The sequence below is a fragment of the Arachis hypogaea genome, chromosome 2 (genome assembly GCF_003086295.3).
Source record: "Arachis hypogaea cultivar Tifrunner chromosome 2, arahy.Tifrunner.gnm2.J5K5, whole genome shotgun sequence".
Lineage (NCBI taxonomy): Eukaryota > Viridiplantae > Streptophyta > Magnoliopsida > Fabales > Fabaceae > Arachis > Arachis hypogaea.
In genome coordinates, this window is record NC_092037.1 from 15512246 (window position 1) to 15573193 (window position 60948).

Consider the following 60948-nt stretch of genomic DNA (forward strand, 5'->3'; position numbering starts at 1 on the left):
GAATATCTAACACTTCCAGTAACTCTGGTGAGAATTGATGACACCAGTGTTAAACAATTACGTGGGAAGGAAGTATCATTGGTGAAAGTAGCTTGGAGTCGAGCTGGTATCGAGAAACATACATGGGAACTCGAATCAGATATGCAAAAAGACTACCCACATCTCTTTTCAGGTAAATGAATTTGAAATTTGAGGGCAAAATTCTTTGTTAGGTGGGTAAGATGTAAACCCCAACAAATTAGTAGATAATTAGTCAATAAATTAGTTTTTAATAAGAAAAATTAGAAATGCAAATAGTATATCAAATTAGGATAGAGCTCATCGAAACGAGAATTTTGACACTAATTTCAAAAAAATCGGTTCAAAATTGGACCGAACGGGTCGAACCGGGCCTAAACCGGGCCATTGGTCCAACCGGACCAACATATTAAATGAGCCCAAAAGCCCTTTTCTTCCTTATTTCACCTATAAGCAGCATTAAAGCTCCAAGGAGAAGAAAACACTCCCGAAACCCTTACGGTAACTTTCCGGTCCCGTAATTTTTCCGTTCGAGCTCCAATCGCCGCACCGTTTGCGGCCACGCGTTCACCGCGTCGAGCTCTACGTTTCTACCAGAACAATTTCATAGATAACTTGTTATTTCATCCTCAACCTTCTCTTCCCCCAACTCTTGAACTATTGAGTAGAAAGTTGAATTTCTTTGATTTCTGATGTTTTAGGATCCAATTAACTTGAGAAAAGAGTTCACTCTTGCTTATGTGAAGTTTGGGTAAGGTGAGTATATGATAATTCTATTTTAATTTCATTGAATTTGAGCTTTGAGTATTAAATTGGATATATGTGTGTTACAAATGTGTATTAGGTTGTGAATAAATAATTGGAGCTTGAAATTGCGAATACTGGAACTTGGAGGAAGCTAATTAGTTGAGGTTTTGAGGGCTGTATTCTTTTTAGGAAAATTATCTTGGATAATATTTGGGAATCGGATAAGGTATGGTTTAGGTTTCTTGCATTTAATATATAATGTTCTATGAAAACTTAGGCTAGATGACCATAGGATAAGTTGGATTGCATGTGTATATTTGATAAACCACTATTTTATGGTTTATATTGTGTTTAATTGAGTGGTTTTTATCAAATTCTTGCCCACTTATTCATATGATTTGCATGATTTTACAATTCCTTCCTAGTTTATTTCTATGGTTGAAAACTTGTTTCCTAGAGATCTTTTAATTACGTATTTTAATTCTCTTTTATACCATTCGATGCCGTGATCCGTGTGTTAAGTGTTTCAGGCTTCAAAGGGTAGGAATGGCTTAGAGAACGGAAAGGAAGCTTGCAAAAATGGAAGAAACACAAGAAACTAAGGAGATGACCAGCAAATACCGACGCGGATGCATGCTCACACGACCGCACGAAATGGAGAAAATCGTAGTGACGCGCACGCGTCGAGAGAAAAATTGTCAAATAACGCGTACGCGTGATCGACGCATACGCGTGACATGCGCGATCTGCAGAAAATTCAGAAAACACTAAGGGCGATTTCGGGCCGCGTTTTGACCCAATTTTTGGCCCAGAAACACAGAATAAAGCCAGGGAACATGCAGAGACTCAAGACATACTATACACAACATTCATTATTCACAATTTTAGGATTAGCTTTTCTTATTTAGTTTTCTCTTCTACTTTTTCTTCTAGTAACTTTAGTTTATTTACTTTCCCTTGTTGATTACTTTATGTTGCTATTTGGTTTATGAATTCTCATGTTTAATTTGATTTTCTATTTATTGCAATTTGAGGTATTTCATATTTATGATTTTAATTTAGTTTTTTACACTCTTAGCTTTGGTTGAGTAATTGGTGACACTTGAGTTATCAAACTCAGCTGATGATTGAAAATTAAAATTCTTTGCTGATTGATTTGAATTTCCCTAACTCTAGTCTTTTCTTAGAAATTGACTAGGACTTGAAGAATCAAATTGATTTATCCACTTAACATACCTTCATAGTTAGAGGTTGACCAAGTGGGAGCAAAAGTCAATTCTCATCACAATTGATAAGGATAACTAGGATAGGACTTCCAATTCTCATACCTTGCCAAGAGCTTTATTAGTTATTAATTTAATTTCTTGCAATTTACTTTTCTTGGTCAACCTATTTAAAAACCCCAAAAAAGACTCTTTTTCCATAACCAATAATAAGAACACCTCCCTGCAATTCCTTGAGAAGACGACCCAAGGTTTAAATACTTCGGTTATAATTTTATTGGATTTCGTTACTTGTGATAACCAAACTTTTGTACGAAAGGATTCTCTGTTGGTTTAGAAACTATACTTACAACGTGGTTATTTTATGAAATTTCTTTACTGATAGAAATCCGTTCGTCAAATGGCACCGTTGCCGGGGAATTGCAAATGTGTGCCTTATTATTGGTTATTGTAAATATTTTCTTTTGCTGTTTATTTGTTTTTGTTTTTGTTTTTGTTTTTAATTTTTATTAGCTACTATGAGTTCTCACCCCCATCGCTTTGAGTTTGGTTCTAATATTGTTGCAAGGAATGGAAACTATGACAGGAATATACATCAAGGTCAAAAAAATCAAAGACGGACGGAGCCACGAGGATCTGATCAACCCTTTAGGCAACAACACCTTCCAAAATACCATGGACGACGACCATTCTACAATGCATGCCAAGACAATAGTTATGGTGGACCCTCTCATGACAACCAACCTCCACCAAATTACTATAGTCAAGAGCCATTCCAGGGAGCGTACCAAGATGATGAATATGGTGGACCCCCTTACCAACAAGTCTCACCATATGCTTATGAACCACCCCCTCAATACAACTTTGGACCACCATACTCACAAACCCCCTACTACCAAACACCATCATATAATCCTAACCCTTATCCACCATATCAATCACCCTATGAGCCATATGAGTCATACATAGACCAACCCCAATTCCAACCAAGTTACTCCCAAGGACCACCACCTCCATATACACCACATCCATATCCATCAATCCAAAAGCCTTATGATCCTACTTATGATATCCAAGCAGAACAAGAGTCAAGGGATCGTCTCAAGGAAACAATGGATCAATTTCAAGCAGCCCTGCGTCAGTTGGACCGAGCGGTAAACCGAATAGCGCCCGAAGCCTTCATGGCTAAAGAATCTCAACTTGAGAACAAGGAATTGAAGTGTGCAGTGCAACAAGTGGAAAAGATGGAGAGTGATGAACCACCACATTCTTATGATGAACCACCCTCTTATCATGAACATTTCCTCCCAAATAATGAGCCTTCACATCCACCTTAACCTTCAATGCATGACACTATTGGTGTTCTTCTTCAAGGGCAAAGAGAGATAAAACGGGAAGTACTAGAATTCGCAACTGCCTTGACCGAGGTAGTAAACCGATTAGCTTTCCAACATTTGAACACTCAAAGTACTCACATGGCTACATGTGGAAAATCAAAAGAATAGCGTAGCATGAAGGAGATACTAGAAACTCCGGTGGACAATGAGGAATATGGTTTTGTATTGGAACAAGTGGAGGAAGCCATAATGATTGCAGAAGAAGAAGTGGTTGAAGATTTAGGAGATGCTGAACCTCCATGGGAATCTAGAATTGTAGAGAACCCCTCCAATAAGATTGAAATTGATGTCAAGAAGGCCAGTTCACAACCTCCATGGCATATTCCTTATGAAGAATTGGATGGGATAGATCAAGAAGTAAGTTCCCTTGGTGATAAAGATCATGCATCAAGTCCTCCTAGTGATAAATCTACATCCGCAAATGAACTCCTTGAATATGAAGGCTCTTCTCTGATTAAGTCTAAAAATAATGTGGAAGCAAAAATCCTTAGAAAAGGCGGATGGGAGTTGAGTACGCTTTCTCAAGAACGTTGGAGGCTTCTCCACTTAGGTTGTCGTCTACTCCTTCACTTGAGTGGGTAAAACTTATCTCTGCTCGTCTTCCTATCCCACTTGAGTACGGTATTCTTGAAACAGACAGCCAACTCAGGAAGCTTTGTGGCATAAAGCGTAAAAGGAGACTGTTTAGTGGTTGGAGTTGCAAATCAAGGCTCATCAAAGTTGATATTTCAAGAGATAGATGTAAGGGCTCAACTGGTGATAATTTGGTTAGATCTAAAAGAAGAGTTTGGTACTCCGTAGAGAATTCAAAGTTCTTGCCACCCGAATAGAACCATGATGATCAACTTGAAGACGGGTGTAAAATCAAGATTTGGGATCCCGGCATACAAGAAGATCAACTTTGGGAGCTCAAAACTTGTGAAGAACTCCATCAAGGCTTGGAAATTTTACATGGAATAGACAGAGCTTATTGGAAGTCTAAGCATTGGTGGCAGTTTCAGGATGAGTTCAAGCACAAGCCACCATGACAAGGAGCTCACTAAATGTCCAACTTAAGGACTTTAACTAAAAGTGCTAGGTGGGAGACAACCCACCATGGTATGATCGTTCCTTTTTCAATTATAATTTTATTTAGTTTTGTTTATTTTTTAGTTTTATTTTATTTTATTGAACTTGAAATTATTCATAACATCCGCATTAGCATTGCATTTTGCATCCTGCATAAAAAAGGGGGGAAGCACGCGACCGCGTCGCTGACGCGTCCGCGCCATAGGTGCGTTCTGAAGAAAAGAGAATTGAACAGAAAGTCACGCGAAAGCGTGGCTGGAGGCGTGCCTCAGGCATAAACATGCCCACGCGACCGCGTCACTCACGCGGCCACGTCAATTGGAAAATAAGCCTCCCACGCGTCTGCATCACACACGCGAATGCGTGCCCCTAAAAATCGACGTAAAAGAGGTGTATGGCAGCAAGTTATGATGGAGTGGGGCTGGAATAATGCTAGAAGCACCAGCCTTATCACGCGACCGCGTGACCCACGCGTCCGCGTCATTTTTCAAAGTATGGCCATTCACGCAATCGCGTCAACCACGCGACCGCGTCACCCTAAAAATTGGCAAAATGAGTTTCAAACAGAGAGTTGCGCGAACGCAAGGCTGCACTCGCGCTAATAGCACAAATCAGACCACGCGACCGCGTGACCCATGCGTCCGCGTCACCAGTAATTATTTTACACCACGCAACCACGTCACTCACGCGTCCGCGTCACATGCAGCGCACAGCTTATCCAGATTAGCCAAATATCTTATCTTTTCTTCCCCAAATCCTAATTTCTTCTTTCCCTTTCTTATTTCTTTCTTCTTTCTTTCTTAATTACTTCTTCTTCATCTCGTTAACTTCTCATCCTTCTTCACTTTCATTCTATTTAATTTATTTGCATACTTTCATTCATTGCATTTTCATTTTGTGCATATTTTTTTTCTAAATTTATCATTTTTCCATTGGTGTTACTTGTTCATATTCAACTGTTATATCTTTTCTGGTATTATTTTGGTGCTTAGTGACTTGTTTTCCAATGTTGGGTGATATTATTTTTTTGTCAATGTCAATCTTTTACAACACCTGTATTCCTTTTGCATTGACATGAACTTACACTGTCTTTCATTACCCACACTCTTCCTCTTTATTGCAATGTTTGCACTTCTGATATGCCGTTTGCTTCTATTATTTTCTCAATTGCATGTTGTAGCTACTATGTACTTGAGACCCTCATTATTTGGCATTAACCCAACCATATTTTATTTGTCTCCTATCTTTGTTTTTGGGTTACTTTTCTTACCTTTTCTCTTCTTTCAGGTTGGCCACCGGAAAGAGAACCGGAAGACGTCTAAATAGGGAGACAAACAAGTCCAGCTGCACAATCCTCGAAGAAAAGTGCCAGTTGGAGCCACCCATCCACTTGTACATCTTCGCATGCACCGAGGACGGTGCAATCTTTAAGTGTGGGAAGGTCAATACCGAACTCTATGGGTTAGTTATTCTTTTCTCAACACCAATGTCTTATTTTCTTTATTAGTTCATTGTTGCATTGCATAATAGATTGCATGTGTAGTTGATTGTTTACATTTAAGTACTACTTAGTTGAAAAATAATAAGTTTCGTTCTATGACCCTATTTTTGAAAAATTTCACTAATTTAAATTAAAAATTAAAATTTTCTATGTATTAAATTTGTTTGAAGTTGTATTTGGAACATGATTTTTTGAGCCAAAGAACACACAACTTGTGAGATTTTGAGCTTATTTATATGGTTACATTATTTAACCATAAATATTTTATTCTTATGTGTTTTCTTCTCTATAATTACAATCTTTACTTTGTTCCATTCTATATGTCCACTATTTAGTGTATTTACATGCTTGTATATGATTGAGGCCATCATTTGATTATTAGCTCACTTATCCCCAAAAAGCCTACCCTTTCAATCACCTTTGTTAGCCACCTTGAGCCTTTTATCCCCATTTATTTATTTTACCACATCACTAGCCTTAAGCAGAAAAACAAATTAAATATCCCAATTGAATCTTTGGTTAGCTTAAGATAGAGGTTGTGCATCAACTAAGTGTGGAGAAACTGTGGGAACATGGGTTAATAAGAGAATGTGTCATGATAAAATAATGGGAATTTGGGAACCTACTCATGAAAAACCAAAATAATTAAATAATAAAAATCATTGTGCATTGATAAGTTATGTTTAATTCTCTACATAAAAAAAATCCAAAAATATTCAATAAATAAGTAAATAAATAAGGGGACAAAAATACCCCAATGTTAAGCTTTAATAGAAAGATCAATGCACATGTGATAAAGAAATATCAAAAATTTGGTAATGAGTATGTGATACAAAAGTGGGAATTATGGGTAGCTAGGTGTGATTTTTAGAATTACATAGAGTATGTGTGTGTGTTAGGTAAGAGCTTAGGTTAGTCAAAGATTCATATTATAGCTCACTTGGCCATACATATATCCTTACCTTTACCTCAGCCCCATTACAACCCTGAAAAGACCTCATGATGTTTGCATTAGTATGCTAAATATTTGTTGATTGGTTAGATGAACAACAAGATTTAGAAAGCATGACTAGGGAAGAGTAGAGTGATTGACCCTAGACACTTGACAGTTAGAGTGATATACACTACCAGTAAGGGTTCAATGCTTGATTCTATGTTTCCTACTTTCATGAGCTATCTTCTTACAAGTTTACTTGCTTTTTATTGTACGATTTGAATTAGTGGAATTTGGTTTGTATTTGTCTTGGATAACTTGTTTGCTTTTAACCAAGTAGATAGAGACGTCTTAGCATGTACTTGCATTCACATTCATAGGTTGCATTGCATGAGTCTTGCTTTTCCCTACTCGTTTATTTTATCTTCTTAAGTTAAGCATGAGGACATGCTAATGTTTAAATGTGGGGAGGTTAATAAACCACTATTTTATGGTTTATATTGTGTTTAATTGAGTGGATTTTATCAAATTCTTACCCACTTATTCATATGATTTGCATGATTTTATAATTCCTTCCTAGTTTAGTTCTATGGTTGAAAACTTCCTAGAGATCTTTTAATTACGTATTTTAATTCTCTTTTATACCATTCGATGCCGTGATCCGTGTGTTAAGTGTTTCAGGCTTCATAGGGCATGAATGGCTTAGAGAATGGAGAGGAAGCGGTAAAAATGGAAGGAACACAAGAAACTAAGGAGATGGCCAGCGAACACCGACACGGACGCATGGCTCACGCGACCGCATGAAATGGAAAAAATCCCAGTAAGGCGTTCGCGTGCCTGACGCGTACGCGTGAATTGAAGTTTGTGCAAACGATGCGAGCACGTGCCTGACGCGCACGCGTGGAGAGGAAAATCGTCAAACGACGCGTACGCGTGACCGACGCGTACGCATGACATGCGCGATCTGCAGAAAATTTAGAAAATGCTGGGGGAAATTTTGGGCCGCATTTTGACCCAGTTTTCGGCCCAGAAACACAGAATAAAGCCAGGGAATAAGAACACCTCCCTGCAATTCCTTGAGAAGACGACCCGAGGTTTAAATACTTCGGTTATAAATTTTATTGGATTTTGTTACTTGTGACAACCAAACTTTTGTACGAAAGGATTCTCTGTTGGTTTAGAAACTATACTTACAACGTGATTATTTTATGAAATTTCTTTACCGATAGAAATCCGTTCGTCAATATTTAATACTTAGTATCCTGTTGATGAACATGGTTGGTTTGGGGCTTGTTGATTAACTGGTGATTTGGTGAATTATTGATTTAAGGTATAACTATTGTGGAGGTTGTTGTGATAATGAGGTATTTTTTGTTAAAAACCTAGGATTTGTGAACTATGATTCTTAGTTGAATTTTGGTTGTTGAATTTGAATATTGTATGAGTATAATTATTGATCTGAGGTAGATTTACTGTGGTGATTGTTATGATGATGAGGAAGGGTATGTTGAATTGAAAAGAATGCAGGTTTGGACCCGAAAAGGGTGGCAAAGTCCGAGTTTTAGAGGAGATGCTGCCGAAACTTTATAAAAATTAGAGATTTTGTTTAGATGATTATTTAAAAAAGATTTAGATTCAAAAGTTATATGGTTTGATTTTGAGTTATTAAGAAAATGAGTATGTTTTAAGTTTGATTCATTTAGAAAAGAATTGATTATGCTTTGAATTAGAATTATTGATGGACGGAATGGGAGTTGTGATAATGAAGGATAATGATTGAGTATGATTGATGTATGATGATGAATGAGATGAGATTGAGAATGATATGGATGTTGATGAATTATAATTGAATTATTTATATGGCTTATGAATTTGAATGATCTGAGATACGAGATTCCCTGGGTAAAGTACCATGGTTTGCCACCACGTGTACCAGGTTGAAAGCTCGATACTCTGTTAACCCTACGACGTAAGGGTGACCGGGCACTATAAATTCCCAGGAATGAAACCCCCATTGAGTAATATTGATTATTTAAGAAAAAGCTATGCATAGACTCTTGAGGATGCATGTCGAAGGACAATCTAAGGTTTTCGGACTTGTCGGGTTGGCTGAATAACCGACAGATGAGCCTCATCACCCATAGGACAGGCATGCATCATATGCATTCTACTTGAAATACTTGTTGTGCATTAACTGGGTGTGCCTAAATGTACTTGCTATGCTAAATATATATTTGTTACCTGCAGTATTTGTGATCTTCTTGTGCTTGCCTTTATCTGTCTATTTGTCTATGAAATGCATGATGGAGTTGGAGGTATGGAGAAATGGCAGCATGGGACTTAGGTTTAAGGTTAAGTTAAGTTAGGCTTTAATACTTTTAGAAAACCACCTTTTATGACTTCTGTTTAATACTTTAAGCTCTATAATCTGAGTGTCGGCGTTCTAGGATTGCCTCTGGCATTCCCAAGACCTTATATCTTATGTGTGTGGCACCTTTACCAAACTAAGAATCTCCGGTTCTCATTCTATACTATGTTGTTGTTTTTCAGATGCAGGTCGAGAGGCATCTCGTTAGGCGTCTGGACTCTTGAAACGAAGTAGTTGCTGGGTTATTTTGTTGTACAGTGATGTGTATATATACTTGGCTTTCTCTCCGCATAACTTATTCTTTTGATCCTCTTAGAGGTTTATGGAGAGGCAGGATTTTGTTTATGTACATTTGGGTTTTGGATATGTATATATGTATATGTATATGTGTATATTCTCCGGCCAGTCTTGACTCCGCATGCTAAGTCAAGAGCTCGTTACTTTATATCTTTGGCACTATATTTCTACTTTTGTTATCTTATGTTTAATAGTTACGGTTTTCTTAGCACGCAAGTTAACTCGTTCCTTGAGCGTCGCACCTTTATTTTGCGATTTTAATTTCCTCTATTCTTTAAGGCTCCTAGCATATTATAATTCTTCTGCTATTATATATACACATTTTATTTTAGAGGTTGTAATACTACACAACCTCTATTTTACGACTTAAGGGTAAAGTTTAGTGTGGTAGGGTGTTACACAAAGCAGCTTCAGAAATTTGAATATGGTGCCTAACAATTATTCGATCTATTTTTTTTTGTATCATTTTTCCTTATTAGTTTAAATGGGTTGGTTTTTAAGAAAATAACGTGTTGATTTTAAATGGGCAGTTTTAAATTACGTGATATGTCCAGTCGCTCATTAATTAGTTAGTTAAAATCGCCTATCTCCTCTATTATTTTGAAACCTCCCATCTTTTTTATTATTGAAACGTTTCATTTTTAATAATTTGGTCCAATTTAAAGTATTAATACTTTTTATTATTTTAAAAAATTATATTTTTATATTTACAAATACACATTTTTCGTTTACACTGTAAATGAGATAATTATGAATAAAAAAATACACATATATCGTTTACAATATAAATGAGATACATTCATAATTATCTCGTTTACAATTTAAACAAGATAAGACTGAGAGATATATTTTCGTAAGAATTTTTATAATTATTTATTTTAATAAATAAAATATTTGTTTAATTTATTTAAATAAAAAATCCCTATAACTCGTGATAACATCATTTTGTTTAGGTACAATATATTTCTTTTTCTACATAGTACAAACACGTATAAAATCAGCAAAAGCATGATATATAAGGCAAGTAAACATGTTTATTTTATTTTTCTTGTCTGTTTTATTTTTAATACGACAGAAATAAACTTGGCTATGTATAAAATATATTATGTTTAGGAAGAAATTAACAAACGAAATGAAAAATCAAACATGAAAAAAAAAAGTAATCAATGAGAAGAAGAAAAATGAAAGAATCGCAAAGTTGAAGAAAATAAAAAGATGAAAAAGTATTTTGGCTTAACAAAAAATGGTATTAATAAAAATATGAAAAAGAAGTATTTTGAGTGAATAAATCTCTTAAACAATAATCACGCGATAAATTCTGACAGATAATAAAATTTTAAATTAAGTTCTTTTTTAATATTTTTTATAATATTAATATCAACTACACTGAATACCATCTTCTGTTTTTTTTTTTTTTTTGTTTATCCTCTCAATTTACTTTTTTTATGTTCACTTCTTTAATCACATTAATACTCCTTCACGGACTTTTAAACTTGTTGGTCGTCGCTACAAATTGATTGATTTTCTACTCGTTCACTTTATCGTATTCAGTCTATACTCAATACTCATTCTTAAATTCATTACAGTAAAAGTAAAGTGTTATATTCAAAATTTTTAATTATTTAGTCAATTGACATTTATAACAGAGACATCTAAATACCTTTTGAAACTTAAATGGTTCTATGTTAAACACATATGCAAAAAATTGATCAATCCATCAAAGAATACTGATTTTATCATGTCTCCTCCACATCTATAAACAATGACTTGAAATCATTATGTCACAAACAACCTAAAATTCAACTAAAACCACAATTTTTTTTTTTAATTTTAATAGAATTTCACTATAATTAGTGATCTCCACTAAAAGTAAATTTTAGATTTTGCAAACCAAACAAATTCAACAACAATAGATACATAATTCAAATAATATCTTTGAATAATTTTAACGAAAAATTAACAAAATTTTTCCTTAATTCAGAGGTCTCCATAAAAAAAAATTCTCATTTTTCATAAAACAAACAATTGTAAGTGAAAATAAAGATAAACAACCATTTAAATAAATATAAAATTATAGTCATTCTAGTACATACTCTTTTATTATTTTACAATTTTTTAATACACAACGATTTCGAGAAAACATCACTAAACAACTTTCTTCTATTTTTTTCCTAAAATTTGAACCTAGAAAAATTATATTCGACATAAAATTTAAACAATTTAAGTCATTTAATTTGAAGATAACATACCAATCTGAACATTGTACGAACAACCAACAAAAAGTAATAGCACAAACAATCAAAAAAGCAAATTCCAATCGGTCCCAAAAAAAGACAACACGGTCCTAATAAAAGAGACAGCAAGCTAAATTTATCAAATGAAACTAATCCAAAAGCTAAATTAACATAATTTGAATACTAATTAAATTAACTCGGATAATAAACTTAATTGACAAAAATATATTAATTCTGAATACAAAAATTAATTAACCTAAATAATCAAATTATAAAACAAAATTAATCTGAACAACCTAAATTAACTAAATTGACCTTCATAAATCTCATAAAAAAATAATTTTAACCTAAAAAATTAATGAAAATTCAAATAATCTAAACAGAAATTAATAAAAGAAGTATAAAGTACATATTAAAAAAACAAATAAACAAATAAACAGAATTAATAAAAGAAGTATAAAGTACATATTAAAAAATATACTAAATTCAAAAACCTGGATGCAATGGTGGCAGTGGAGGTGCGGTGGCGGCAACGAGGAGGTGTATTGGCTCTTGGGAGGATGCCGTGGCGGCGAGAACGTCCGACAAGGCTGCCACAACGAAGAGGAGTTAGGGTTTTTGCAAAAATAATTAAACAAAATGAAAATGGATGAAGGAGAGGTACAAGGACAACGTAACAAGAGAGGGGAGACATTTTTGGCAAGTCAAATAGCAGCGGCGACAAGACCATTGCTGCAACGTCAGGTGATGTGGTGGCTCATGTTTTGCAATGAAGGAGGCCGCAATGGCTCGGTTGGAGGGGACGCGATGGGGGGAGCAGATTCTGGTGGCCGGCAGTAGTGAAAGAGCTTCATCAGATGGGCTGGTAAAAAGTTAGTCTTTGCTAAACTGCTATTGTCTTACGCACTCATTTTATTATTTTTCTTGTCACTTATTATTGTCAGATTTTCTAGCGAAAAAAAAATTTCCAATGGTAATTTTTTTATGACAAATTTAGGATAAGAACCATTCAAAAATTCAACGGTAAAACTATTGGTAAAGGATGATGCAATATCTTATGATAAAAAATAGAATAATACTATCTATTTAAGTCTTTTTGTTAATTAAGTCTAATTAAGTTGGTTTGACATAATAAAAATTAGTTATGACCAGGGACGGATGGAAGGGGGCGAGTGGAGGCCTTGGTCCCCAACTTTTTTTAAAAAAGATTAATAGTAATAAGTTATTAAGTATGATTTAATTTTTTTATAATTTATTTAGTATTTAGTCTAATATAAATAAAAGTTTAGTCTAATTTAAATATTAATGAATTCTAATATCTAAACTGTAAGTAACAATATTAAAAAAATTTGAAAAGATATTATTAGTAATATTTTTAATTAAATAAAATTTTTCAAGTGAATTTTTTTTCTTCTTGTGAGCGTCCTTCTTGATTTGGTATTAATTATTTCTGTTTCAATTACTATAACTGAGAGATCTTTTTTAGTTATGAATATTGTGAAGAATAACTCGAAAGATAAATTTCTTTCTAATTATCTTTTAATTACATTTAAAAGAAAATTGTTGAAAATTTTGACAAAAATTCTATTATCGATGAATTTTATAATACGAAAAATCGATCATTTCGTTAGTAAAAAGTATATAGATATTTTTTACTTTAAAATATATTCTCTATTAATATATTTTTGTAATACATTTTATATTATATAATTTTTTGTATAATTTTTTAATATTATATATGCTATTGGCCCCATGATAATATTTCTGGATTCGTCCCTGGTTATGACTAATGTAACACCCTACCATACAGAGTCTTATGCTTAAGTCATAATTCAGAGATGGCAAGGTATTACGACCTCTAAAATAAAAAATTAGTACGTCTAGTAGTATGAATGATTGATTATAACTAGGAGCCTTTGTAGAAAAAGGGGTAAACAAAAACCGCAATTCAAAAGCGCAACACTCCGATCGATAACGTAACGAACAAGGATAAACCAACGCGAGATTATATATATACAAAAGAGTGTCAAAGACAGGAATATCAAGACTCAAAATCCGGCTGCGAAGATAACCGGTCCGAGCATAGCAATATATACATATGATAAAATAAAGAAAACCCCAAAGGAAACCCAAAGGGACACGAATACCGAAAACATATTCTCCAAAATCTCCCATAAGAGGAGTCATCACAGTTTGTATTATTTAATGGAGACAAAAGTATCTAAGCAAAACATATAACCCAAAACATAGTCCCGAGGACAAAGGATCTTCGCAAATCTAGAAGTCTCCAGCATGCCTCAGCGGGAAACCTCACGTCCTACATCTGAAAACCACAAAATCCGCATGGGTGAGAACCAGAGGTCCTCAGCATGGTAACAGCTTCCACATATATAATACATAATAATAGAGGAAAGCCAAAGGCAATCCTAGAACTTCCTCCAGATAATATCAAAGCTTATAAACAAGCTAAACCATATGTGGCGACTGACTAAAGATTCTTCAGTCTAACTAATACTTCCCTTTCCAATTCCTTCACACCTCCCAACTACCAGCAGGAGTATAATGTAGCAAACACAGTTATATCAGGCAAGAAACATACAATTAGGAACAGGTAAGGCATTTAGACAATTAGCAAGTAATATGCAGTCAAATAGGTAATCTCAAATAATTCATATAGTATGCATATGATGAATGCCTGTCCCTAGTGGCTGATGATATCATCTGTCGGTTATAGAGCCAACCCGACAAGTCCTGGTAGCTAACCATTGGACTGTCCCTCTGTCACGCATCCCCAACTCGAGTTATACTCATCATAAGCTTGATCATAATCATGATCTATATCCATCACCTTCACTGGTGAATATTTACGGGGGCGAGCTCATCCGGGTCTTTCACAGTGCCCGGCCACACTTATGACATAGGGTCAAAAGAGTTTCGAGTCTCAACCTGGAGCACGTGGTGGCTAGCCACTGCTTCCTCCCAGGGAAACTCTCATCTCCAACAGTGGAAGTGCAATATTCACAATTCATTCAACAACATATATGCATTTATACATAGCCATAATCATGGCTCCGCCGTAACACGGCAATAATCTAGCCATCCGGGTCATGGTTAAATCCATAACCAGCCAATATTCATAGCATACACAGCTATTCTGGCTCACAGTTCAATCCAGAACCAGCCAATTCATAAACAATTACGGCCCTTCGGCCAATGGCATAACAAGCACTTCCACCACCATCCTCCACATCTCACATAATCATCAATGATCCTCATTGATTATTCATTTTTCCCTTGCTTCACTCGCAAGTTACCACATCCACTAGCTCATTCTCTCATAGCTAGGCATATCATAATGATTCAAGACATAAATGGTGAGATCGGAGGCTTAGAAGTATGAAATTTGGCTTTCAAAACTCAAAAATCAACTTTGGGATGAAAACAGGGCCATGCGTACGCGCACTCCACGCGCACACGCGGATGGCCTCAAAAACTCATCGACACGTATGCGTCATGCACGCTAACGCGTGGATTGAAGAATACCCAAGCGATGCGCACGCGTCAGCCACGCGTACGCGTGGGTGCTCTCGTGCCCCAAGCACAAAGCTGGCACAATTCTGGCACAACTCTCTGGCAAAATGGCTGGGCATTGGGTGCAGCACATCGGCGCACCCGTGCACACCACGCACACGCGTGGATGCCGTTTTCCGGAAGAACGGCGCGTACGCGCCAAGGGCGCCTACGCGCGAGGGGTCATTCTGCTAAAAATTTTTCTAAGTTAAAAGCTGCAGAATTCACAAATTCAATCCCCCAATCTTCCGACGGACATAACTTCCTCATTTTAAATCGTTTTTCACCCGTTCTTCGAACGGCATGGACATACCGGATCCAATTTCATTTCTAAACAGATTTGGCACAAAACAGAGATCCGTAGTCCAAGTTATGTCCCGTCAAAGTATGCCCAAAAACCAAGTTTTTCATAAAAACCACAAAGTGCCATTTTCAAAACAAGCCATTTTTAACTCTTTTCAAAATCAATCAAAACATGCCAATTTCATCCCTTTTCTTTGAAATCAATCAAAATATATCAAATTCAACACCAACCCTCCTCAACTCACACATAAACAATTTACCACAATTTACAAAATCACTATCCCATCATTCTGGTCCACTTCACCCAAGTGGCTCAAACCCAAACACATTGACATATCATATACTCTTCCTCATGCCAATTTTTAACAACACCAATTTCAATTAACCATCATTATACATAATCACTATCATATTCACCATCAACATGGTTCAACCCACAATTCAACCATAACCAATCATCAAGCATATATCACAACATGCATATTTCTCATACATCATACTATCAAGGCATCAATAATCATCATCACATATATGACCACATCATATATCTCAACCATTCAACAACACCAACAATTCAATGCCTATCTTAGGGTCTCTAGCCCAAGTATTTCCTACCACATTACATATTAGATACGAGAAACCGAGACCATACCTTAGCCGATTTTCCCAAGCTCAACCGGAGCACTTCCAAATTACTTATCCACAAGCTCTCAAGGCCTCAACACCTCCAAAAACAGATTTTTCACCACCAAAGCCCTTTTCAAGCTTTTCAATATCACCAATCAAGCTTCAACATCCACATATACACAACCTAAGCCACAACCATCATACCCATACACAACATCTCAAAACCCAAACATCATAGAACCACAAATAACACTAGGGTTGAGAATCTTACCACACCCAAGGTCCAAGGAGACAAGATTAACCTTCTCCTTCAAGAGAGTTGGGTCCTATAACATCAAAGAGCCCAAAATCTCAACATTTTTGCTCATGAAACTCGAAAATAAGGCTAGAAATTCGAAGATCAAAACGTGGCTTACCTCAAGATTGATTGTATGGATTTTGTAGAGCTCTCCGCGGTGAACGCATGGCCGCAAACGGTGCGGCAATCGGAACTCTAGATCAAAAGTTATGGTGGTTTGAAAATCAAAAGAGAGAAAGAACTTGAGAGAGTGTTATTCCCTCTTGTGCCTCCAATTTCAGCATGTGAGTGTGTTTAGTGAGGAGAGAAAATGCTGAAAACTAGGGTTTTGGTTTAGTTATGTTGGGCCAAGGGCCCACTTTGGGTCCGGTTGGCCCGTTCGGTCCAATTTTGGTCCGAATTTTATAAAATTGGTACCGAAATTCTCGTCTCAATCTCCTCTATCATAATAAGCCATAAAAATCACATTTTAGGCTTTCTAGAATAAATTCTCATTTATGGATTAATTAGCCGTTAATTAACCGGGTTTTACAACTAATATTATTTCAAGTCATATTATTTAATTTAGTTGGACTTGATTCATAAAAAAATTTAGAAGTATAGCATTATTCTTAAAATTGAGAGAGGTCTATCCACCATGATTAAGTATATAAATGGTTATAAATCCTGTGTCTTCCGCGTAAGAGCTTTTTGTTTTTTCTTGGAAGTGTGAACCATGAAGTGTGGATAAGATTTTTGTGTTTTTTGTTTGTCTTTTGTTTAAATTTATTCTTTTGGGTTAATAAGATGAGTAATAATAGAAAACCAAAACTAGAACCGTCAATTTTAACCAACCCTATAGCGAGTTATTGAACAAACTCAATATGAAGTCCACAAAAAATAACTTTGTTAAATTTGGGTTTAAAATATTTCTTCTAATTGAATTTTAAATATTTTTTTTTAAGATTCTGAATTTTTTTTGTGTTGAATATTAATTGTAAAAATTGGTTCCTAGGACTTTCTGTAACAAGATTGAACTCCAAAAGAGCAAGATAAAAAACTTAGTGGAGTAGGTAAGTGTTTTTTTTTTATGTCAAATTAGCAAAAACCAAGGTGTCTACTGTTATTGAAGAATGGAGGAAATTTGCAACAATCTCAAACAGTGAACATATATGGTTTGGAATCTACAAGAAAGGCTAGATGGTTTTACATCTTATACATCTTGTGATAAATTTTAAAATTCTTTGTTATATTTTTAAAATATAAAGATAAAATAACTGAGAGATAACTTTTAAACTAGTTTCAATATGTATACGGAAGACAGATTAGAGACCCGGGATACAACAAATAAAAACTCGAACCATTCTATCCCATCTCCATCTTATTACCATCTATATATCCTTACTATTTTCCACAAGACAAGAACAAAATGGTATGATAGATATATAGAAAGAAAATCTATATATTGTTCGAAACGTGAAGAATACAATACACTTGAAACACAATCATTGTTCGTATGATAATCGAGAAATCAATTTGCTAATCACTTGAGAAATAGTAGGGAGTTATTATTATTATTATTATTATTATTATTATTATTATTATTATTATTATTATTATTAGAGTATATATTTAAATAACTCCCTTAGAAATGTTGCGTTAGACATTTTTATTCTTAACAAAATTTTATTATATTGAAATTTTTGAATTTTAAAAATAAAATATATGGATCTTTTTATCACAATTTTAAAAATTAATTTGTCCAGATAAAAATAACAATACTGATTAAAGTAGGACTTATATATACGTCTTATTTTTATAAAGTTTAAAAATCTTAATGTAATAAAATTCTTTTAAAAGCAAAAACGTTTAACCTAAAAATTTTTAGGAACCTATTTAGGTATATATTATTATTATTATTATTATTATTATTATTATTATTAGATTTACTAAATGATAAGCATATAGAGGCCCACGCGTCAAGTTACATTTGTTTTTCAGAAATTATTTATTGACAAAACATGACATTTTGTTTTCACGGGTTATTATCATTACTATCTCAATCAGTTTTCCCCAAATTATTGGTTGCTTGCGATTCGCATTATTGGATACTAACAGCCACATATACTTCTTAAAATCTAATTATACACTGCTCGTGTGATGTATATAACCTAGTGATGATATGACAATTTCAAATCGTGATAATTAAGGGACACTTATATAATTTCATTCAGAATTTAATATCATAAGGAGTATTTTTTGGAAATATTATAAAAAAAAATTTAGGGGTCAGTAATTTTTGTATTTTTTAGTTAGCACTTAATTATTAAAATAAAAGTGAGTGATCTTTCACCATTAGATATAATCTCATACCATTAAAAAAACATTATTGATGGCCAATTGATGATTACAAAACACTAAAATTATTGGTTCTCTAATATTTCTTATATTATAAAACTTTATTTTTTATAATATAAAATGTTTTTATATTTCTGAAAATGAAGTAAATAAGAACTCATTTGGCTTATGATATATTTTATCTGGTCTTATGATTAATTAGGTTTTATATATTTAAATATTTTTTACCCAATTATAAGATGCAATAATATATTCATAAAAGCCGTTAGAATAGAATTTATTAACATTTCAAAACTATATATTGTTTGATATAATATTTTTTAAGGTATAATAAATTTTATATCATATATAATATTATATTCTCATGCTTTCATAAATATTTTTTATATTAATTTAATTTTTAGCTAAATATTCGACCAAAAGGATTATTATATGATAATGATTTTATGCCAATATCTAATTATAAATTCAAAACAAATGAAATAATTATGAATTTATATTTATCATGAATATAAATAATATTTTAACTATTATATACCGTAAATATATATAAATTATGTTTCCTTTATGTATTTTAATATTTGCCACGGGTACTTTTATCGCAACATTAAAAAATCATATTAAACTAATATTTTTTAATGATTCATTCAAATTTAACTTTTGGTACAAATTTATAGTTGAAAGATTCAATTTTTTATTACATTTTATTTAATTAAATTTACTATTAATCAAAAGTGTTATGGTATTTATTTTATTCTTTTTAATCAAATACTATTTATTATTTATTATTATAATAGTTAGATAGAGTTTGAGTATTTTAGTCAATGTCTTTTAATATTTATTTCATATAAAATATTTTAGAAAAACTATTTACATATATCTTATTTATTGTATGTAGTTAAGAATTCTTTCGCATGTACATATATATAAAAATATAAACGAGAAACAATTGAGTGACAATGCAAACAAGTTACACACACATAACATATAAATTAATTTATGTTATTTATGATATATAAAGCTTATATAAGAATAAATAAATTTATAAAATATTACGCATACCAAACAAACATATAAGAGAATAATATATAATAATAACTTCTGTCCTATTAAAATTAATTATCGCAAACGCACCATCAATCTTGAAAAAATGAAAAAAAGGTATGCATTGATAAAGAATCTAAAATTATTAGAATACATTTAGTTTGCGTTTTTTTTATTTTTTAAATTTTGTAAAAAAATTATAAAAATAATAAAACTATATTTTTTTATTAATCGATCCACCTGACGAATTAAACTGATTTTCTGCTGGAATAATTATCTGTGGTATGTAAGGTTCAGTTGTCTGAGGTGATTGTGGTTCGGTTCGTACGGTTGTTGCTGAATCCACGCTGGCCATTGTCATTGCTGCTCATATACCGAAAACTGTTGTTCTCGATAGGCTGACATCTGGAATTGTTGGACATGTGACGGGTCCTAAAAATGCTGCTCATACCCGCCCTGACATCTGGAACTGATGCTCATATGTCGGGACCTAAAAGTCATACTCATATGCCGGAACCTAGATAATAATTAGTAATAATTAATAAAAATTAATCAACCTTATTAATAATAATTATTAATAACGACATAAATAATAATAATCAACAACGGTAATAATCCGGTGGAAGTCCCGAAGTAGAGGCAGAAATGTCAATGAAGTGGTCGATTTATCGGGAAACACAACCGTTTCGAGTACACAGAAAATGTGAACCCAAACGTACCGCTCAATAGACTCCTGCGTGTCACACATCTCGGTGTCTCTGCACCGCCGAGCCCATACAAGATTCACCTTACACAATACGTGATCTTGCAGATCGGACTCCCGACTGAAACACGCGATACAGTTTTCCACCAAAAACTAGTGACTGTTGTCTGATCTACCCGTAACAGACTCTCTGCCATTAACCGGGAGGCCAAGAATATATGTCACATCTTCCAGCGTCACTGTCACTTCACCGACTGGAAGATAGAACGTGTGAGTTTTCCGCCTTCATTGTTCCACTAAGGCACTCAGCAGTGCAGAATGACCTCTCATTTCGTCTACTCACAAAATGTGTTGAAACCCAATGCAATAAGCGTCGGTGACGCTGCAGCTACCTCGTTAAAAGTATCTGTCGGATCGAATTTTTTAGACAACAAATTCTTGATAACTTGCAAAAGAAAATATAATAATTATAATAACCATAACAAAATTTTTAAAAACAATACTCTGTTAAAAATTTATTAATAATAACAGTTATTGTTATATTAAAAAATAATACTAAGTACAACATAATGATAATTTATTAAATAGTATTATTATTATCTTAAAAAATAATAATAAATTATTAAAAAATAATAAAAAAAATTAAACAGTATTATTTATTATTAGAAAATAATAATAATTTTTTATTATTATCTTAAACAGTATTCTATTATTAAATTAAACAATATTATTTATCATTAAAAAATATGAATAAATTATTAAAATAATAAAAATTTATTTATTAAACAGTATTATTATTATCCTAAACGGTGTTCTATTATACTAATCATGATAATAATTTTTTTTCGGACACTTAAGCATAATAATAATAATAATAATAATAATAATAATAATAATAATAAAATAATAATAATAATAATAATAATAAAATTACTAGTTAAAACACAAATACATAAAATACAAATAAATACATTTACTTATTGATCATAAAATTAAAAATAAAAAAACTTATTTGCGTTGGGAATTTTAAAAACCGGATTCCTCCATACTAATCCTCCATTTCAGCCCCCAACACAATCTTCGCCAAAATGTTTCACTCTTACTTCTTCTTCAAACAGACAAACACTTATCTGCGTTTGGGGTTTTAAAGACTGGATTCATCACCTATGTCGACACGTGTCCTGCATGCAAGGATAGAGGCTGCCACTCGTAATCTGCGACTTGCCTTCTCCGTCTGCCGAACGCAAGCTACGTTTTGAAAACCCCAGACTGATCAAAGGCTGCTCATGTCTGTATGCAGGGAACTAAAGGACACGTTTCGAGCCGTGTTTGCTCTTTCCTACCAATCGCAACCTGCGTTTTGCAGCAAGTTGCAGATTTTTTGTTTTCGTCCCCAACAAAACGTTACCTGCGTTTTGCAGGTTCTAACAAACGCAGATTCATATTTGTAGACAATACACCATGTATCTATATTCATAATTATCACCATTATTTTATCCATTACTAAATTAATTTCTGAATATGCTCTGTCTTAATTATATTAGATTAATTAGATTTCAGCACTTAGATACATATAAGAGTAAAATGATTTAGAAAGGTATAACAATGCATTACATTAGATAATAATTCATAAATAACAATATTTCTTTAATTAAATTTATTTTGTCTAACTCTCAAACTAACGAATGGTAGGTAGATTTGTTCTTTTTCAAAGGAATAATATTGTATAGTTAATTGTTTAAATAATGTAATTTTGAAAAAAAAAATATATTCCCATATTATCATTCAATATAAAAGTTAGTTCAAGTAGCTAGATATATACTTTAAAAAAGTTGATATAAGTCTTGTCAATACGTTTAATAACAACTTCAGAAGCAGTCTTCATTAGTCTTGAGAGATAAAGTTCACAAAAGGTTAATGCTCTAATTAGGTATCTTATCCACCGTTATTTGTCGGCAACTTTCCAACAGGACCAATCTAAAATTAATGAAACTAGTAAATTAAATAAAGAAAAAACATTGATTTACAGTTAAGAGAGTTTTCTTTTTCTTTTTGTTAACCTAGAAATGAAACTTTATTTTATAAGGAAAAATAATAGACATAAAATTGTGTCAAAATTGGGTTTCTGAAATCTATTTGGCTTTTATAGAGCTTTAAAGTAAATTTGTGAAATTGTTAACCCTAATTTTAGATACCTTGTTTTTCTTTAATTTAAATTCTGCTCTAACATAACTTGATGATTATAGAGAGTACTAAAAGTGACGCAGAATTAATAAATGAAAACAATCAGCTTTAAAATAGTTGAAACAGTTACAACAGTTTGGGAGTGGATTCTCTCGGTGAATAAAAAATTAGATGGTATGTAGTATTTAATCTAATCATTCATCACTCTTTTTCTTTTATTTATTTCTGATACCACTTATAAAATTAAAAGTAAAAAATCACACTGTATTTTGCTAATTGTTAAAAAAGTTAAAAAAGATCCATTTCCACAACAGTTCTGCCCCTGTCAATTAAGTTGTAATTAACGTACATAACAAACAATCTCTTCTTGATTTGTATCACTTCCATCCATTACAATTGTATAAACCGGTCCATTACAATTATATAAACATACCAACCACGTACATTTCGTTGAATTATTGTGTTCGCATGTAAGACGTATTTTAGATACGTGTTGTAGAATTTATAACCCACAAACTAACTGATAAGTGCACTAGATCATACCAAGTAATACCTCAGGTGAGTGAGGATCGATTCCACAAGAATTGATGGATCAAGCAACAATGATTGAGTGATTGGCTTAGTCAGACAAACAGAAAATAGTGTTTGAGAGTTCAAAAAGCATTAAACAGTAAATTCAAAATATCAGAAGACAGACAATAAATAAGTTGAGAATAATATATGGAGAAACAGTTAAGGCTTCAGAGTTATCTATTTTCCTGATTGACTTTTCTTACTAACTATTTTAATCATGCAAGATTTAATTCATGGCAAACCATATATGACTAAACCCTAATTCCTTAGACCTTTTTAGTCTCCTCTAACTCTCATCAACCGCCAATTCCTTGGTCAATTAATTCCAATTAGATGGTGAAGTTTAATTCTAGTTATTATGCCACAAAAATCCTAATTACCCAAATATAAAAGAAGTATATGTCACGTATCCCGTTAAATCCAGATAATTAGAAATTTAGGAGAATATATTTTCAAGCTGTTGTTCAAGTAAAGAGCTTTACCAAGTTATACAAGAACTCAATTAGAAAGAGGGTCATACTTTCGTTCCACCCAATTTCATAAAATAAAGAACGAAAATAATTCTTGAATTATATGAATCAATACATGAATTAAAATAGAAAAAACAAGCAACAGAATCAATCCATACGATAGACAGAGCTCCTAACCTTAACAGTGGAGGTTTAGTTGCTCATGGTTCAGAGAGAAAAATTAGGATTCAGGTAAACTGTGAATTTTTGGGATGGGATGGAATAATTCCCAGAAGAAAAATTTCTTCCTTTTATATCTAATCCTAATTAAGTTAAAATCTATTTTCTAAAATTAAAATAATATCTTTTACTATTTTAAAATAAAATTTAAATTTAAATCAGAATTAATTAACTAATCTGCGCCTTGTAACGTGGAGACCACTTGGCTTCACTAGGATCCACGCCTAACTTCATGCTGTTCACCACGCAAGGCGCCTAACTTGAACTGAAGAGGAGGCAATGCGCCTTACTTGAGATGGGAGTGCGCCTTACTTGAAGGAGAGCACATGTTGTGTGTTGTTGTTTCTTGCGCCTAACTTGAGATTTCTCAAGTTAGGCGCAGCCTTGGCAGCTTTGATGGAGAAGAAGTATAAACTATTATATATCGTTGGAAAGCTCTGAAAGTTAGCTTTCCAATGCCACTAGAATTACGTCCATTGGATTTCTATAGCTTGATATATTCAGTTTTGAGTGAAGAGAGGTCAGGGTTAACAACATTATTCGTCTTCTTCTCTTTCTCTGCGGAAACTCCATCGAATCCAGTCGAATGCTACCTAAAACAAACATAATTGTACACGACTCAAAGTAACATCCATAGTGACTAAAAGATAATTAATTTTTTATTAAACTCAACAAACTAAATACAAATTCACTAAGAAAAGATAGGAAAGATGCTCACGCATCACAACACCAAACTTGAATTGTTGCTTGTCCTCAAGCAACCAAAACTAATATAAGCTTAGGATGTGAATTTGCATGAGAGTGAGAGTTCAATTAAACTCATGTCTCTTCTTGAAGTGAGATTTACAACTGCAATCCTGAATAGGTTTGGCATCTCACTATCCTTTGAATCAGAAGAATGTTACTGTCATTCGGAATTAGAATCCGGATAATATTATGAATTCTCTAGTCTTTTATATTTCAGTTTAATCCTTGAACACAGCAAATTTTCTTTGATTCTCTTTGCATCTTAAGCCTAGCCATGACTTTAAATGTTTTGTCTCAAGCTTCACTTGACACAAAAATACCACAAGCACTTAACTAGCGAACTCTCTTTAAGTTCTGATTTTCCTTTCAGTTACTCCTAGACAGTGGTGCTCAAAGCCTTTGGCATACTCTGTTAAATGCATTTGATCTCGACTCTTAGAGTTCTGTCTCAAGGATTACTTGACACAATCACACCACAAGCATATGACTAGGGAAACAACTCTTTGAACTTTTAATCATGTCAGACCTCCCTAGTCATTGATGCTCAGAGCCTTGGACCTTACTCTTATTTTTCTTTTGCTGTTTCTTTTACTTCAAGGATTAAATTTTGGTTGCTTCAGAGAATTCATAATAGTTCTCTAAATTCCTGTTCCTTATACATCAACATCCTTTGATTCAAATTCAAATATGCACTGTTCATGTCATGCATTCAGAATCACAAATAATACCACCACATTTAAGTAAATAAGATTACTCTTAAATATAAACTCAATTTCTCATACGATACATCACTTTTTTTCTTTTAAATTCAAGTTCAGTGAGCAATACATGAGACACATTTTTCCTTTTTTTTAACTAAAAGCAAATGATAGAATGAAACTAAATCTAAGAACTGAAAGTACTAAAGATCATGCAGGCAATCAAAGCAATAGAAAACAGAAGACAACAAAATAAGAACAGAAGAGAAATAGAATGAAAGGAACTCAACCACCTCAATTATGCTGGTGGTCATCTCATTCCTCCATGAAGAACATTTATCTCCCTTTGGTGCTATTAAAATAAACAGAAAAGGCCAAAAGCGAAGCGGCAACACCAAACTTAAAAGTGTGCTTGTCCTCAAGCAAAGAAAATCTAAAAATAGGGTGTCAAAAATTCTTCTTAATTGCTCCTGTTCCTGTTCTGATCATTCTGCATTACCAAAACACATGTAAAACAAGAAAAATTCTAAAATAAATTAGATAAAGTAATTTAAAACCAAAATTAAAATAACTATAATGCTAAAATAAAAATAACTATAAAATTAAAACCAAAACAACTGCAAAACCAAGGATACTAGTAGTTGGGTTGCCTCCAAACAAGCGCTTCTTTAATGTCACTAGCTTGACACTTGATTGTTGAATTTTCTTACTCTTCTTCCAGTTGGTTAAAAGGAATGTCTCCAAGGGGAGAGAGATGAAAATTAGTGCCCCTGATATAAATTTCTCCTAACAAGCTTTCTTTTATTGTGATTAGCTTGATTCACCTTGCTTGTTGGGGTAGAGGTTGGATTGTTTTTTCCTCATCTTCTCTTCTTCATGGATATTTTCTTCTGTTTCTTGGTTACAATCCCCTTTTTAGTACTTTCTTTGGTTGCCTTCACTTCTTTGATTTCAAAATTTGGATGTTGTGTGATAGTTAGAGTGTACCCTTCATCAAGAACTTCTTGAATTGGTGCTTCAATAAACTCACCCTTTATGCCACTCTCTGCTTCATTGGAGTGTAGATTCCCCTAATTGTTTTCATCCCTTACAACCTCCTTTGTTGGTGCATCTTCCTCCTTTGTTTTTGCATCTTCCTCTTCTTCCATATGTGAGGGTGGAAAGTTCTCTAATTCACTGGAGTATAAACTCCTTTGATTGATTTCCTCACTTTTTTCCATAGGATCTTGCATTATATCTCTTGGAAAGGAATTTTCTTGTTCCTCTTCCTGGTTCTTGATAATCGATTGCACATATTTCTCTACATTTTTGACACTCGTCTTTATATCATGTATGAATTCTTTCATGAGAAACTCAATAGATGATGGTTCTTGATATCAATAAGAATGAGATTATGGTTCTTGATAAGAGTAAAAAGAGGATGGTTCTTGGTATGAATAGGGAGATAGTGTCTCTTGATATGGGTAGAAAGATGATGGTTCTTAATATGGATAGAGAGGTGGTGGTTCTTAGTATGAATAGGGAGGTGGTGGCTCTTGATAGTTGAAACATGGAGCATTGAAGTTTCTTTAGTTTTGTCTTTGCCAACCAAAATTTGGATAGTTCCTCCATCTACAATAATATAAATCACTACTTGGGTGTGAGGAGTAATCCATGTGATCTCTCTCCATTATTTTTTCTTAACACAAAACACCAAACAGAATTAAACGCACTATGTGGTAAATAAAAAAGCAAAGAAGAAAGAACATAAAGAAAAATAAAATAAAATATAAAAGAAAACAAAAATAAAAGAAAAATAAAATAAAGAAAATAAACTGAATAATTAAGAAAATAAAATAACTAATAAGAAAAAAGAAGTATAAAATTTAGACTCAATAAGTAAAATAACTAGGAAGAATAAAACAACTAAGGGGACACCAAACTTAATTTCAGAAATTAAGCGAAAAAAATTAATAAAATAAATCAAAATATATTTTTTTATTTTAAAGAAATAAGTTAAACGAAATTAAAGCAAAAACGCCTAATCTAAGAAATCAAACAATCAGTAGTTGTCAATTACAGTCAATCCCCGACAACGGCATCAAAAACTTGGTGCAGAATTTATAACCCACAAGCTAACCGGCAAGTGCACCAGGTCGTACCAAGTAATACCTCAAGTGAGTGAGGGTCGATCCCACGAGGATTGATGGATTAAGCAACAATGATTGAGTGATTGGCTTAGTCAGACAAACAAAAAATAGTGTTTGAGAGTTCAAAAAATATTAAACAATAAATTCAGAATTTCAGAAGATAGGCAATAAATAAGTTAAGAATAATATATGAAGAAATAGTTAAGACTTCAGAGTTATCTATTTTCCTGATTGATTTTTCTTACTAACTATTTTAATCATGCAAGATTTAATTCATGGCAAATCATATGTGACTAAACCCTAATTTCTTAGATCTTTTTAGTCTCCTCTAACTCTCATCAATCGCCAATTCCTTGGTTAATTAATTTCAATTAGAGTGTGAAGTTTAATTCTAGTTATTATGCCACAAAAATCCTAATTACCCAAATATAAAAGAATTATATGTCACGTATATCGTTAAATTCAGATAATTAGAAATTTAGGAGAATATGTTTTCAAACTGTTGTTCAAGTAAAGAGCTTTTTCAAGTTATACAAGAACTCAATTAGAAAGAGGGTCATACTTCCGTTCCACCCAATTTCATAAAATAAAGAACGAAAACAATTCTTTAATTATATGAATCAATACATGAATTAAAATAGAAAAAAAACAAGCAACATAATCAATCCATACAATAGACAAAGCTCCTAATCTTAACAGTAGAGGTTTAGTTACTCATGGTTCAGAGAGAAAAACTAGGATTCAGGTAAACTGTGAATTTTTGGGATGGGATGGAATAATCCCCAGAAGAAAAGTTTTTTCTTTTTATATCTAATCCTAATTAATTTAAAATCTATTTTTAAAAATTAAAATAATATCTTTTCATATTTTAAAATAAAATTTAAATTTAAATCAGAATTAATTAACTAATCCGCGCCTTGTAACGTGGGGACCACTTGGCTTCACTAGGATCCACGCCTAACTTCATGCTGTTCACCACACAAGGAGGCTAACTTGAACTGAAGAGGAGGCAATGCGCCTTACTTGAGATGGGAGTGCGCCTTACTTGATGGAGAGCACATGTTGCGTGTTGTTGTTGTTTCTTGCGCCTAACTTGAGAAATCCCAAGTTAGGCGCAGCCTTGGCAGCGTTGATGGAGAAGAAGTATAGACTATTATATATCGTTGAAAAGCTCTGGAAGTTAGCTTTTCAACGCCACTGGAATCACATCGATTGGACCTCTATAGCTTGAGATATTTAGGTTTGAGTGAAGAGAGGTTAGGGTTGACAGCATCATTCGTCTTCTTCTCTTTCTCTGCGGAAACTCCATCAAATCCAGTCGAATGCTGCCTAAAATAAACAAAATTATACACGACTCAAAGTAACATTCATAGTGGCTAAAAGATAATTAATTCCCGATTAAACTTAACAAATTAAATGCAAATTCAGTAGAAAAAGATAGGAAAGATGCTTACGCATGAATACGACACTCATCTGACATATGTTTCTACTGTGTTCAATTATGTCTTAATAAAAAATAAAAAAATTTCAAATACAATTGGACACACTTAAATACCATCACATGTCAACATGTCCACCATTATTCTTAACATGTATTTTCAAAATAAATTTAGAAATAGTATATATTGTTATTTGTTAAAACAAAAAAATATTTTAAATAATTTATATAATTAAAATAAAATATTAAAAATAATTAAAAAAGTTAATTTATATTTTAATATTAATAAAATATCATCACAATTTTTTTAAAAAATGTGTTATATTTTTTATATATGTGTGTCATCGTATCTTATAAAATTTTAAAATTCGCGTACCAGTATGTCCCATACCATGTCGTGTCCTATATCCGTATCAGTGTCTATGCATCATAAGTGTAAACAGATCAATTACTAAGAGTGTAACATAATTTAGACGTATAATCATTGATTGAATCCACAATTACCTTCAATTCTCTCTTCACAATTTTTTGAATTCTTACAGTGTTTATTTTTTCATATGGTATCAAAAGCATCATGTTCTTGATCCATGACCTTAGTCACTTTAGTTTTTGCAAATTCAAAAACTTTCCTTAGCCCAATCTCTGATAAACTTTGTGAAAAAAAAAATTACATGGCAAAAAAAATTTAGATTTCTCTAAATGGATGTTGCAAGATTTTAATTTGAGCTCTTGACTTGCCTCAGTAGATACTACATTCAAGAATCGATTATGCATTATTCATCAGCCTATAAAATTTGGGACAAAATTCAACAACATTTTATCACTTCAACAAAGACTATCATCAAACAGCTTCGTTCTCAACTTAAATGGGTAAAGAAATTAAAATCTTTCTGCTTTATAATTTATTCAAAAGATAAAAGATATTGTGGATTATCTTCTTGTTAATGGTTATACCGCTTTTCTTGAAGATCATATTACTTCTCCATGTGATGGTTTACCTGATAAGTCACTACAACAAAACAGTATTTTGACGACGGTTTTTTTTAATGCTTGGTGACGGTTTTAACTGTCACTAAATAGTTTTACGACGGTTTAAAAAAGCGTCACAGATTTGAGCGTCGCCAGCTGGCATAGTGACGGTTTTGGACCACCGTTGGTAAGGAGTGTCGCTAAATTGTTTGTGACGGTTTTTAAAGTATAAAACTGTCACTAATTTATAACACTTGTAAAAGTATTTTTTATACTGTATTTCGCGACGTTTTGAAACCGTCGTTAAATTACTAAATCATGTGACAGTTTTCAGGCATATTTAGTGACTATTTAAACCGTCACTATGTTACTAGTTCTTATGACAGTTTTTAGGCATATTTAGTGACTATTTAAGCCGTCACAATATTTTTAGTGACATTTTTTCGATTTAAAACCGTTACTAAGTTATTTATTCCTGTGACAGTTTTTTCCTGTATTTAGTGACTATTTTAAAATGTCATAATCTCTCTAACATCAAAATTTCTATTATCAAAAGTTGAATTCTCCATAAATGACTGTTTTTCAACAAATCCAAATTCAATCCCCCAAGTTTTACAAAAATAGCAACAATGTATTTCAAAAGTTGAATTCTACAAGTTTTAATTACATAGTAATAATCCATATGTAAATTCAAAAAATTCCTACTTAATCCAAACTTGTAAACCTAACAATTCAATCATAAAACTCCTTTAAACGTTGGATGGCCTATGTTGTTGAGGTTCATGACTGGCAGAAGAATATGGTCTTGTATGTGTCGGTGATTCAAAATCTGCAACCTACAATTGAAAATAAAAAAATATATATTTTAGGAAATATTTTAGAAAGATACTTAACAAATCAACAAGTGTTATACAAGAGGCTATGATTACAAATTAAACTACAATCATTTTAGAAGTTGTTAATGATGAAAATTAAGTACGCAAGTCTATAAAATTAAGTATAACATATGTCTTTATCTTACCTCAGTAGGAAAACCGGGTGGCAATTGACCCTTTTGATAATTCACAAGAAAATTTACTTGTTCCTGTAGCAATTGTACTTGTAACTTCAAGTTTTGATATTCAGTTCTTGATGGTCCACTAGTTGTAGTAGATTGCATAGACTCTCTTGAGCGGGATAAGGATCCAATCATTTGAGATGGACGAACACCAAATCCCATACCTCTAACATAGCTTGAATTCTCTTTGCCAAATACTTTAACATATGCTTCATTTTCAGAAGCACCCTCACCAATTTCCTTTTGTAAGTCTTCCTGAAGTGATTCATAGATAAATAATAATGTGACATATGCAATATTAGTCCAATAGAATTTATCAATCATTTTGCAAAGAAGTACTACGAGTTTATTAAGTAACAGGAGTACTACTATGTTTGGTAGGGTTAGTTTCAACTTTAATTGTCTAAAGTGGATACATAAAAATTTCAGTAGCAATAATGCTATATAATGTTCTTTCTTTGCATGGACTAAATTCCGAACCACAATGTTGAACATATCAATCAAATTCAACCAAACTAGTCCATAAACTCAACATACACACAAAAATAATCCGAATCCAAAATAAATGATAATAATAATCTCCCTCTCTTCCATCTATACCATTAATCATTATACATAACTGACCCCAAGATAAACCCAAGTTTAGAAAAGTTAACAAAAGTGAAACCAATATTAATTAGTTCCTTTGATTAAGGACATATGCAGCAAGTAATTAAACCCCATCCCCACCCCACTCTATCTAACTATGTTCATATCATTGTGGGAATAAATATAGATTAGAATTTTATCTTACATTCTTTTGTTGTGCTTCCTCATTGACAAATGATCCATCTTTTTTCTTGTGAGTGATAGAAAACATTTCTCCTCTGCTAAATTGTCGCCCAGTTTTAACTTCCTAATATTATTATAAGATTGGTCAAATTAAAATATAACTAACACAAAAATTAATAAAACAAAAATACTAAGAAAGTAAACAAATGTACAAGTTCATGGCGTTTCCTAGCAAGTGTTTTTGAGCCAAGAGTGTGAGGAATTTTTAATTGTTGCCGATTTATAGCATTCTTTTCACACAATTCCTGCACATTAACAAACATAAAAGTTAATGGATCTTAAACACAAATAAAAACTAACAAATAACAAATGTGTTTACCTGAGTTTTTGGACTCAATCTATATTCCAAAAATGCAGCCCAATGGTCTTTGGGAATTCCAATTGGATTCAAATTAACATTTGCATCCCAACCAAGTTCCGATTTATAATGCTCATTGAATAGCTTGCATCTATTATTCTTCCACTTATTTCCAAGATTTGACAAGATATACTTTTTGTGTTCATCATCATTAACAACAAATATTTTCTTCAAAAAAAACATAAATATGTAGTTAGTATACAAAACTTAAGGTAAACACAACAAATAATATTTTTCAAAACAAAAATATAATAAAAAATAGCATACCTTAATATTATTCTCAAAAACAGCATCTTTGTATTGTAGTGGAACCTTATGCCATGTTTTGTACATTATAGGAAAATTATTAAAATTACTTGCAATGAGCCCCAAAACACCTCCCAAGAGTCCACCGGATTCTCCAATTGGCTGACCACTTCCATTCCATTCTATAAGAACTCGTTTCCTACTATGATGAAGGGAAAATGCATCTTTTACCTTAAGATGCATACTCTTTTCAACCCCTTGTTCATCTAAAAAGAAAATAAAAGAGCTATTATTTAAGACAGCTAGTAATTGAAAACAGATTATTTGAACTAGTAAATTAATAAAAAAAATAACATACCTACAACAATGACAAACCATGTGGTGTTCCACTTCTTTCTAGAAATAGCAACTCCATTTACCTCTTCATTATTAAGAAAATCAGCATCTGATAGGCTATGACTATGAACTTCATTTTGAATGGATGAACTTTGAGCTATATGTTCTTGTTGACTCGTGCCTTTAGAAGATGTTGACCTAGAATGACTTGGAAGATGTCTTTTTTCTCGTGCCAAGATAACTTCAAAGTAAAAGAATTAGAAACTTCACAATATTTTTATCATAGTATGCTAAAAGAGGAGATAGTTACCATTTTCATCATTTGAGAGATAAACATTTTCTTTAGCATATACAACATTCGGTTCAATACGTTCATCTTCTTCCTCTTCAAATTGTACAAGCCTTCTCCTTTTAATACCTGGAATAATATAAAAAAAATAAAAATAATAATATTAGGGGATGACTTTTAACTTGTTTGATGTATTGTACTCTTATTTTCGTGGATGTTTCTTGCCTTAATCTTCTCCAACAGTTGGGACTGAACTTCTTTTCAGTCATCAAGTTATGTTAAACTGATTTTTGTGTAAGAAAATGCAAGAAACATTGTTACAATAATAAAAACGGCAAATCTCTTACAATCATTTTGAATGGATGAACTTTGAGCTATATGTTCTTGTTGACTCGTGCCTTTAGAAGATGTTGACCTAGAATAACTTGAAAGATGTCTTTTTTCTCGTGCAAAGATAACTTCAAAGTAAAAAAATTAGAAACCTAATTAAAGGAATTAAAAACTTCATAGTATGCTAAAAGAGGAGATAGTTACCATTTTCATCATTTGAGAGATGAATATTTTCTCCAGCATATACAACATTCGGTTCAATATGTTCATCTTCTTCCTCTTCAAATTGTACAAGCCTTCTCCTTTTAATACCTGCAATAATATAAAAAAAAATAAGAAAAACAATATTAGGGGATGGCACTTTAAGAATTGGGTAAAATTGAAAATTGAGATATGATCATTTCCTCTTGCATTAGGGGATGACACTAGTCTAGCATTTTCAACATCTTTGAGGGATTTTTTAGGACTTTGATACTTCTTTATTAGCCTTCTTCTCTTCATACCTGTAAAAACATAAAAGAAATAAGAGAAAACTATATTACTTAAATAAAAAAAAACAATCATGTATAAGTTCACACTTTAAGAATTTGGTAAAATTGAAAATTGAGATATGATCATTTCCTCTTGTATTAGGAGATGACACTAATTTATCATCTTCAACATCTTTGAGAGATTTTTTAGGACTTTGATACTTCTTTATTGACCTTTTTCTCTTCATACCTGTAAAAACATAGTAAAAAATATAATTAAAGAGTTCCATGTTAATTACATTTAAGAAATACTCTTAAAAACTAATAAGAAATTACATTTAAGTTCCACACAACCAATTCCAACTTAGTCCCCTTCAAATTAATCATGTCATGGCCCTCACGTATGGTACTGGAGCTGGGTAACTACAGTGCAAACCCAAATATAGCCCAAAAGACAGAAAATACAGGAACAGTGCAAGGCCAAATAGGGTAACTGGAGCTGGGTTCTGGAAAGCCACAGGGACTGACAGGCCTATATACTCCTCAGAGGGTTCAAAGTCCATTGGACTCAAGAAATCTTTGGTCTTCTACAAGATCGATCTCACACTTTCTAGCTAACTTCAATTTCAACATGCAGGACTCTTAGGCAATCTGCAGAATATTCAAGAAAACAAATGCTATAGCTCAAAGAGCACTCTCTCACTCTTGGGTTTCTACCTTATCTGAAACACCAACCACCACTACTAATGATACAGATCACATATTCCAGTTTCGTTCATCCAACATGCCAACACTGATGGCAAAGAAAACTAGCTTCATGACCCAGCTTTGCACTAACTACACTAGTGACACACAAATCCAAACTGATGAAGTGGGGTGGAAGAATGTACATGCAAACTGATAAACTGATAACTATAATAACTCTTGGCAAGCAGCTTGCTCCACAAAACCAGAGCAACAATTCAATGTAGATGCATCACTATGGTCAACAAGTTGGTTAACTAAACAAGTTTCCTTCACCTAAAATTTTTGCATCACTGAATACAGTTTTAAAAAAAAAGAAAGAAAAAGAATGAGAGAGATATAGAGTTAGTACTGACGGTTTAAAAATTAAGAGTATAAGTGTCATAATGTTGATTAATAGAGACACTTAAAATAGCTGTCACAAATCAAGTAATCGCTGTTACAAATTCTTTCTTTTGACAATATACAATAAATAAATAACTAAATAAATAAACAAAACCTGGTGTGAAGTGTTACTCTGTTACACAATCGAAGTGAGTTGGAAAGTGGCATCTACTTTGGTTCAATGGGAAAAGAATGTAGATTTCATGACGCAGACATAAACATTAACAAATCATGAATTATATGCATGCAAGTACAAAAAGGAACACTACTACACTGCTTCCAAATTGTTCCTTCTTTTAATCTTTTGGTCTGAGTCCCACATTGATATTTAATTTCATACACATGTATATTGGATCGGATCAATATATATACAAGAGAGAATTTAAATTTTTCAACACTTATTTAAGCAAATGAGTGTTATTATTATAAAAAACATGAACAGTATAAAAATGGCTTTGATGGAAGTAACAATAAGAATAATAGAAAAATTGATTAGTGGGAAAAAAAAATAAAGGAAGCAAGGATACCGCTTTTTGGTGCATTTTCTTGGAGGCTTGTGAATACTTTAACTGCAACATATATAAACATAAACATTAATTTGCTTGACAGTGCAATCAAAAGAATAGAAGCTGGCAGCATTTAGAAAAAGAAAGTAACAATAAACTACCAGATTTTATAAGGATGGACATAAGATAGAGAGATGAAATCTAAGACTAAAGTTCAGTTAATTAGCTTTTCCATTTCTAGTATAGCAATTTGCATAATTCAGGAAGATGACTAACCGATTCATGATGTCATCAAGGCACAAAAACATCAAAGAAATCAAGAGAAGAAATAATAAAGGGAGAATTCAAAGAAATCTAGTTGAAGCATTTCATCGAACATGTTAAGTGCAGAAAAAAGAAAGTGAATTCTATACTCTTAATACTGTTACATGCACACAAACAAAGTAAAACAAAGCACAATTGCATGATATATAAGTAAAATGGAGAAGAATTATGACCAGAACAATTCCAAGATTGTAAATTGCCCGATGGAAATCAAATTGTAACTGAATAGCTGCACGGAACTGCATTGAAGAATATTGGAAAGTTAAAAAGTGGAAGAGAGAATAAGTTATATGCTAAAGGACATAGTAAATGTAAAGAACTGGTTTGCAAATTCTATCTGGTATCCTCCTATAACTTTTGTACCTTGCTGATAGCAGTTCTTACAATCTTTTGCTTTTCTCAAAATGGAACAATGGCACTAAGTTCCTAAATTGGAAAAAAAATACAAAGCACAAAGAAAATAAGTTAGAACTCCAATACAGAAAAAATATAATTCATATATCAAGATTGATAGCAATATCTTGTTTTGTTTAATTAAGTTCATTTTATCAAAGAAATAAAATGAGGAAAGCCTGGGTGATTATTTACTATAGAATAATAAATTTTAGCAACATAGTTACACAATCAGTGATATAATGTAAGGACTATTACTTAACAAAATAAAGAAATAGTAGAATAAGCTAATTATGAAATAAGACTCTGGTTTAATATATCTGGAGTGTGCTACATGTATGTACGGAAGAGACACAATTAGAAATGCAGCTAACGTACCCAGTACTTTTCCTTAATTAAAAATGCTCTTAATTAGTTTATATTGTGGAGCAAGCTGCTTGCCATCTTCGAAATCCATCTTCACAATATGCTTAATTAGTTTTTGAATGAACCACTTTATTGTATCCATGTATATCCTCTTTTGGTTTCTCTTAGTATTGGTTTGACTAATGCATCATGCATCATTGCCATGTAATTTGTCTTAGTTTTTTTCTTCATTTGCTATGTAATTTCCATTATGCCTTATCTTATTTTGTTTTCTAATTAAAAATCAAATGAAATTAGAGCAAGCAATCACATTGCATCCAATAAACACAGTTCACAGTGAAGAGTAACTCACCTCTCACCACAATGAGGATACTCAAAATCCGACAACAAAATCTGCACAAAAGTCAAAGGCAACAATGCATTATGCTTACATACCATAATCACAAATTCATGCTTCAAAAATTAATCATATAATTAAAGCACACAATAAATTCCTATTTAAAAAGGCAAAGAAAGAAATTATTGAAGCATTACCATAACTCCATAAGGATAAAGCACACATACCTTTCTGAAGTGAGGAATTAAGGTGAGTAAGAATCTTGTAATCCCCTGCGAAACACAACAGAAATGAAATTAAAATCACTCTAAAAGGGGATATTATTACAGTGGAGGAGTGCTACTTGTCGAAGAGAGAGCTTGAAGACTTGAAATAGAGAGAGATGACGAGGAGAGGTCTACCATATCAGTGCATCAATTTTACTATTATCTATCCTTCTAATTAGAAATGCATCAAATCAACCATAATTTTAGTTGAAACATTTCATCGAGCAGGTTGTGTGCAAGTAAAATCAAAATGAATTTTAAGACAAACAAAATTTAAAGCTTCCAACAAAACAATCCTCCATATAATAAGATATAAAGCATAATCTCTTAGATGAAGAATCAATGAACAATTGAAAATCACAAGTAACAGTACCAAAGAATAACAATCATGTATAGGTTATTCACTATCAGATGAACAACAAAGAAATTGTAGGAGAAATAAATATAGTAGAAGAATAATCAAATACTCACTACTGGTGTTCAATATTGTGGTTGGAAGAGAAGAAATGGTCGCCGAAAGGAGGGAATTAGGGTTTGCACTCACGAAACAGGGAAAGAGAAACAACAGCGTGGGGGAGCGGGACGGCGAACTCAAACCGCGATGGAGAATAGTGAATGGCGAACTCGAACCGCGATGGTGAACGGCGAACAGCGAACTCGAACCGCGCCGGTGAACGGCGAATGGCGAACTCGAACCGCGCCGGTGAACAACGAATGGCGAACTCGAACCGCGACGATGAAGGGTGAACGGCAAACTCGAACTGCGACGGTGAATGGCGAATGGCAAACTTGAACCGCGATGGCAAACGGGAACTGTAGCACGGTGAGGTTGTTAGTTTCTCTTCTCTTTCTCACTGTGAAAGTGTGAATATGCTTTTTGAAAAATAGGATAAAAAAAAGGGTGAGACTGTGATTAGTGATTAGATCAGTGACAGTTAAAAAATTACATATATAAATGTCACTATATTAATAAATAGAGACCCTTAAAATAAGGGTCATAAATCAAGTGTAGCTATATGACTAATTTGGTGTAGTGGTTCTCCAATTGCATTACAACAATTCAACCTAAACCTTAACTTTATACCCTTGGTGAGATTGAAGCAATGGTTGTTTCTAATGAAGAACTATATTAGAAAGTCATAATCTCCTATAATAAATATTCAAATACACTAAATAATACTAATTGATCCTGATTATATTCTAACACTTGGCATTCAAACTTTCAAATAAAATGTTAATTATGTGGCAGAACAAAACATTCAGCCTTTGCAATGTTATTTTAGGTTCAATCAGAATTTTATGGACTATCTTCTTCTAATTTGTCATCTTCATCAAATCAAATGCTTTAGTAGAATCGCCCTTTACCTCCTCCTTCCTCTTTTCATCAATCAAACTCTTTCTTAGTAACGTTTTCTTCCGTTGTTGAGACATTCTATATCCTAATTAAAGGGCTAGTCATCATCTTATCAATGATGCCTCCAATATCATGAGTGAATTAGACTACACTGGACCTAACCAATTGTTCATTACCAATCGTACAAGTATCTCAATTTCACAATTTGAAAATTTTATCTTAACTAACCTTGCAACTAATACAAATTTCACTCTCAAGACTATTCTTTTCATACCACGTATTGCTAAAAATTTACTCAGTGTGGCAAAGTTTTATCTTGATAATAATGTTTTTCTTTTGAATTTCGCACTTTTTATTGTCTTGTTAAGTCACATGTGAACAAAGAGATTCTAGGTCAAAGACTATTTAGGAATGACTTTTATGCGTTTCATAACACTAGAAGAAAAATATTGAATACCGTCGAATTTAACGTTGGACATTAGCGGCAGGTTTACCGGTGGATTTGGCAATAAATTCGTTAGATAAAAAGGTTACCGTCGAAGTTGATATTCCGACAGTAAATTCACCAGTAATTATTAGAGGAAAAACAAGAAAAATTGGCGCTGAGATTACCATGAAATTTACCATCGGATTTATCTCTCGGTAAATCTCAATTAATGGAACGCTGTGTTTTGGTCATATGCAATGTATTACCATCGGATTTATCTATCAGTAAATCCGACGGTAAACCTGATCTAAATTCAAAATGTGCAGCCCTTTTCCTTCACTTTCGAGAACACCCTTCTCTCTTCCCCATTCTCCTTTCTCTTCTCTCTCTCCTGCAACATTCTTCGGTATCCCCTCCGGCCACCCTCTGCCAACGCTGTCCAGGTCCATTCTCCTCTAAAGTCTGTGTCAAGTTGCTTGGATCGTGTTTCGTTGCCTCAAACGAAGTTCCTCCATCTGTCTCCACTACCGTTGGAAGAGGTGTCGCTGCTGCTTCCTCTGTCGTTGGAGCTATGTCTCTCCTCCGTCGTCCAGGTAGGTTGCCCTCATCCCTCTCTTAATTCCACTATGTTTTCATTTTTTTAATAAAAAATCCTAACTCCTTTTTTGCCTTAACCCCTTTTTTGAACCACCATTTAGGTCCATTTTTGCCTCTAATTCTTCTGTCTCGGCTGTTTCAGTGCTCCATTCAAGTAAATTCTTCACTGCTTCTTCCACAATTATTATCATCCTACGACAGTTTTATAATTTGAATATCATTCATTGTAAAATGTTAAAGGATTTTGGACATCATTCTATTAAAAAGTACAAAGCACGACTTGTTGCAAAAAGATGCCACCAAGTTGAAGGCATTGATTTTTCACATATTTTAGTCCTATTATTAAACCATCTACTATTTGTATTATTCTTACCATTGCTCTTATTAAGGAATGGATTTTTAGGTAATTTGATTGTAGTGATGCCTTTTAGAATGACAATCTTTCTAAAATAGTGTTAATGCAAAAACCTTCTGGATTTGAGAACACTAACCCCAGTATTGTTTGCATGTTGAATAAGGCAATTTATAGCCTTAAACAAGCATCTTGTGCTTGGTATATGTCTATATGAAAAACACATTATATAAGTTTGATTTTCAAAATACCAAAAATTATCATTTCTTATTCACCCGATTCACCTCTTCTTTGACAATTTTCATTATGACCTATGCTGATGACATTGTCATTACGGAGAATCTTTGGGTGAAATAGAAAAGCCTATTTCTCAGCTTCATTTATTATTCTCCTTAAAAGGTCTTAGTTTATTATATTTTTTTCTAGGCTTGGAATTTAATTACTTGTCTTCTAACATACTTCACATATCTCAAAATTAAACAAGTATATCTTGGATTTACATAATCAGCAGGCTGGCATGAAAGATTCTAAGTTAGTTTCCACTTTTATGCTTTTTTATTTGAAACTTACTCACCTAGGCACTGATTTTTACAAAAATCTAACATTTTATCATTTTACCGTGGATGGTTTTCAATATGCTACATTAATTGATGGTGAAATTGCTTTTGCAGAAAATCAGGTGAGTCAATTATGCATAAACCTTTAACCACTCGCTGGATAGCTGTAAAACATATTCTTAAGTATTTGGCAGGTGTTGTCAATCATGGTCTTTATTTTACTTCTAGTTCTGATTTCTGATCATAGATTTTGCAGATGTAGATGAGACAGGTGACATCGATGATCGTCGCTCTACTAGTGGTTATTATGTTTATGTTGGTGATAATTCTATTTACTAGACCACACGCAAACAAAAAACTGTGAATGGTTTTTCCACTGAGGCAATATATTGATCATTAGCGTAAATTAATATAAAATATAATAAATACAAAGTTAAATTTATTTGATGGATGCAACCCCTCTTATGTCTTAATAAAATGGTTTAAGAATAAACCTATTTTTTTCTCAAAAGTCGATAATCGTAATTTTTATTTTCCTCACAGAATTAATGAACTAAGTGAATATCTACTAAACCCAATAATTGGTAATAGCGACTTCTGTCCTACCAAAATTGTTAATCGTGATTTGCTTCCTTCTTGTATTCAAGCAAATCATCTCATTATGTGAATTTAGCACATTTTTTAATTTGTTCGTTCCACATCTTAAAAATATTTAACATATTTTAGTATATATTTTTAACAGTGACAGATGCATGTAAAAAGCTGGACCTCGTCGGGCAAGTGTCTTTACTGGGAAGTAAACTCTTGAAAATACACCTAAATTATTTTGTTGTTAATAAAAAGATTTTTAAATTTTATTATTAATAAAAATATCTTTAAATTATTAAAAAACGTGACAAAAATATATATTTATAAAATAAAACGTTTTACGTTAATAAAAAAATAATGTAGCAAATATAGCTATGTGACAAGTGAAATTTTCATGTTAATAAATAAGTCATGTGACACTTTTTTATTAACGGAATAAGTTTTTTATCACAATTATGTATTTGTAATACGTTTTTATTGATAAATAAAATTTAAATGTATTAATAACGTCAAGATAATTTAAATGTGTTTTTTGTGATTTATCTTTACTAAAATTTAAAATTATTTTTAATAATATATAATAATAATATTTATGAATCTTATTATATTATTGAATTTGCTTTGATTATATTAAATATTATAAAAATTATTTTATTATTATATTGTTTATATTTTATTTCTACTGTTAAAATTTTTGTCACTAATTTTTAACATATATTATCACTACAATATTTTCAGGTTGAGGCAACATTTAAAAAGTGTTATCTAAAGGCTGACAAAAGGTTGCTTTTGATCTATGGCAACACTTTTGGACCTAAGGTAACGTTTTTGGGCGGCGTTGCATATGCAGCCGTTGCCTTAGATCAAGGCAACACTTTTTGGTTTCAAAAGCGTTGCTTTTGAGAGCAACAAAAGCAACATTTGGTAAGTGTTGCCTTTGGTTAAAAAACAACAACACTTCAAAGATGTCTTTGAGACAACACTTTTGCAATGTTGTCTTTTCTCATATTTTGACCACTACTAAAAAATATTGCCTATTTGCAATAAAATTCAAGATTTTTATGTGTTGCTTATAAGTTTGAATTTGTAATACTTTAAAGTGTTGCCTATTAGTTTTGAATATACAACCCTTTAAAATATTGCCTTTTCTTTAGGATATGCAACCTATACAAGTGTTGTCTTTTCTTTTAGATATGCAACCTATACAAGTGTTGCTTTTTCTTTTGGATATGCAACCATACAAGTGTTGTCTAATATTCAAAATATGCAACTAATAAAAGGGTTGCCTTTTTGATAAAAATAAAAATTATTTTTGTAATAAAAATACAAAAAAATAAAATTTATAATAAATTTTTTTGTTTATACATGTGTAATTATTTTAATTAATAAATAAATTTGTGCACAATAGAAAAAAATTATAAAAGAGACAAAATAACTAATAATAAAATTCTAATTAAAATAGATATTAAAAAGTTCAATTAGTATTTCAAATACATGTTCATCAATAATTCTCAACAAAATAATAAAATTCTTGTCTAACAATAATTGTCATAACAAAATAGTAATTAATATTTATCAAAAAGATGTCATAGATTTACCAAATACAAGCTGAAACTAATTAATATTTTGCGATTTCGGGTTGATCGCTAAACTTCAATGACAAGGTGATTTCCATCAATATAAGAGACATTAGTGGAAGAATGGTAACAGAGGTATCTGCAGGTGGCTTCTGTTAATACAGCATAGTAACATCTATGGTATCTACAGGAGGCTTCCCTATGGTATAATTCCTTCACCTAAAATACTCCAATGATGCCAATGGAGCAAAAATAACAAGACTCTAATAAGAAAATGAAAGAAAGCAGCAATAAGACGAAACTTGGTTCAAAAGATATTACCAAGGAATTCTCCTCTCTCGTCCCATGGGCGATTTTCAAAAGACTTCCCAATTATGCTGCCTTTATTATTCAGATCACCATCTTTCGAGCAGTAGTGCGGAAAATAATCGTTGAACGTTTTGCTGCCTAGTACGTCAACTCCATTAAAGAGAAAGCCTCTTAGCAAATCCTATGGGATAAAACAAGAATTAAGGATCCGTAGCACTAGGATGTAACAGAATAAGACTAACCTCAAATTTGGTCTACTGATGCAGCGAAAATTAGTGAATTAAAAATTATTAAAATGTGTACGTTGCAAGTATAGTTCTTAACTCACCAAAAATCCACTTATCAATTTAGAAATATGTCACAGAAATTCAAATTTTAAATACTGGGAGTATGAATCCCAGGTTGTCTCCCAACGAGTTGCAAAAAGGTATGCTATTTTATTAATCAGATATTTTCAAAAAGGTTTGAGTTGAATAACAGGAATTTAAATTGATGAATTTGAACAATGTAAATAAAAGCCTTGACTGGGAGTTGATTAGTTGGAATCCCTATTACATTTGGAATACTCTCAAGATTAATTGATAATTAAAAGTTATTCTGTTTTGTTATCCTTTACTAGGCAAAGGAAAGTCAAACAAGTTGGAATGCTACGTCTGTTCACAAATTGCAACCCACTTAATTAAAAGGGATTGGTGTTAGTGACTAGAAGGCAATCCAACAGTAACCCAATTACAATCCTTCTTTCAAGCCTTCCAACTCAATTGGTTCCTTTCAATCAACTCCCCATCAAATTAGGGAACTACTTGCTCATTGTGAATGCAAAATTCATAACATATGAGAAGAATTTAAAGAAAGACATTGTAAATAGAAATTAAAAATAATCCAATTAAAATAAGAATAATCCTTATATTGAATAAATCCTAATAATATTCCAATGGTAAAATTAACAAGGCAAAGGACATGGAAGAGTAAAGCCAAGTAAAGAAAACGAACTAGAATGACGAAGTCTTGATGAGGTAATGACTCTTCTCAATATCCCAATGCAAAAGCAGTAGAAAAATAATATCCTAAGAGTACCAATTGTGTAGAGAGAAAACCTAGAAGAGGAGTAAAACTAGATCTAAAAACTTAAAACTGTGTAGAATGAATATTGTCCTCGTTTCTGCATGTTCTCTGGCTCTAGTCTGCTATTCTGGGCCGAGAACTGGGTCAAAACAGGGCCCAAAATTGCCCCCAGTGAAATCTGCAGATTATGCAGATCGCGCATGTCACGCGATCGCGTCGTCCACGCGGACGCGTCATTTGCGTTTTTCCGTGCCACGCGTTCGCGTCGTCCACGCCTCCGCGTCACTTGTGCATTTCCTTTCCGCGCGGTCGCGTGAGCCATGCGGCCGCGTCACTGCGATTTCTCCTCTTCCGCGCGAACGCATGAGCCATGCGGCCGCGTCACTTCTCGCTGGTTGTCTCCTCAATTTCTTGTGTTCCTTCCATTTTTGCTAGCTTCCCTTCCAATCTCCAACTCATCCATGCCCTATAAAGCCTGAAACACTCAACACACAGATCACGGCATCGAATGGGATAAAGGAGAACTAAAATGCGTAATAAAAAGTCTCTAGGAAGTAGTTTTCAACCATGTAATAATTCCAGGAAGGAAATATAAATGCATGCTAAATTAATGAATAAGTGGGTAAGGATCATGATAAAACCACATAATTATACACAATATAAACCATAAAATAGTGGTTTATCATCTACCTTTGCAAGTGTTTTCTCAATCAGTTTCTTCAAAACACTCTGTCCAGGATCCTACTCACCAAATTTTTTAGTTAATAAGAATTAGACATGGACAATACTAAAACGCAAGTTCTTGTTAGGTTGGTTGCGCAATGTGTAACAGTTCAAAACGTGAACTAAAAAGCATCCATTTTATTGTTTGAAAGACAGTGGATGTTCCCATCATATACAAGCAAGACCATAATGTTTATCAAAATTGTGTAATTCTATTTCATAGGTGGGAAACTAGAAAGTGACTTCTCTCTGAATTATTGAAATCATAAACCATCATAACTATGACATCCATTTATATTCTTATGGAAAATCACCAGTCATTTAAAAAGTCAAAAACAAAATAGGCAAACTACCTTTTCTGCTCTCCACACCAGATATCTATGTTGAGCTTCGAGATTCTGGGAAATCTAGGATTCGTCAGTCTCTTTAACGAATTTGCTTACCAACTCCAACCATTCCTGCAAGAATAATATTCAAAGGTCAAGAATTAGAAAGCCTACTGAGATTACCCTTAGCAAAGCATGATTTATTAATGTACCATGCTGCTGGGATTACCTTGTAATAATCCTTGAATGCAGAATATAGAATTTCATAATTTTCTGGGCTTGAATTGAACTTTGTCCAAATGACAATTGGTGAAAAGAACTTTATAGATTCACTTGTGAGCTTTCCTCCCATGGAAAACTAAATATGAACTTCTAGTTCTGACCTGAAGATCAACAGCCTTCACAACTTCCTTAGAAAGAGGCTTGAAGCCGAGCATCCAACCCTCAAATAACACAACCTAGACAGTCATTTGTGCACAATAATTGAAGTAATAAAAACTCGACATCTGTATTTGTTTCATGGCAGGGCTAACCCCAAAAATTTCATTATAATCTTAAGTTTAGTTCAGCCAGAAAACCATTTTTCTTTTTTTCCAAAGCTGGATATCACCAACCTTAGAGCCTTATAAAGAATTCATGTTAATCGACATCAGTAAGATTTGGTCTGTTTGCCTTTACTTCATCGGTTACAACGTGACATTAATCTGTCACGAAAAAAGAAAAAGAAAAGGGATTAAGAATTACAATAGATAATATGTTACCGTAAGGGGTCCTTCGACCTCTGGCCAAGTTGAAGGATCAGCACGGTCGCCTCTTCCGTTGAATGCAGACTGCAGAGGCAGAGAAATAAGCATCAGCAACAATGAAGCGAAAATGTATCAAAATAATGAAAATATGTCTAAGCTAAGGCCTTACTTTGTCATATCGAGGTGGCTTTATCTTCATACCTGAAAACTTCAAATGACAATGAATTATGAATAAAATACTTGAAGAAAAAATAAAAAAATAAACAACTAAATTTTGTCCAAACCTTCTCTTGTCAATTTGGACAGAGCTGTTAAGGTTTCAACAGACAAAGGAAGATCATGGCTTCTTGCATTTCCTCGGAACTGGAAAGTGGTGGACGAAATTGTGATACAAGAGTTCCAGGCACTGTTAGAGAAGCTCACAACTCCATTCAACTTAACCAGCAAGTGTACTGGGTCATCCAAGTAATACCTTACGTGAGTAAGGGTCGATCCCACAGAAATTGTTGGTATGAAGTAAGCTATGGTCACCTTGTAAATCTCAGTTAGGCAGATTAAATGGTTATGGGTTTCGAAAATTAATAATAAATAGAAAATAAAAAGGGATAGAAATACTTATGTAAATCAATAGTGGGAATTTCAGATAGGCGTATGGAGATGCTGTGCTCCTCTCGAATCTCTACTTTTTTATTACATTCATCCAATCCTTCCTACCCCTTTCCATGGCAAGCTGTATGTAGGGCATCACCATCATCAATGGCTACTTTTAATCCTCTCGGGAAAATGGTCCTATGCGCTGTCGCTGCACGGCTAATCGTCTGGAGGCATCACCCTTGTTGATAGCTACATCCCATCCTCTCAGTGAAAATGGTCCAAATGCTCTGTCACAGCACGGCTAATCATCTGTCGGTTCTCAATCAGGTTGGAGTAGAATCCATTGATTCTTTTGCGTTTGTCATCACGCCCAGTGATGAGCGGATAATTTATACGCTTTTTGGCATTGTTTTTAGTATGTTTTTAGTATGATATAGTTAGTTTTTAGTATATTTTTATTAGTTTTTAGTTAAAATTCACTTTTCTGGACTTTACTATGAGTTTGTGTGTTTTTCTGTGATTTCAGGTATTTTCTGGCTGAAATTGAGGGTCCTGAGCAAAAATCTGATTCAGAGACTGAAAAGGACTGCAGATGCTGTTGGATTCTGACCTCCCTGCACTCGAAGAGGATTTTCTGGAGCTACAGAAGCCCAATTAGCGCGCTCTCAACGCCATTGGAAAGTAGACATCCTGGGCTTTCCAGCAATGTATAATAGTCCATACTTTGCTCGAGATTTGATGGCCCAAACCGGCATGGCAAATCAGCCTCAGAATTTCCAGCGTTTAACGCTCGAACTGGCATAAAACTTGGAGTTAAACGCCCAAACTGGCATGAGAACTGGCGTTTAACTCCAGAAAACGTCTCTACACATAAAAGCTTCAATGCTCAGCCCAAGCACACACTAAGTGGACCCAGAAGTGGATTTTTACGTCATTTACTCATTTCTGTATACCCTAGGTTACTAGTTTACTATTAATAGGATCTTTTGACATTGTATCAGTACCTCATGACACTTTACACGTTTCTTTGTGTACCTTCCACAGCATGAGTCTCTAAACCCCATGGTTGGGGGTGAGAAGCTCTGCTGTGTCTTGATGGATTAATGCAATTACTACTGTTTCTCATTCAATCATGCTTGCTTCCATTCTAAGATATTACTTGTTCTTAAACCGGATGAATGTGATGATCCGTGACAATCATCATCATTCTCAACTATGAACGTGTGCCTGACAACCACCTCCGTTCTACCTTAGATTAAGTAGATATCTCTTGGATTCTTTAACCGGAATCTTCGTGGTATAAGCTAGAACTGATGGCGGCATTCAAGAGAATCCGGAAGGTCTAAACCTTGTCTGTGGTATTCTGAGTAGGATTCAATGATTGAATGACTGTGACGAGCTTCAAACTCCTGAAGGCGGGGCGTTAGTTATAGACGCAAAAGAATCATTGGATTCTATTCTGGCCTGATTGAGAACCGACAGATGGATAGCCGTGCCGTGACAGGGTGCGTTGAACATTTCCACTGAGAGGATGGGAGGTAGCCATTGACAACAGTGAAACCCTACATACAGCTTGCCATGGAAGGAGCCTTGCGTGCTTGAAGAAGAAGACAGTAGGAAAGCAGAGATTCAGAAGATGGAGCATCTCCAAAACCCCAACCTATTCTCCATTACTGCAAAACAAGTACTTAATTCATGTTCTTTTGCTTTTCATAATCAATCCTGATAATTTCTGATATCCTGACTAAGATTTACAAGATAACCATAGCTTGCTTCAAGCCGACAATCTCCGTGGGATCGACCCTTACTCACGTAAGGTATTACTTGGACGACCCAGTGCACTTGCTGGTTAGTTGTGCGGGATTGCAAAAGTGTGATTGCAATTTCGTGCACCACCCAGCCTTCAGGAGTTTGAAGCTCGTCACAGTCATTCAATACCAGAATCCTACTCGGAATACCACGGACAAGGTTAGACTTTCCAGATTCCCGGGATCCTACTCGGAGTACCACAGACAAGGTTAGACTTTCCGGATCCCCATGAATGCCGCCATCTATCTAGCTTATACCACGAAGATTCTATTGGGGAATCTAAGAGATATGCGCCCGGCCTAAGGTAGAACGGAAGTGGTTGTCAGTCACGCACGTTCATAGGTGAGAATGATGATGAGTGTCATGGATCATCACATTCATCAAAGTGTTGTGCAACGTATATCTTAGAATAAGAATAAAAGAGAATTGAATAGAAAGTAATAGTAATTGTATTGAAATTTTGAGGTACAACAGAGCTCCACACCCTTAATCTATGGTGTGCAGAAACTCCACTGTTGAAAATACATAAGTGAAAGGTTCAAGCATGGCCGAATGGCCAACCCCTAAAACGTGATCAATAGCCTCCTAAGATGAAGAATAAAACAAAATTGAGACCAAAGATGTCTAATACAATAGTAAATTATCCTATTTATACTAGACTAGCTACTAGGGTTTACATGAGTAAGTAATTAATGCATAAATCCACTTCCGGGGCCCACTTGGTGTATGCTTGGGCTGAGATTGATCTATCTACGAGCTGAGGCTTTTCTTGGAGTTGAACTCCAAGTTATAGCGTATTTTGGGCGTTCAACTCCGGATCATGACGTGTTTCTGGCGTTTAACTCCAGACAGCAGCATGTACTTGGCGTTCAACGCCAAGTTACGTCGTCAATTTCCTAATAAAGTATAGACCATTATATATTGCTGAAAAGCTCTAGATGTCTACTTTCCAACTCCGTTGAGAGCGCGCCAATTGGAGTTCCGTAGCTCCAGAAAATCCATTTTGAATGCAGGGAGGTCAGATTCCAACAGCATCAGTAGTCCTTTTGTCAGCCTTTTTCAGAGTTTTGCTCAAGTCCCTCAATTTCAGCCAGAAATTACCTGAAATCACAGAAAAACACACAAACTCATAGTAAAGTCCAGAAATGTGAATTTAACATAAAAACTAATGAAAACATCCCTAAAAGTAGCTTGAACTTACTAAAAACTACCTAAAAATAATGCCAAAAAGCGTATAAATTATCCGCTCATCACAACACCAAACTTAAATTGTTGCTTGTCCCCAAGCAACTGAAAATCAATTAGGATAAAAAGAAGAGAATATACTATAAATTTCAAAATATGAATGAATATTAATTCTAATTAGATGAGCGGGACTTGTAGCTTTTTTGCTTCTGAATAGTTTTGGCATCTCACTTTTTCCTTTGAAGTTTAGAATGATTGGCTTCTCTAGGAACTTAGAATTTCGGATAGTGTTATTGACTTTCCTAGTTAAGCATGTTGATTCTTGAACACAACTACTTATGAGTCTTGGCCGTGGCCCTAAGCACTTTGTTGTCCAGTATTACCACTGGATACATAAATGCCACAGACACATAACTGGGTGAACCTTTTCAGATTGTGACTCAGCTTTGCTAGAGTCCCCAGTTAGAGGTGTCCAGAGCTCTTAAGCACACTCTTTTTGCTTTGGATCACGACTTTAACCACTCAGTCTCAAGCTTTTCACTTGGACCTGCATGCCACAAGCACATGGTTAGGGACAGCTTGATTTAGCCGCTTAGGCCTGGATTTTTTTTCCTTGGGCCCTCCTATCCATTGATGCTCAAAGCCTTGGATCCTTTTTACCCTTGCCTTTTGGTTTTAAGGGCTATTGGCTTTTTCTGCTTGCTATTTCTTTTTCTTTCTATTTTTTTTCGCCATATTTTTTTTTTCACAAGCTTCTTCTTTTTCACTGCTTTTTCTTGCTTCAAGAATCAATTTCATGATTTTTCAGATCATCAATAACATTTCTCTTTGTTCATCATTCTTTCAAGAGCCAACAGTTTTAACATTCATAAACAACAATATCAAAAGACATATGCACTGTTCAATCATTCATTCAGAAAATAAAAAGTATTGTCACCACATCAATATAATTAAATTAAATTCAAGGATAAATTCGAATTTCATGTACTTCTTGTTCTTTTGAATTAAAGCATATTTCATTTAAGAGAGGTGAAGGATTAATGGATTTTATTCATAGCTTTAAGACATGGTTACTACATACTAATGATCATGGAGTAGAGACACAAAACATAGATAAACTCAACATATAAAAAAAACGAAAAGCAGAAAGAAATAAGAACAAGGAATGAATCCACCTTAGTGGCGTCTTCTTCTTGAAGGACCAACAATGTCCTTAAGCTCTTCTATGTCCCTTCCTTGCCTTTGTTGCTCCTCCCTCATTGCTCTTTGGTCTTCTCTTATTTCATGGAGAATGATGGAGTGCTCATGATGTTCCACCCTTAATTGTTCAACATTGTGGCTCAAATCTTCTAAGGAAGTGTTGAGTTCCCAATAGTTGTTGGGAGGAAAGTGCATCCCTTGAGGCATCTCAGGGATTTCTTGATGATGATCTTCCTCATGCATCTCTTGAGAACCGTGAAGGATCTCTCTTGCTTGCTCTATCCTCTTCTTGGTGATGGGCTTATCTTCTTCAATGGAGATGTCTCTTTCTATGATAACTCCAGCTGAGTAACATAGATGGCAAATAAGGTGAGGAAAAGCTAGCCTTGCCATGGTGGAGGGCTTGTCGGCTATTTTGTAGATTTCATTGGAGATGACCTCATGAACTTCTACTTCCTCTCCAATCATGATGCTATGAATCATGATGGCCTGATCCACAGTAACATCAGATCGGTTGCTAGTGGGAATGATGGAGCGTTGAATGAACTCCAACCATCCTCTAGCCACAGGCTTGAGGTCCAGTCTTCTTAGTTGAACTGGCTTGCCTTTGGAGTCTCTCTTCCATTGAGCTCCTTCCACACATATGTCCGTAAGGACTTGGTCCAACCTTTGATTAAAGTTGACCCTTCTAGTGTAGGGGCGTTCATCTCCTTGCATCATGGGCAAGTGGAATGCCAACCTCACATTTTCTGGACTAAAATCTAAGTATTTCCCCCGAACCATTGTGAGATAATTCTTTGGACTCGGGTTCATACTTTAATCATGGTTCCTAGTGATCCATGCATTGGCATAGAACTCTTGAACCATTAAGATTCTGACTTGTTGCATGGGGTTGGTTAGGACTTCCCAACCTCTTCTTCGGATTTCATGTCGGATCTCCGGGTACTCATTTTTCTTGAGCTTGAAAGGGACCTCAGGGATCACCTTCTTCTTTGTCACAACATCATAGAAGTGGTCTTGATGACTCTTGGAGATGAATCTTTCCATTTCCAATGACTCGAAGGTGGAAGCTTTTGTCTTCCCTTTTCCTTTTCTAGAGGATTCTCTGGCCTTAGGTGCCATTGATGGTAATGGAAAACAAAAAAGATTATGCTTTGACCACACCAAACTTAAAATATTGCTCGTCCTCGAGCAATAGAAGAAAGAAGAGAAGAAGAAGAAGAAGAGAATATGGAGGAGAAGGGGAAGTGTAGGTTCGGCCAAGGTGAAGAAGAGGGGGTTGTGTTGTGTGAAAATGAAGTAGAAAGGAAGGGTATATATAGGGAGGGGGGAGGGTGTAGGTTCGGCTGTTTAGGGTGGGAATGGGTGGGAAAGTGTTTTTGAATTTTGAAGGTGGGTGGGGTTTATGGGGAAGAGTGGATGGATGTGAGTGGTGAAGGGGGTGATTGGGAAGAGGGTTTGAGGTGATTGGTGAAGGGTTTTGGGAAGTGTGACATGGGGAAGAGTAAAATAGGATTAGGAGGTAAGGTGGGAATATAGTAGGTGGGGATCCTGTGGGGTCCATAGATCCTGAGGTGATCCTGTGGGGTCCACAGATCCTGAGGTGTCAAAGAATTCCATCCCTGCACCAATTAGGCATGTAAAATGCCTTTGCACACCATTCTGGCGTTTAAACGCCGAGTGGTGCACATTCTGGGCGTTCAACGCCCACATGTAACATGTTTCTGGCGTTGAACGCCAGTTTCATGCTTGTTACTGGCGTTCAGTGCCAGCTTTTCCTCTAGGCACATTCCTGGCGTTCAGCGCCAGAATGTTTCTTGTTTCTGGTGTTCAGCGCCAGTTTCATGCTCTGTTCTGGCGTTGAACGCCAGCCAGATGCTCCTTACTGGCGTTGAACGCCAGTCTGTGCTTCCTCCAGGGTGTGATTTTTTTTCTTCTACTGTTTTTGATCCTGTTTTTAATTTTTATATTTTTTCGTGACTTCTCATGATCATGTACCTAATAAAACACAAAATAACAATAAAATAAAAATTAGATAAATAAAATTGGGTTGCCTCCCAACAAGCGCTTCTTTAATGTCAATAGCTTGACAGTGGCTCTCATGGAGCCACAAAGGTGATCAGGTCAATGTTGTATAGTCCCAACACCAAACTTAGAGTTTGGATATGGGGTCTTAACACCAAACTTAGAGTTTGGTTGTGGCCTCACAACACCAAACTTAGAGTTTGACTGTGGGGGCTCTTCTTGACTCTAAACTGAGAGAAGCTCTTCATGCTTACTTTCTTTTGTCACAGAGGGATGGCCCTGTGCCTTAAACACAAGGTAGTCCCCATTCAATTGAAGGACTAGTTCACCCCTGTTGACATCTATCACAGCTCCTGCTGTGGCTAGGAAAGGTCTTCCAAGGATAATGCATTCATCCTCTTCCTTCCTAGTGTCTAAGATTATGAAATCAGCAAGGATGTAAAGGCTTTCAACCTTTACTAACACGTCCTCTACTATTCCATAAGCTTGTCTCAATGACTTGTCTACCAATTGTAATGAGAACAAGGCAGGTTGTACCTCAATGATCCCCAGCTTCTCCATTACAGAGAGTGGCATAAGATTTATTCCTGACCCCAGATCACATAGAGCCTTTTCAAAGGTCATGGTGCCTATGGTACAAGGTATTAAGAACTTGCCAGGATCTTGTCTCTTTTGAGGTAAAATTTTCTGAATCCAGGTATCTAGTTCATTAATGAGCAAGGGAGGTTCACTTTTCCAAGTCTCATTACCAAACAACTTGGCATTCAGCTTCATGATAGCTCCTAAGTATTGAGCAACTTGCTCTCCAGTCACATCTTCATCCTCTTCAGAGCTCATGAATAGCAGAAGGAGATTTAATGGAATCTCTATGGTCTCTGTATGAGCCTCAGATTCCTTTGGATCCTTAATAGGAAACTCCTTCTTGCTTGAAGGACGTCCCAGGAGGTCTTCCTCACTAGGATTTTCGTCCTCCTCCTCCCTTGTGCATTCAGCCACATTGATCACATCAATGGCCTTGCACTCTCCTTTTGGATTCTCTTCTGTATTGCTTGGGAGAATACTGGGAGGAGTTTCAATGACTTTCTTACTCAGCTGGCCCACTTGTGCCTCCAGATTTCTAATGGAGGACCTTGTTTCAATCATAAAATTGAAAGTGGCCTTTGACAGATCAGAGACTAGATTGGCTAAATTAGAAGTGTTTTGTTCAGAATTCTCTGTCTGCTGCTGAGAAGATGATGGAAAAGGCTTGCTATTGCTCAGCCTATTATGTCCACCATTGTTAAAGCCTTGTTGAGGCTTTTGTTGATCCTTCCATGAGAAATTTGGATGATTTCTCCATGATGAGTTATAGGTGTTTCCATAAGGTTCACCCATGTAATTAACCTCTGCCATGGCAGGGTTCTCAGGATCATAAGTTTCTTCAGAAGCTGCCTCTTTAGTACTGTTGGATGCATGTTGCCATCCATTCAGATTTTGAGAGATCATGTTGACCTGTTGAGTCAACACTATGTTCTAAGCCAATATGGCATTCAGAGCATCAATTTCAAGAACTCCTTTCTTCTGAGGTATCCCATTATTCACGGAATTCCTCTCAGAAGTGTACATGAATTGGTTGTTTGCAACCATGTCAATGAGTTCTTGAGCCTCTTCAGGCGTTTTCTTTAGGTGAATAGATCCACCTGCAGAATGGTCCAATGACATTTTCGAAAATTCAGATAGACCATAATAGAATATATCTAATATGGTCCATTCTGAATACATGTCAGATGGACACCTTTTGGTCAGCTGCTTGTATCTTTCCCAAGCTTCATAGAGGGATTCACCATCTTTTTGCTTGAAGGTCTGAACATCCACTCTCAGCTTGCTCAGCTTTTGAGGAGGAAAAAATTTATCCAAGAAGGTAGTGACCAGCTTATCCCAAGAGTCTAGGCTATCCTTGGGTTGTGAATCCAACCATATTCTAGCTCTGTCTCTTACAGCAAAAGGGAAAAGCATGAGTCTGTAGACTTCTGGATCAACTCCATTCGTCTTTACAGTCTCACAAATCTGCAAGAACTCAGTTAAAAACTGGTAAGGATCTTCAGATGGAAGTCCATAAAACTTGCAGTTTTGTTGCATTAAGGCAACTAGCTGAGGTTTCAGCTCAAAATTATTGGCTCCAATGGCAGGAATGGAGATGCTTCTTCCATCAAATTTGGACGTTGGCTTTGTGAAGTTACCAAGCATTCTCCTTGCATTATTATTATTTTTGGCTGCCATCTCCTTCTTTTGTTCTAATGTTTCTGAAAGGTTACCTTTAGATTGTTGTAACTTAGCTTCTCTTAATTTTCTCTTCAGAGTCCTTTTAGGTTCTGGATCAATTTCAACAAGAGTGCCTTTATCCTTGCTCCTGCTCATATGAAAGAGTAGAAAACAAGAAAAGAAAGAGGAATCCTCTATGTCACAGTATAAAGATTCCTTTATGTTAGTAGAAGAAGAAAGGGGAGAAGAATGTAAAAGAGGAGATTCGGATATTTAGATGGAGAGAGGTGAAGAGAAGTGTTAGTAATTAGATAATTAAATAGAACAAGAAAAGAGAGGGAGAATGTCAAAAATAATTTTAAAAAAGGGGTTAGTAATTTTCGAAAATTAAAGATAAGATAAGATTAAAATTAAAATTTAAAATAAAAAGAATTTTTGAAAAAGAGATGAGATATTTTCGAAAATTAGAGAGGGAAGAGTAGTTAGGTGGTTTTGAAAAAGATAAGAAACAAACAAAAAGTCAAAGAGTTAGTTGAAAAAGATATTAAAATCGAATTTGAAAAGATAAGAAGATAAGAGGTTAGATAAGATATTTTGAAATCAAATTTTGAAAAAGATAAAACTTTTTGAAAAAGATAAGATAAAAGATAAAAAGATTTAATTTTTAAATTTAAAATTACTTATTTCACTAACAAGAAACTTCAAGATAAGATTCTAGAACTTAAAGATTGAACCTTTCTTAACAAGAAAGTAACAAACTTCAAATTTTTGAATCAATCACATTACTTGTTAGTGTAATTTTGAAAATATGATATAAAGATAAGAAAAAGATTTTGAAAATAATTTAAAAAAGATTTTTGAAATTTTCGAAAAAATAAAAAAAATGAAAAAGATATAATTTTTGAAAAAGATTTTGAAAAGATAAGATTTTTAAAATTGAAAATTTGACTTGACTTGTAAGAAACAACTAATTTTGAAAATTTTTGACTAAGTCAACTCAAATTTTCGAAATTTTGAGAGAAAAAAGGAAAAGAATTTTTTTATTTTTAAATTTTTAATGATGAGAGAGAAAAACAACAAAAATATTCAATGCATGAAATTTTTAGATCAAAACAATGAATGCATGCAAGAATGCTATGAATGTCAAGATGAACACCAAGAACACTTTGAAGATCATGATGAACATCAAGAACATAATTTTGAAGGATTTTTTTGATGTAAAGAAAACATGGAAGACACCAAACTTAGAAATCTTTAATGCATGGACTCTAACAAACAAAAAATGCATATGAAAAACAACAAACAACACAAAACAAGAAAACATCAAGATCAAACAAGAGGATTTACCAATAACAACTTGAAGATCATGAAGAACACTATGAATGCATGCATTTTCGAAAAATGCAAGAAAAAGAAAAAAAATTTTGAAGCATGCAATTGACACCAAACTTAAAAATTGACTCAAGACTCAAACAAGAAACACCAAATATTTTTGATTTTTATGATTTTATAATTTTTTTGTATTTTTATTAATGTTTTTCGAAAATATTCTTTAGAAAAACGAAAAAGAAAAGAAAAATTTTGAAAAAGATTTTTGAAAAGAAAATTACCTAATCTGAGCAACAAGATGAACCTTCAGTTGTCCATACTCGAACAATCCCCGGCAACGGCGCCAAAAACTTGGTGGACGAAATTGTGATACAAGAGTTCCAGGCACTGTTAGAGAAGCTCACAACTCCATTCAACTTAACCAGCAAGTGTACTGGGTCATCCAAGTAATACCTTACGTGAGTAAGGGTCGATCCCACAGAGATTGTTGGTATAAAGCAAGCTATGGTCACCTTGTAAATCTCAGTTAGGCAGATTAAATGGTTATGGGTTTCGAAAATTAATAATAAATAGAAAATAAAAAGGGATAGAAATACTTATGTAAATCAATAGTGGGAATTTCAGATAGGCGTATGGAGATGCTGTGCTCCTCTCGAATCTCTAATTTTTTATTACATTCATCCAATCCTTCCTACTCCTTTCCATGGCAAGCTGTATGTAGGGCATCACCATCATCAATGGCTACTTTTAATCCTCTCGGGAAAATGGTCCTATGCGCTGTCACTGCACGGCTAATCGTCTGGAGGCATCACCCTTGTTGATAGCTACATCCCATCCTCTCAGTGAAAATGGTCCAAATGCTCTGTCACAGCACGGCTAATCATCTGTCGGTTCTCAATCAGGTTGGAGTAGAATCCATTGATTCTTTTGCGTTTGTCATCACGCCCAGCCTTCAGGAGTTTGAAGCTCGTCACAGTCATTCAATACCGGAATCCTACTCGGAATACCACGGACAAGGTTAGACTTTCCGGATTTCCGGGATCCTACTCGGAGTACCACAGATAAGGTTAGACTTTTTAGATCCCCATGAATGCCGCCATCTATCTAGCTCATACCACGAAGATTCTGTTGGGGAATCTAAGAGATATGCGCCCGGCCTAAGGTAGAATGGAAGTGGTTGTCAGTCACGCACGTTCATAGGTGAGAATGATGATGAGTGTCATGGATCATCACATTCATCAAAGTGTTGTGCAACGTATATCTTGGAATAAGAATAAAAGAGAATTGAATAGAAAGTAATAGTAATTGTATTGAAATTTTGAGGTACAGCAGAGCTCCACACCCTTAATCTATGGTGTGCAGAAACTCCACTGTTGAAAATACACAAGTGAAAGGTTCAGGCATGGCCGAATGGCCAGCCCCCTAAAACGTGATCAATAGCCTCCTAAGATGAAGAATAAAACAAAACTGAGACCAAAGATGTCTAATACAATAGTAAATTATCCTATTTATACTAGACTAGCTACTAGGGTTTACATGAGTAAGTAATTGATGCATAAATCCACTTCCGGGGCCCACTTGGTGTATGCTTGGGCTGAGCTTGATCTATCCACGAGCTGAGGCTTTTCTTGGAGTTGAACTCCAAGTTATAGCGTATTTTGGGCGTTCAACTCCGGATCATGACGTGTTTCTGGCGTTTAACTCCAGACAGCAGCATGTACTTGGCGTTCAACGCCAAGTTACGTCGTCAATTTACGAATAAAGTATGTACTATTATATATTGCTGGAAAGCTCTGGATGTCTAATTTCCAAAACCGTTGAGAGCGCGCCAATGGGAGTTCTGTAGCTCCAGAAAATCCATTTCGAGTACAGGGTGGTCAGATTCCAACAGCATCAGCAGTCCTTTTATCAGCCTTTTTCAGAGTTTTGCTCAAGTCCCTCAATTTCAGCCAGAAATTACCTGAAATCACAGAAAAACAAACAAACTCATAGTAAAGTCCAGAAATGTGAATTTAGCATAAAAACTAATGAAAACATCCCTAAAAGTAGCTTGAACTTACTAAAAACTACCTAAAAACAATGCCAAAAAGCGTATAAATTATCCGCTCATCAAAAAGCAACAAGGCAAACAAAAATTCTAAGCAATCAAAACATATCTCCACACAATAATAATCACTCGCTACTCTTCGACAAATCATGTGGATAACTACCTCAAGAAGGGAATTTCCCGGATTAGCTTCTCTTAGTTTAGCCTGCAACCAAAATACATAATTTGTCAGCAAAACAAAACAAAAAAGATCAAGATGGTGGCACTAATGGAAAAGGCACGAGGTGATTACGGCTTTCTTATACCTGACCTTCAGCCGTCAAATAAAAGTTATATATAGATATTGTTGCCGACTTCTTGAGAATTTGACCATATGATGTATCAGTCATATGTTAGCACACTTCACTTTCAGACAGTAATTAGTACAACAAAGGATAATAAATATATACGATTGCTTCGAAGTTTAAAGCAAACCTGCCAGTCTTCTGAAAAAGATAATTAAGAGCAAAGACAAGGATCGTCTTTCCACAACCTTGGGGAGCACTAAATCCAATCTAAGAAATAGTGCAGAAATATTTATGATTAATTGATCATCACTAATATTCGATATAGATGAAGGAAATTAATAGTAAGCTGCATAAAAGAAAATGAAACATTATAAGGGAAGAAAGAAGTGTGCAATACACACCACTAAATGTGGTACATCTTCTTCATTTTTGAATGTCGACCGATGTTGCTTAATCTGATCTTCACACCAGAGGAAGACCGATATATAATATTGATAGATCCTAGCTTTTTAAGGCACCGTTAAGTATAACTCGTTCAACTGAAACAATTGAGATAGCAGCCGACCGTATAACAACCACTTATCTATGTACTCTGCAACCATCTCTGCAGTTACACCTATTTTTTCTAGCAAAGGCCCTGAGCATATAAACTCAAAAAGGTCCTGCACAGAGGAAACTTGAGCCAGTTTCGTAGGGAATACGGAATATAAAGGACCTTGCCTGTATTCATTGATGCCATAAATATTTGTTGAATTAAAATCGTGTTGCAGCCATGAATTTCCACTGCCTACATGAAGGAATTGGAATCATAAATGGTAGCTAAGTTTTTGCAACAAAAGATTAATAGTTATGCCAAAGAGGAAATGAATTTCGACACAGTTATACTGTAATGTCAATTTGTCAACCAATCATACATTGAGGTCTCTATTACAAAAATCAAATACTTCTAGCTGTCTTTAATGTTGCAAGTGATTGTATCAAAATAGTCACAGTCATCATAAACACAACACAAATAGTCACTTTTCTTTTCATAATTTCTTATCCTGTTTCTGAATGAAAGAAGTTAGATTATGGTTGAAACTCTAGCATAACACAAGACCTAATAATCCAATATGCAATCCCAATTTTTTCTAACAGGCTATGAGTTTTGCAGAGACCTTTAAATTATAGAAACTCCGATATCTTATCATATAAACACTTATCCTAAAAGTTTAAGCTATTAGTTAGAGACACAGTCTTCAATCTCCAAATTTATAATGAAAAAATCTCAAAGTAACAGAGTAAAGATACACCAACACCACTGTTTTAATTAAACAAAATAAAGAGAACTTTTTTAATCAATATGATAAGATAGTGATTAAAACTCACAAATTCAAATTAAGTGACATCATTAAAATTTAAAATTTCATATTCTGGATCTTCACAAGCATCAAAGCGGCGGGTCTTGCTATTTTCAAGAAAAGGTCAGTTGCAGAAATGTTTATTAACAAGCTAAGGTTTAATACCAGCTTCTGCATCAAAAACAAAGCCAGCATTATACTGAGAAAAATGAGTTAATAAGTTAAATTCTCCACTTTCTGTTGAGAATCACATGAACATACTATATTAGCTCCAAAAGAAGAGGGGAGGAAGAAAAACAAACGGAAAAAATTGCAGCACAGTGTATAGATTCACATAATTTAGAAAAACACGTTTCAAAAACTAGTCCAATAAGTACATGATGAAGATTGATCCATCCATTTCAAGATAACCTCCATTATGACCATTATCTTAATTGATTCAGAAGCTCGTAATCTTAAGCCAAAGATATTCGCCATTCTCACCTTGTAGTGATGTGTTTTTGGGAATGATCGATGATTTTTAGTTGTTTCGTAAGCCTCCGAGAGAGTTGCCACTGTAGCTTGTGCAGCAGAATATGCAACCTCTGATCCAACCAAAGCTGACAGAAAAGCAGCCTGCAAATTTGAATAAGACACGTTACACAGTTAAGTAGAGATTCTAAAGAAATTATTTTGTGAAGCACATAGGCAATTCAATACTGGCAGAAAAGTAGTAAATGTTATTTAAGTTAATCATCATCCCCTCCTTCACAAGCTCCCTCCCCTGGCCATAACCCTCCAAATACTCCAATAGTCCACCAGGAACACCAAGATCATCACCTTCTCCATATGTACCAACACCAATTTCTCAACCACCTTATCATACTCCAACTCCACCACAGGCTCCTTCCCCTGCTCATAACAACCATCACCTAATCCTCCATATGTTCCATCACCA

General features: G+C 34.1%; 3 protein-coding genes and 1 long non-coding RNA gene across 5 annotated transcripts in view; 1 reads left to right on the top strand and 3 right to left on the bottom strand.

Moving 5' to 3' along the window:
- LOC112722181 (uncharacterized) overlaps positions 1-180 on the top strand; it is a 627-nt gene extending 447 nt beyond the window's left edge. Inside the window, exon 1 of the mRNA XM_025773151.1 lies at positions 1-180. This exon is cut by the window's left edge and continues 447 nt beyond it. Within this exon, the coding sequence (XP_025628936.1) occupies positions 1-180 (180 nt within the window).
- Positions 181-30680: 30500 nt separating this feature from the next.
- On the bottom strand, positions 30681-32533 carry LOC112722188 (uncharacterized). Of its 2 annotated transcripts, XM_025773160.3 has the most exons (3): positions 32304-32533; positions 31118-31408; positions 30681-30932 (listed from the first exon to the last, which is right to left on the bottom strand). In XM_025773160.3, the coding sequence occupies exons 1-3, from the start codon at positions 32523-32525 to the stop codon at positions 30846-30848; spliced, it is 600 nt and encodes a 199-aa protein (XP_025628945.2). In that variant the 5' UTR covers positions 32526-32533; the 3' UTR covers positions 30681-30845. The 2 variants fall into 2 exon arrangements, 1 of the variants encoding a protein (XP_025628945.2); XR_011869310.1 differs by lacking the exons at positions 30681-30932; positions 31118-31408 and adding an exon at positions 32136-32229.
- A 400-nt stretch (positions 32534-32933) lies between these two features.
- On the bottom strand, positions 32934-34259 carry LOC140177825 (uncharacterized). Its single transcript, XR_011869312.1, has 3 exons — positions 33748-34259; positions 33235-33342; positions 32934-33165 (listed from the first exon to the last, which is right to left on the bottom strand). It is a non-coding gene; the product is annotated as an uncharacterized lncRNA (long non-coding RNA).
- Positions 34260-45440: 11181 nt separating this feature from the next.
- Positions 45441-58586, bottom strand: LOC112722203 (D-glycerate 3-kinase, chloroplastic-like). The gene is made up of 5 exons (XM_072211127.1): positions 58548-58586; positions 46239-46317; positions 46124-46155; positions 45970-46038; positions 45441-45666 (listed from the first exon to the last, which is right to left on the bottom strand). Exons 3-5 carry the CDS (start codon positions 46151-46153, stop codon positions 45538-45540), a joined length of 228 nt encoding a protein of 75 aa, XP_072067228.1. The 5' UTR covers positions 46154-46155; positions 46239-46317; positions 58548-58586; the 3' UTR covers positions 45441-45537.
- Positions 58587-60948: the final 2362 nt, after the last annotated feature.

Bases quoted from the DNA above. Each gene is read 5' to 3' on its own strand.
- LOC112722203 (XM_072211127.1), bottom strand. From the start codon at position 46,153: ATGAAGATAAAGCCACCTCGATATGACAAA. The intron at 46,039-46,123 runs GTAAGGCCTTAG...CTGCCTCTGCAG, and splicing joins AGCCACCTCGATATGACAAA to TCTGCATTCAACGGAAGAGG. The intron at 45,667-45,969 runs GTAACATATTAT...ATGACTGTCTAG, and splicing joins AGGTCGAAGGACCCCTTACG to GTTGTGTTATTTGAGGGTTG.
- LOC112722188 (XM_025773160.3), bottom strand. From the start codon at position 32,525: ATGTTTTTTTTGAAGAAAATATTTGTTGTTAATGATGATGAACACAAA. The intron at 31,409-32,303 runs GTAAACACATTT...GAATCACTTCAG, and splicing joins GATTGAGTCCAAAAACTCAG to GAAGACTTACAAAAGGAAAT. The intron at 30,933-31,117 runs GTAAGATAAAGA...TTTCAATTGTAG, and splicing joins CACCCGGTTTTCCTACTGAG to GTTGCAGATTTTGAATCACC.